Source organism: Patella vulgata, chromosome 5, assembly GCF_932274485.2.
Source record: "Patella vulgata chromosome 5, xgPatVulg1.2, whole genome shotgun sequence".
Taxonomy (NCBI): domain Eukaryota; kingdom Metazoa; phylum Mollusca; class Gastropoda; family Patellidae; genus Patella; species Patella vulgata.
The window spans coordinates 29897287-29969375 of NC_065883.2; the positions used below are offsets into that span (position 1 = coordinate 29897287).

A 72089-nucleotide genomic window follows, 5' to 3' on the forward strand; every position below is an offset into this window, starting at 1 on the left:
AGGACGTTAAACCCCATTTCATTTCATTTCATTGCGTAAACGAGACCTCGATTGTTCATTTTATCTAATCAACTTACTAGCCACTGTTGCTTGCCACCGACAAGCGGAATCAACGCTGTAAAATCTCGAGCAACTTTCTCGGCAAACAATGCATGGGATTAAACCCGGGACCTCTTGGTTAGAGACACGTCTTCATTAGCCTAGCCGGAGGAAAACAGTGGAATGTTAAACCCCATTTCATTTCATTTCATTTCTTGGTTAGACAGCACGCGCCTTAACGAGACCAGTCATTCACTCCCTCGCTGATTTACCATCCTTTCACATTTTCATAACCCAGCCCCTGTTCAATACTATCCCATGCATGTAACGTTTGACTCGGACACACAGACTCCAATACAGACAAAAACAACAATTTTTAGCATTATATATTTTTATTTAACAAACATAGAAGCCAAGTCATTAAAATATTGGTATACAAAAGTTGGGAAGGCAAAATATTCAAAATCTACCATTTTTGGAATATTTCGATCACGTGATCGAGAACATCTGGATTTTTTTTATAATTTGGCTGGACCACGTGACCGGAAGTACAAAAATATTACCGGAATTACAAAGATATGCGATTATCTGGAAATATTTCACATAGTTAATGCTCTGACATGCGCAATGATGAATAATAATACTAAGCAGGAACTAGCATGTTGATGAGTAGATGAAGGTATCATGCATGACAACGAGGCAAAATGTCACAAAAGATATTTCAGTGGGAATTTTCAAAATAACGAAATTCCACACTCTTTTACCGAGCATTTATTTTAATTAACATTTAGGATCAGAAAACGTTAAATGATGCTCGCCTTGAATGTCCAGGAGCCATTTTCACGAAATTTCAAAAGTAACCAAATTCGTTTAAAAAATCGAGAAAATGGCTCTATATTTTACAAAAAGTTCAAACATTTCAAAAAGTTTGCATAGTTGGTAGATGTTGATGCAAATTTGGTCACAATTTGTCATTAATAAATCAAGGCGATTGTCAAGATTAACAAGAGACAGCGAAAGTAGACAATGAGAAATGATAATGTTTCGTCATGAGAATACGTAAAAAACGCTTCATGTACAATTAAGTTAAACCAATTGACTCTAAATCAGAAATTTTCAGTTCAATTTAGCTTAATATTCATAAACACGATTTTTGATACAGACGTTTGATTGATTTCAATGTTTTCACATTTCCTGCATACATGTTATTTATATACATTTTGAATAAGTCGAACTGAAAATATATTTTAAAATGGATTAGATAATCTATGTCATCAATCAATGTGCGATTTGATTTGAATTTAGACACGAACATCCAGTTGATAGGATATCGATTATGAGCATTTGACCGGATGGTCGAGACAGTTTGGTGCTACAAAAATAACATAATAATAATATAAAAAAATAGAAAGAAAAAAAAGAAAGTAATAAAGTTATCGAAAATGAAAAATAATGTGATTATTAGATTCTCCAATAATGCATTCAAATCTGTTGCGTATTATTAATTGTAAATCAGTAGAAATGAACATAAAAAATATCAATGCATAAATTCCAAAAAAATTAAAATGGACGCGATTTTCTGTCAAAATTTATCAAAAATAAAATAAACTCATCCAATGCATAACCGTCATTCAACCGACGCATAACCTAACATTCTCCATTTAGAAAAAAAAAATATTGATTTGATTCTACATAAATATACAAATATCCGTACAATTCCAAACTATCAATAGCCATGCCTAACATTCTCCAATAAAAAAGCGACTATCAAATTTGATTCTTTCTAAAAATTCAAATATCCATACAAATCCAAAGTATCAATTATTTTGGCAGCCCATGCAGTTTATTTCAATCATTCGTTTTAGTTTTATCGCATAAAAATGTATTGAAGGGTGTCAGTTATAATGTCCAATGTTAATGAAAAGAAAGGATCTTTTTTCTTTTATTATCCTTGTAAATAAATCTCAATTTGTACATCACCTAAAATATAACTCGTTTAAAATACGGGTAATATTAAAATCAGTTTCTACGATTTGCAGACCACTCTCGGTAGTCCATGCTACATAAGTTACATCGTTGGCCAGTGAGTGTGGGACTGAGACCAAGCGAACATACCAACAAAAAGCAGATGTCGCCCCCCTCACCCCCCCCCCCCCTCCAAATGAATTGACAACACATTTTAACTAGTTGCATATTAATCTCGTATAGTAAAGCATTGGGCAATCAAATTCAGTCGAAGCAGAAAATGCTCAGTAATGAATTGAGGCAAAGATTTGATATACCATATTTCATTGCTCTCACCCAATTAGAACCAAAGTTTTCGTACTTTAAAGTCCCAGTCAATAAAATCGTTCCTCCTATTTAGTCAAGGCATTCACATATTATACACCTACATCAAGTTTGGACATTCTACCTTATTTAGAAGAAAAGTTATTGTGTTCCAAAGTCTCGATCAATCAAGAAGAAATGCTTATCATTAGAATCAAAGTTATCGTGCCCGACCAATCACATTGTTTACAACTCTGCTTAACCTGATGCTCATTGTCGAACATGGTCAAGGTATTACAAATAAAGACTATCGTGTCCCAAAGTATAGGCTAATCAAATTGCTTATTTAAGAGGACAGACAGACAAACATACTGACGGACCCATTTTGAAAGTCCCCTGCTTTCTTCAAAAGGCGAGGGACAATAAATTTGCCAGACCCGAGCAAGTACTAAACCATGTCAAAACATATTATTTGCAACTCGCTTTTAACTTCTAATGCTCAATATCGTATTATATTATATACCAATTAATCAATTAATTAATCAACAAGGCAATGTATATACAAATAACAAAAATATTTTTGTGAAATACTCTTTTTTTTTAAATTTTATGAAAACTTGTAAAAATTATAGAAACTTATAATAGTCAAACAATATCCAGCTTAAAACAGATTCGTAGAAATCAGCCAAGCGCCATTTTCTTACTAAAAGTGACAACTAGACGCTAGAATAAAAATAATATTTAAAAATATTATCATGCGCTCATCGCTCGTCGAATCCAATCAAAATGCGCCAACTTGTAGCTGGAGTAGACAATTCAAGGTTGAATACGTAGCTGTTCTATGCACACTCTATGCCAGAAAAACGCATGCTGGGCTGTTTCCAAGAAACGATGCTCTGTAATATTGTATTCTATTAGAAGTATCTATAAACAGTAAAAAATCCAATATTTCAACACAACCAATTCAGACTTCGTATTTACAATTATTTAATACATCTTTATTTATAGTAACATTATCTATTTATAGCAACATAATCCATAATCAAGCCATGCTTACACGACCAGACATTTGTACGACCAGTTATTTCTCGAGATATATGACCAACACGATTTTCAATCTTCTGGTCAACCTTGCAAGGTAGTTCATATTATATTAAAATATAACGTGGATACTATTGTGACTGTTCGTGTAAATAGAGCTTAAGAAAACGAATTATCAAAATACATATACAATTAATGTGAAACGAAAATTTACAAATCAAAATTTCAAATAACAGTCAATTTTACCAATAAGGGGTATTTCACATATGTATTATCATGGATTCAAATTATTTTATTTCAATGACCATACATGAATTCTTTATTTTTCAAGTCAAAATAAAGATTAGTCAATTAAACATTTGTTTTCTTTCCGTTTAAATTTTACAGTAATTAGTAATGTAATGTCGTCGTATACAATTTCACAAAATAATACTTTGTATTACCATGGAAACTTAGAAATACTTATAATGCAAACATCATATGAGCCTCTCTTTGACTTAAGAGCCACACAAAACATATCCTTTAATATATCACGTGATACGTAAACATTAACCATTGAGATCATGAGAAAACTTAATTTCCTTAATTGGTAAATACTACCAAATATGGATAAAAAGAAACAAAATTACAAACAAACTATAAATAAATAAATAACTATTATTTGAATCAACTTGTGACTAGATTTCAATAAACATTTGATCATTCGTAATACAGTCGATTATTTCATTTGTTCTATTAATAATATGGGCCCAGGATGATGTCATGAATAACTATAAACGAAAGAAGAGGGTTTTTTTTATTGAAATTAGTTAGTTGTTTTTGTTTATTTTTTATTTTTATTTTAAAAAGATGTCTTTCTCTTTGTATAAATATGTATAATTTTTAAATGATAAAGTTTGGTTGTTTATAATAAACATTTGGTGTTTTTATATTTTGGCACTTGGTTCTACAAAGTTAAATACTGTAATATGAACTGCATGACTTAGAATTACTATATTATAATGAATAATAAACGCACCTGCTTAAGCGACAACCTGTAAGACTAAGGTCGTTGCGATACTATTTTCGTTTGTACAAACTAGCTTTTAGTCTAGTTCAAGTTCAATACACAACTTGGTGGTTTAATAAAACTGTTATTAACTAGTAATGCGAAATCTTTATTTTCATCTAAGACTTAGCAAGGTGTCCACATTATGATGTTAAATAAGTGAGAACGAACAAAAGTTCTGCTGAACACAGTTCTAACTGACTCTTTTAGATAACCAATGAAACTTATTACACAAACCGACAAAAAAATCAGGTTTCAGCAATGGTCGGTTAGCTAATAAATATCGCACCAATAATCCATGGGGCGATTTAATCAATAACATATGGAAACAAAATAATAAACAATCGATTCGATATTTCAAATACAAAAAACAAACAAACAAACAAAATCTACGAATATTAATTGTCAAACGTCTAAATAAAGTGGAATGCTTTTCAAATCAAATGATTTACACTTTTGGTGGATATAGGTGAAAGGGGACTGAAAAATTCTAATGCAATGTTTGAACGTCTTTATAGGCGCAAACTTGTTTATGGATCAAAAATTGTTTTGTTCTTATTCGGATACATATCTGATTTCAACAATTCTCAGGATTATTAAAATGTCTACTTTCGATTTTATTCACGATTCTGCCAGAACTCTTTCGGAGATTCAAAACTAAAACCGAATATTTCGCATACTAAACGTGTTTAAACATCGGCATAAAATATGGGATGGAATGGGAAGGGATCAAATCGTGATTATATGGGTGCATATTGAATAATATACTGTCAATTGTATGATTACGATATGGATGACACAAAATAAAATATAATATTCTATAAACAAACAAATACTACACTGTTTTCATATTTACTTTGTTTTTAAATAATAAGCTTCAAAACTAGTCGCTTACACCCACTTTAACTCTACAAAATTCCGTCAAATCCGGTCGAAGATCGATTAGATATTGCTTACATTTGACTGTTCGATATTCCACCAATTAATATTTTGAGATCAAGCTACTAGTTAAATAACATTGACCTGATACAATTCTATACTAAATTTGATCTGCATCGCCTTAGGAGGAATTATTTTAAGTCTCGCGAGATCTTACGAAAGTGTTTCTCGAAAAACACGAGATCACATTGTCAGCCATTTTAAATTTATGTCTTCGCGAAAATATGTCGCAAAATTTAAAGGTCTACATATAACACCAATAACTGGCTTAATAACAATGATTTATCATTCCGCCATTTTGTGACAGAATTTCGTCTCTCCGGCGTCTTCGTGAGATCACAATAATCGGCCATGATGAATTTAATTTGATTTCAAAAAGACCGAAACGAGATCGATTAGGGAAAGAGGTTTTCGACATATAGATGCATGTTCGTTTTGCATAATTAGATTCCACCATATACGTTTTATATGGGGTAACTGCCATTTGATAATTTTTAATTTTGCATGCCATTTAATCTATTTAAGGCTTCGTATGGTTGGATGATACGCCCTTCTCGGATCATATTCGTTGTTAGTTGTTACATATTTAGAGTCAGATAACCTCAGTGCTGACTTTTTGAGCAATATGTAAAATGGTGACGTGCTTTTCCTCCTTTTATTTGATTTAAAATTCTGGGCAAACTGAACTCTGTATTTTAATCATTTGAGACATATCGATGTGCCTTATAAACGTATGATGTGAACTGAACATACTATAAGATTATGTGTTATTTGACACACAATTCATAAATAAAAATAAATCGTATTTCGTTTCGCTTTTTGTTGTTTCACTTAATAAAACGAAACTTAATCATAACTGAGAATATAAGGACCACCGCATACACATTGTTTACGAGCACTTAATTATTCAAAACAAAGATAATAACGTAATATTTCTTTAAAGTTGGCTCTTTCAAACAATTTGTAATTCTATCAGGTGTCAAAAAAGAATACATAATGGTATTATAAGAGTTTTCTCTGGGATGAATAGAAAATATTACAATTAAACATAATGAACTTATACGTTACAGTTTGAATCTTATTAGATAATTCCAATAGTTATTAAATTTGACTAGACACATACGTATCCAATGAATGGGTATTATGTGTTCTTATAATTACCCCGTTGTCTTATTTCTTAGCAATGTACCTTACAGTTATTCAGGGATATAGGAATATTTACAAATATACGAGATCGTTTATGGCTAATACAAAATTTGCTTTTATTGAGCAAAAAACATAAACTAGTAGTAATAGAGCAAATACTAACAAATTCAAATCTCAATGCATGAATCATGAAACATTGTTATCAAATGTAATTCACTTCAAAATTATGTAAACAATTTGCAAAAATATTTTCATTTAATTCTTTGCATAGCACCTCTGGATTAAATGTTGAAATTCATTTAGGTGGTATGATGGAATCCTTGTTGAATCGTCTACCCGACCAGCGAGGCCTGGGAGTTATCTCCTCAGGGGGCGCACTGGACTGCCAAGTTGTAAAATAACTTGAGAGTTATCGTACTTGTTGAGTTGGTAGTATGAGTCGTCCCTAGGGTTTGTCTAGCCCCTGGGGGTCGGAATAATGATCGTTTCAACTGGGATCATCGCGTTCGTCTAGAGGACTCGGCGACCGTAGGAACATACTTCGAAAAGTGTCGACGAATCCCGAAAAATAGTTCCTATGGGCACCTGGGAAGGAATTTGATGGCACCATTTCAAACACTGAATTCTGAAAGAAAAAAAAATCAAAATATGAAATAAGCAACCAAGAGACGCAAACCACATAATACATGACAGTTTAATGTCTTTTTTTTCAGATATTGTCATATTGATATCTAGTTCCTTAAAAATACAACAATATAGATCAAGCTTGTCTATATTACAAAAGCGCAAGTCACCTAGTCACCCAAACGATAAATAGTCAAAGACACCTTTTGGAAGGCGCCGAGAGCTTTTATGTGCACTGTTAAAGTTGAACTTCTGAGTTCTCGGTCATTGATAACTTTACCTCGTGGGGCTAAAGTTTCGGTCGGGCTTGATAACTAAATAATTTTTGTTGAAGATCCCTTGGGACCGCCAAATCCCCTTCGTTGTTGAAATGTCATTTAGAGCACGTGCTAACAGTCGACCACCTTATTCAATTATATTTAATTGGATCAAATGACCAATCAAGGGTTAACTAAACATTTAAAGTGTGACCATATTACTATCCGGTGACATGCACGCGAGGTCAGTGTACAAGTCATAAATACCAGTAAACAGATTTAATAACTGATTGCAGCGACATCTGTTGACAGGAAATGAAATCCAAGATGAAGAGTAAAAACAATATGATGGTATTAAGTGTCAATAAATGTCATAAAATAATCACTTTTTGATGTTTTTATTTCATTTTCCTTTCATGAAAATCTTTTTCAGTTCTCGTTTTGTTTTGAATTTTTGTCTTTAAAGAGGCATATGATATGCATGAGTGTATATTTGTCTTAAGTCGACGCCATATCATCTTCCTAGTTTTAATAAGTTACAGTTTATGAACAGTCATAAATCCGAGAAAATGACAGAGCGGCGACTTCTTTGTAAGATACTTTGAGTGAGGTTTGTGTTGAAAGTACACGCTTTGTCAAGCTAAATTTAATGGCCGTTATAACATTCTCCTCTTGAATTAGAATATCTTTCATTTACGGAAATTTTACTACTTGAATTAATCGGATTGTGTGAAAAACCTCAAGTGGATTTTAAAGGTAATACAAATAATTTGAGCAAATAATCGCTACATGAGAGATAAACCCTTGACTTTCAGTGGTAAATCAATATCATATTATCACGCGTGATTTTCCCTCACATGGCACTTTGAGTTTCCCCGCTGTTTTTATACAAGCTGTCCTGCCGGAGTGTTTAGCGACAGGGGAACAATGAAAAGGTCAACACGCGCATTGCACGATCATGTTTGTTCTCTCCTTTTCAATCAATGAAACATAAAACGATTATTCTATCATTTTTTTTTATATTTGTTGCATTTTTATACACTCGGTAACAAAAGGCTCTAAGATGTTTCCTTTGTAATTCGAATCCGTTAATATGATACGCATGCCCAGTTTTTGTGACACGTGCATGCTAATTAGAGAGGGTGAAAGATGCCTATTAGTCTTTCATCCTATTTATGTGTATTTTATATGACATACTATATAGCACGTGTAAAACCCCAATGACCTGTGTATTTAAAGTAACTAATGGTCCGCGCACAACTTTGTCTTTATTTCATAAAAAGTAATTAATAATTATACGATGAAATTTGTAACAGTATAATTTTTAAAATGTCTTTCACAAATTCGTTGACATATTTAATGTGTCTTGGGTTTTCAAACATATTTGGTTTTTACATAATATAAATAAATCCTGAACCAACAATTCTTTGAAGATACCGACATCAAATTATAACGAGTGCAAAGGGGTTTATTCAAAACATTAATATTATTTTTATAACCAGGCGCATCTGTACTGCCTTTTGTGTTCCACTTTTCTCCGCCCAGGTAACTTTATGTTATGATTTTAATACATGTAACACACGGTTGGCGTGATGTAATGAATGATTGAACTTCTCTTTAAAAGTGTTCATTTCCTCGTCATAACTGAATCTATTTATAGATCTGATGTCAATAAGTCATCAAACGATGAGATAATTTATACATTAATTAGTCATACATACATAAGATATTATAACGCATTATATTTATTTTACGATCAGTACAATCTCATAACTTAACCAAAGCTGTTAATAGTATTTGTATTTTATTTTAAAACTTCTAAAGTGTTTCATTAGATCCGAATGATATTTCTAGGCGCTTGAAAAATGTTTATAATGTTCAGCAATTTGGGACAAGAAATAAGCTAAGAAAACGAAAAGTTTTATCTAATGTTCTTTCCCAGTTGATTTTCAATGCCCTTTTGAGAAAATGACGATCTTCCTCTAATGTTATTTTGTTTCAGTGTGATTTGGTAAAGGAAATTTTCCATGTAATTTCTTATAGGCATGGGCACAGAAAGAAGTGAAGTGTCAAGTGAAGATCGAAGAATTGGTCTGACTTTTTCATGATAAAAACTTAACAATTATTTCGTAAGAAGAAGCAAGTAGCCATTTGTAAACATAGGATTTAGTTTTGAACTCGACTTAGGAACAGTAGGGGGTGCCAATCCTGTTTCTTTTGTATCTCAGTCCAGCGTGAAACATAAAATACTTGTATATGTTCTATTGAAAAACATTGAGGAGGGCAAGGAACAGTAACTCTCAATGTCATGTCTGGGAGAACGAATCTGACATGGGATACACTCGGCCAACCTCAGCAGATTTCAGTACCCTACATCTGCTAGATGTAGACATGTAGAGTAACGGAATCTGCCGAGGTTTGCCGAGTGACATGGGATAGTGCACTGTTTATTTTAAATGTATACATTAGAAGCTTAATAATCTTATCATCTACATCGGTATACATATTTTATATTAATTTAAACTCTACGAATCTCATTGAACTTCTTTAATAATATGGAGAAAAAAAAACAAATACATTTTTTTAAAGAAAATTAAAACCGTTTGATTTATCTCTTATGATCAATCATAATATGTAAGTTTGTAAATAACCTACTGGAGATTTTAGATGCTGGTCTTAAAAATATAAATGAAATGAAATGAAATGAAATGGGATATAATAACGTCCTACAGTTCTGTTCCGTAAAAAATATAAATATCATAAAATGACATAGCAGTTTAAATGTGGCACCCCATCACACACATATGCTCCATGTATCTATGTGTTTATTTATTTTCTTGCGCAAAATATCGACAAAATCACACTTAAACTTATCAATGTGCACTCAATGCTATCAGATTTTCCTGGTTCTCACGCCTAAAATGTCGATTAACCAGTAAGGATTTCTTTAGTAAGCGGACGTCTTGATATTCTCGACTATTTACTACCACGGTTTACGTCATATGCACCGAATAACCTCTAGTATATGCATAGATGTGTAATTATTAATAATTGCTAATAAGCAGGTACTTATAATATAAACATGTGTTGTACCTATTTACCATATAATTGCATCAATAAAATCAATTTGGGTTTATTTCATTATAACTTACTAGAATATTTAGTTCGAAGTCAAATTATCGAGAAAATGTGTAAAAATGTATAAATTCTTTTCCGCAAATGATTTCTTGACATCTGAAAAAGTGTGCCATGTGTGTGTGTTCTTGCCCCCCAAAAATGATTGTGGTTCCAATTGATAAAAAAATATAACCCATTTGCTTTAGAAATGTATTTGTATTGGCACGTGATGAACAAGTGCACTTGGTTGTTTTTTTTTCGTTTTAATACCGTATATTAAAACAAATATATTTATAGCCATTATAACAATGATCGTATAATAACACTGACTATTTGAATACAAACCATAAACCTCTTTGTTCGAAAAGATTATGACAACTCAATGTGCGTAAGTATAGAAAAAAACTTAACTTTTACGGGAGAATTGGATTTCCTACTCAATAGAATAATTAATTAACCAGAAATGATCTTCTCATTGTGACCACCATTTAATTTTGGAGTTAATATTTTATAATATTATTCACCGTTAGAGGATTTATTGAAATATTTCCATAAGTTTTTGTTTTTTGGAAGGATGAAATACTTTACCGTTAATGAAGTGTGGTGTTTTGTTATTCGATAATTGTACCTGATTGTATACATGTAGCTAAATATTGTTATTCATCTTTTATTAAGTATTGACAAAGAAATTAGTCGTCACGCATGACCGATCTTCAAACAGTGGCAACTTAAAACTTGAATATTTGATTTGTTGTCAGAATTTTTAAATTATTCACCAGAATGTTCTTTATTGAAAACGATTCAATTCAAAATTGTGTTGGTTTTTAGAATAAGAAATGTCACTGTTTTATGTTTGTAAGCTCATGTCTTCTATACAAAGAAGGCTGATATAAGTAAATACAAACAAACAATTAACCTAAAAATTTCACCGAATTTTGTTTAAGTAGAAACAAATAGGGGTCAAAGAATATTGCACTGTTGCAATTAAGTAATGTTGAACCAAAACGGTTAAAGATAATATGTTGCCAGACAATGAAACACACGCCCACAGCAGCCAAATCATCCGACGGTTAACAAGGGTTGTGGCATATTCAAAATTTTGTAGGTAATGGGGGCATTTACAAGACAATTTCATACAGATCCGATTATAATTTTCGTCCTTTGAGGATTCACGAGGTTCCACAAACTGAGACAAGGTCCTTAACTCTGGAAGTAACATATAAAAATTGTTGAAATTCGACAGCCATTTTCGTTTTACTAATTTAAATAATGCATATAAATTTCATATATATCGAATGATGACTTGTTGTTCGAGCGTTCACGTTGTCCAACAAAGTAAATCAAGGCCAATAACTCGAGAAGTAATTATTTGACAGAGAGAGAGAGAGAGAGAGGGAGAGAGAGAGAGAGAGAGAGTTTAACGTCCACTCGACACAGACTAGATCATTTCGGGACAAACACATGGTTTAATTTTATTTCAATAATTCGCTTGCGCGTAGGGGTCTGTAGCTGTGGGAGGAAACCGGGGGCCCAGAGAAAACCCACGAGGTTGGACAGGCAACCCTACTCCTTGTCATGTACAACCTGGGATTCGAAACCAGAATTTCAATAGGGCCATAACTCTAGACGTAATTAACGGAAATGGCTTCTTCGTTTCACTAATTTAAATAATTCAAATAAATTTCATACAGATCGGGTGACTTTTATCGTTCACAGGATTCAACAAAGTGAAACAATGGTCATAACTCTAGATGTAATTACCGGAAATTGCTGAAATTCAATATGATTTTGCTTTTCACTAATTTAAATAATGCATAAAAATCATACAGATCGGATGATAACTTTTGTTGTTGGAGCGTTCACAGGGTTCGACAAAGTGAAACAAGGGCCATAACTCTAGACTAATGTACGGAAATTGCTGAAATTCAAGAGGCTTCTTCGTTTCACTAATTCGAAGAATGCAAATAAATTTCATACAGATCGGATGATAATTTTTGTCGATAGAGCGTTCACAAGGTGCAATAAAGTGAAACAAGGGCCAAAACGTCAGAAGAAATTAACGGAAATTATTGAAAAAAAATAAGATTCTTTATCTCACTGATGTAAACAACACATATCAATTTCAAAACAATCAGATGATAAATGTTGTCTGTAGAGTGTTCACAAGAAAATGTGGACGACGGATCGACAATATACGACCACATTCAAGATCATTATTATCCTATTTGCGCATTATATTTTTACAAACCTACACACTAATGTAGTTCATATGTTTATCTAAATATAGGTTTTCTATAGATAGTAACTACGGGATGTGTATTTATGTAATATATTAAATGTCAAGTGGATAAGGTCAATTACATTGACATGGATTGACTAATAACAAGTAAACAAACTCCTAAAAAGTGCACACAGATTAACTACGCTCACCCATTCACACAACAAAATCTGTCGATGAGTGTAAATCTAGAAAAGAGTGTGCATGTGGGGGTGGGGTGGGCGGTGTCTTTGGTGAGAAGCAAATGGCCCGTTTTTAGTCGAATGATTTCACAACTAAACATAGTCGATTTTCTTAATCATGGAAAACGAAGTCTGTTGTATTGATGTCATCATAATATACACGCCAAGTTTCGATAAACAAGAGCAGATAACTCACCGATCGACGTCTTCTGTGGCTATAGTTCTGATTGAATTCATCACTCAATCTTCTTAATTCCCTTCCAACTTCTAACTCTCGCTGATTTCTCAATGTCTGCATATCAGGGAGGGATATAGAGCGGTCCCGTGGGAGATGGGGGATAATATCTGGTAATGGACCTTGTGGATGCGATAAATCTCTGACGTCTTCACTATCTGAATAATGACGTAATGTACTGACCGCTGTTCCTGTACCTGAAAAATATCAATGGGAAAATATAATTTTACTTTCAAAAAGACGTCATTATGTGTATCTTAAAAATGTATGGTCATAAATCGAGAAGAAAAAAAACGACTGCAATAAAAAAAAAAAATAATAATTATCAAAAACAAAATCTGTTAATACCAATACAAATGTTTCCCTTTTTTCATTTTTCATACAGCTTATCTGTAGTTCAAACAAACAAATTGACAAACAGTGAAATTGATTTTCCTCGTTTAAAAATATATTATTATTCAAATTGAAGTTATTTATAAACATTACGACAGTATATTTAATTTAATTCTAGAATGTAGGTTAAATATACGATACTATTGATTTTAAATATACATTAGATCTACAATAAATTTATAATTTGTATGGAATTTTAAAAAAAAAATCTAATTTCGTTACGTTATTCAACTGTAACAGTTAATATTTTACGCATTTTTATTCAGTAAATATAAACTTTTTTTTCTTTTGCAAATCCAAATATATACCATATCAACGTTCAATATTTGACTTTTCGCGGCAACATTTAGTTGCTAAGCAATGCGACTTCCTACTTTATTTGGAATTACGATAACACATCTTACATGTGTTACGCCATTTTGGAAAAATCGTGACAAAATCTGTATAAAGATTCAAAAATTTGTATTTAGGATCTAGGTCAGTATTAAAGATTTATCTTCATTTTCCATAAGGTGTTGTGGAACGTAGGCAACCTTTAGCAACACAGTTTTTACAAGAAATGTGGCATTAAAATTAAGCGAGTCCTACAAATGTGACATTAAAGTTAAATAAATCCTACTAATGTAAAAAAAATAGGCTTTTGCTTTGAATTTGACGAATCGGTCAAATGATCTGGTACATGCCACAAGCATTTTAAACATTTTTAGTGTTGGTAGGCTACTAGTTAGTTATTATAGACAACATCATGCAGCTATCAACAATATAAGATTATATATCATTCTTATTTGTCTGGTATTTTACACGTGTGTGCATACTGCGCACATGGAATCGTTTTTCGCTTGAGAACATTTTCAAGGTATCTTGATCTTTTGACAGGTAACGTTTAGGTACCATAGACTAAGTTATCAGGGCACTATAGTCTCGGTTATCAGTACAAGAGATGCAGCAGCTGGCGTTTTACCAAACATTGGCACTAAAACCGTGAGAACGAAGACTGAGTATTTTCCCACTGCTTTTCATCTTATAGTGCATTCCACAACTAACTCATCACTAGCCAACGTTTTACAAAAAAATATTATCTATATCTAGAATAGATTGTTTTACATCGGTCAGAAAAAATATATACCATTCCAAAACTACAGGTAACAATGCTGGCTTTTACTTAAAGAGCAGGCCCAGATTTCGTATGGTTGCCACTGATAAAAGAGCGTTCAAGTTTCTGCGCAAACCGGGATAAGGAAGACGGGTCAAATTATTCACTAGCCGTTCGGAAAAGATAGCTGGTTTGGTAAACATTAACCCTTCGGGGCATTCATTATTATTATATGTTAAGATGGCTATCCATACTAACGTTACGTGGAACTGGTGTAATTCAGCAACGATCAAACAGTGGTATCAACTAAAATATATCTGCACAGGTTCCATCTTGAATTAGGAAATTTTATACCCCTATAAACTGTATAAATCGGTCAGAAAGAAATATTTTCAAATGCGTATACTGAATTCCGTTTCTTTGCAATTGTAAGAATTTAAACTACAATCAGCCAGTTAGTTGCTTATTTACAGACATAGATTCAGATGCAAGCAGACGTAAAACCTCAACCAGCCTGTCCTATTTTAGCACCTACCAGACGCCGCCACCAGCCTCTACATGCAGATCGATTGTACGACGTAGTCTTGAAACAGTTCCAACAATTACAAAACAATCAACAAATAAAAGAAGATAAATAAAAAGAAGAAAGCAAATTAAGAATTTAGGCAATACTCTTATCTTAGTTTGATGACAGGTGAAACGTTTGAATAGATTATGAGAGAGTTACTGTTTGTTATGAATTATGATAGAGAAAACAGAAAGAATGTGAGAATTGCCAGGAATTGTAAATAAATAAATTAAGTGAGATAATGAAAATAACCGAGCGTAGATAAGACAAGAGTTGATATATTTAAAGTGGATGATGTAAATATTACGACCAGGAGAGTATACAAGTGAAAGGGCGTAATTTGATAATATAACGTCAGCTCCTGGGATGATTACCAAACGAATGTCTTTAAGGCATATAGTCTAACTGTTTAGATCTATATACACGTACATGTACTTGACCTAGTGACTTCAAAATGTTTAGCAAACTTATAAATTAATCTAAAGGGCACAAACGAGAGTATGGGTTAATAAGCTGTACGAATTAATGTCTACACAAGTAGGTCATTTACACTTTAGACTTATCACTTATTAGAGAACATCTGATAACACTGAATAATCGGAAACCAGTCCATCGAGAATGTTCCCAATTAGTCAATCCACCCCTGTGTTGATAATTGGTCTGCATGCAGTTATCCCAAACGGCTACCTGACATGTCTTGTTATAATAACAGACACAAAGTTGGTTGATCGACATTTTGATTCTTAAATCGACGATTTAGTTTGAAAACACTAACCATGCTTCTAGAATTTTGAGAAGTATTTACTATTCTGCTATTTAATTAAACCGGAGAAAAAAGTTTATTTAGTCTATTGGTGTATGAAAGATATAAAATGGATTAGAACCGTATTACAAAACAGTATACTAATTATTGAATATGGCGTCCATTCAGGTAAGAGATCTATTATCAAAGTAGATAGTTCTATGTGTATATAATGGCACAGTTAGAACTGTTTAACGGCAATAGATAAACAAACTTGTGATTTCAACCAACATCCATTTTTCAGCAACTCAAAAAGTTTATTGAAATTCTCAAAAACCACAGAATTGTGATAGTATCTTCTAGTTTGATCGGCCAGTGACAGTTACACGTGTGAATTATTTATAGAATGTTAGTCTATAACGGTAAAAATACAAACAGTTTTAACAGCTGACTGAAAACAGAGCCGACTTTTTCCCCAGTTCGTCATCGTTTTCTCACGACCCGCGGTTTTAAAATGTTTTACTTGGAAAATATTTTGGAACAATTAAAACATGGCTCGTTACTTTATAGAACACTAACCACAGTTTGTCAAATAAATAAAATAAACGAGTGTTTTCACTAAGAGACATTCTGATGATTTGATACTGCATGGGAAAAGGCAAAGTTGATATGCAAAAATATTCCAAGCAAAGAATTGCTTGTCTGGTGAAAACCGATACATGAACGGAAGTTCACACAAGTGTCCAAAGAGAGAGAGAGAGAGAGAGAGAGAGAGAGAGAGAGAGAGAGATGGGGTTTAACGTCCACTCGACACAAACTAGGTCATTTCGGGACTAACATATGGTTTAGTTTTTTTCTTTCAATAATTCGAATGCACGTATGGGTCTTTAGCAGTGGGAGGAAACCGGAGGACCCGGAGAAAACCACGAGGTAGGACAGGCGACCCTACTCCTTGTCACGTACAACCGTGAATTCGAAACCACGCCAGTTGACTCAATGACAGACCTTATGTTACAGCGCGCACGTGCTAACCATTCGGCCATCCAACCCCCAAGTGTCCAAAGTGTTGAACTGTTTTAATTATATTTGTGACTGTCGTTTGTCTATTCGGGGTTGGAGGCTGCACAGGGGCTGTCTCGGGCTGAACTTTCGGGTGGCGTTGGAATACTAGCCCCGATCCACGGAACTCCTATGGAAGCGTGGCAAGGCTCTATCTGTGCAACGCTGACAGAATAATAAATCTAAATGAGATGTGTTGAAATTTATCAATTTATTTTAAAAAATTAAGGCAAATCTGCTTTGCGCTTTTTCATTTTCCTTGTACACATATAATGTTCTAACGTCAAATATCAATACATTTGCAACTGAAACGCAATACTACGTATAGGTTATTCCGTGTATAACAAAACAACTTGGTTCTTTTGATGATACAAAATTTGCACAGGATAGTGAATTGTCAAGAGATGGGAAATAAATTATTAAATTCATTAGTTCAAATAAGGTAACAGGCGGCCAGTTTTATGACCGGTATGAAAAATAGATCTAACACCGACGTTTCGTATTAATCACGTGCGCTTGAAAATGGCGGGAAAACTTCTGACCTCTGAATCTCTAAAGACTCATAAAGAAAGGACATATCACCATAAATTACAATTAATAATACATAATTGGCATTTTATATTATTTAATTCCGATCAGATATATTTCATATCTATCAAACTTGACACACATTGCTAGAACATTAGCAAATAATCTGTCACCTACATATTATTACATGGCAAATATATACACGTATTCAGTCTGATGTATCTCTTAATAACTTTGATATCACCCTAGGTGGGAGCAGCAGTAAAGTTTGGATAAACTGAACTATATTCCATTGTGATTTTTTGTGAACACAGATAATCCTAGATATCACCCTCATTAATATTAATCTGTTAGTTTAGACACATTTGCTATAAATTATTTATACGTGACAATCGGGTCACATATGAAATACATTGAGACATTCTAACCGTAGACACGTACATCACATCTCCAAATCAACAAATTAGTTAGACAATTATGACAATTAATACAATCTTAATGTCAGATCGATTTATTGTCTGTAGGTTTTCGGATCAATTTATTATTAATGTATAGACATTGGACTCAATACAAGACGTGTACATATTCATTAATTTTTATTAGTGACAAATAAATACAGATTCGTTTTGCAACCGGGGTTTCGATATCATTTAATGAGGTCAATATATTTCAGGCATGTGTCTACTTCACTTCGATCGCGACCTCTTTTCACATTATAATCACAAGCGTGTAAGCGATAAGTCCTTTTGGGGAGCGATGGCATGTTCCTGCTTTTAGAGACCCCTAGCCAAAACATATATAACATGATAGTATTTGCAACACGTGCATGCGCACATACACACTCCATTAGATCCAACATAACCCTAGCATCTGAGACAAAAGTCTTCGATAGCTTTGAAGTTCGAATAGTCACCATGTGTCATGTCCAAGCGTGACTCTAGGGCCATTCAACCTAAATGAATTGGGTACCACTATTTATCAAATCTAGTTAAGATAGATGCATTAATTAATTACGTGTGCCTAAAGTACATGCATTAACAAGCAAGCTAATCTCCGCATATGAGGAAAATCTAATGAAATGGGGTTTAGCGTCCTACTGTTCTGCTTCGAATGGGCTAATGACGACGGCGAATTGAAGAAACTTGACATGTTCGAGTTATAGGTGTACTCCTATTTGAATAAAAGTATGAACAAGATATGATACATGTACAATAAAATACGAAATGTTAGCTGTATGATTTTGTCAAGTAAATAAAAAATAATAAACATATCCTGTCCCGTTATTTATATCTAAAGAAGCAAAGCGATAATTCAGGTTATTCACATTTAAATTCCACTGCTTTAATCTTCTACCCTTGAATGTTTTGTTTATGTATGTATAAGATAACCTAATAAATGTTGAATATATCATGTGCCATCAACCTGCTGACCAGATATATGTATAACCCTAATCTCTAGAGGATTAGTAACCAGAGGAGTAACCCTACTTGATCTATTAACTAATTATATTTATTTACAGTGTAAATAGGGTAAATGGACCAGTGGAACAGTTTGATTAATAATATACAATAAAGCATTGTTATCTAAGTGAGTCAGTTCAGTTGATTGACATAATACTGCCATACAACCTTACATATTCTATAGCAACAGGTCATTACGCATCATCCCCACAACCCCTTTCTTTGAATTGTAAGTTTGTTCAGGTTCGATTTCATAGTCCAGAAGAGAGAGGGAGAAACGGGGTTAACATTCACTACAGTACCCCCAACATAACCTATGGCATCAAAGAAAGGAGTATATCCATGCAAAATGTTCTTTCGGAAGAAGAAGAAGAAGAAGAAGAATTGTTTTATTTATGTGTCACACATTGTACAATAGCAATACAAATACGATCTTAAAAAAAAATATAAGTGTACAATGTCCGGTCTTTAAGGCCTACGAGACACAACAAGCATGATAGATCATCTACATTCGAAGATAATAAATAAATACATGTAAGTAACAAAGATAAAAAAAAAAAAAATTTGAAACGTACTAACAATAACATTTTGTTATTACGTGTTCTTTAATATGTTAGCAATCACGATATAAATCGTTAAAAATAACAAATAGGCATATAAAATAATAGTGATCGAAATGTCATCATATGTTAAAATATTTTCTATGATAAAACATTTTTTTAACAATGGCAGCTAGGACTTTTACAAGGCGCGAATTGATCATTAGGGAACATAGCTTGTTAGTTGGTATCAATGTTACGAAATGTGGGTTTACGGTGGCTGCGGCGTTCCATAACTTTCGTCTCAGATCGGAGAACAATATAAAATTTGAAACAATAATCTTGGCAATCAAGGGTTACTAAAAGAAAAACGAACAAAAACACAGACGCACACGTGTCATTGGCCTTTCGGACAGGAGTTAACAGTCAACGTTTTATAAAACCATAATTATTACATATGATTAATAATCAGACAAACTCAACATGATTCGAAATTTGTGTTACAGCCTAAACATTAGGTTCTTCAACTTCCTTTTCGACCATTCAATGCCGAGTGATGTCATTGACTAAGACCGGATGAGGTCATTTATAAACGTATGTCATACACTATAATTTCCTGATCTTGTTTTCTTGTCAAAACGACTGTCAGTTAATTTTATTAATCAAAAGGCGCATTAAGAAAACAATAACCCTACTGTTTAGTGTTTATGAAATTAGCCCTACTACATGTATCTAGTAATCTGTAGCTGAAAGGAATATAAAATAATCCGCTTTTTTGTCATTGTTTACAAAAGTCACTCAACCCTAAAATATTGTATGTAGAACTTTATTCTCGCGGTGGGCCGCCCGTGGTTATTCATTATAGCGACGGGCTGTCCAATTTAAATCTGAGCCAGTGCTATTTGTAAAGTTTTTCAAAGAATAAGGTATTCCTAGCAATTACACTGTACTATCAACTGAATTTTTTTTAGAATGTTAAAATTATGTCGACAGTGTCTATAAAAGTATAATGGGAAACTTTATTATGTAAAAAAAAAAAAAAAAAAAAAAAATGAAATGGGTTTCACGTCCTACTTTTCTGCTCCGACTGGGCCAAAAAGACGGGCATACGCCATGAGGGAAATTTTGGTCGGACAGCGGCGCTACGTCCTACTCTTAAATCGAATTCCAATTGCCAAGGTATCTTATATGTGCACGCCAATGTGTACACGGGACCTCGGTTTTTCGTGCCATCCCAACCGACTAGCGAGCCAACGTCTCACCCACTGAGCCACCGTGGCTACCACGAAGAAATGAGGCCACCAGGTGTAACAAATATTGTCCCAGGTGTGAATTTTAATTTCTGTCGAATTAGAAAAACTTAAACGCTGGTTCGAACGATTGAAAAATCTTCAAACATAAATAAATACATTATTGGATTTTAATTTACGTGTGTATTGGTTTCTGCGACGCTCGCGTGGACCTCGCGAGTTGTGACTATTAACCAATCAAATGACATAAGACAAATATAGCAGCATAACAAATCCCGACAACCTTCTTGTGTTTACAAATAATGGTGTATTTTGGCGGCTGATGTAAGATTTTAATCTATTATTCAATACACGTAAAACGGACGAGTAGACTCGTGCAGACGGCATTATCAGTAGCAGACGACTAGAACTACTTTGCTTTTCCAATTTTTGAAAAAAATATTTGTTTTGGCAGACAGTTTAAAATAAAATAAAATATTTAAACATAAATTTTTAAAATGTGGTTTTGGCAAACATTTACCGTTTAATCATTTTTTTGTTCTTTCTACAATTTAAACTGAAATCTTATCCACGGGACACTCATAAAGATATCATGGCACAGATCCGGCGCTCGTGCTGGCAACGTGCCACCCTGGTGACACACGACACTAGTCTGTCAACTAACAAATCAACCTCTTAAAAAATCATTGGGCAAGTAAAACTTGGGCAGTTTCAATTTGTGGCCAATTTATAACAAGTACAGTAAACTAATGTCGGGTTTAAGTTAACCGAGTCTCCATGTTTGAGTCAACATTGGTTTAAGGGACAAGAAATTGGGCCAAGTTATTATTCACTGTCCTCAATCCAAAACTTTTCAAGTTTAATCTACCAGAAAAATATATTATTTTAAAAACACATTTTTAGTTTTAATTTCAATTTTTAAGTCCGTAGATCTAAAATTTGATCAGGTTGCGACTTCATCTCTTGCCTTCATGAAATATTGTCAGGTCAAATTAATGCGGTTATACATTGTAGACTTTCATGGTATTGGCGGGTCAAACAGAGAACTTGCTTACTTCACAGAGAGAGAAAAAATAAAACAAACTATATGAAACCCATCAGAAATATAACGTACAAGGTGTCAAAACTTTACAACCTTGTCATCAACGTGTGTCATCTATGTTTTGGCAGTTCGCTGACGATAGTCGGAAAATATTGACAAAAAACGGGGATAAAAACTGCACGAGAGCGAAATCAATGTAAGCTAACTTTCGACACACGCCAAACTTAAACAATGATCCAGTAACAAACAGCTTTTACTCTAAAGCAAATTTTAACACCATTTATTTCTAGTTCGGATCAATTTTACTACTCCATTTTACAAACAGCCATGCAGGTGTTCTGACACATTTTGGCGAGTTTTCCGACGTCTTTCTAACCCGGAAATCTTCCATATGACGTCAAACATGGTAAACGTTAGAAATGATACTGTTCATGTAATCGGATATTTGAAAACCCCTTTTTCGTATTAAACAAATACAAGAAATAATTTTTTAATCATCGAGTTTTTCATATAATTTGGAAAACTTTCCATTCAAAATCTGGAGAGGTGCCGTACCTATGTAAACGACAAGATAAAACATGCATGCGTGTAACTACAGAAATGCGCGTTCTTCTTAAGTGAATTTCATGTCCAATTGTCATTGATCTGATACACATTATGTGGTTTAATCATTCAGACTATAAATTAAATTATTTGTGAATGAAAATATGTATTCTTAATTTACCTTTTATCACAGCATGCGCACAAATCAACAACGGTGTAACATATTGACACTTCAAGCATGCACGTGCGTTTGGAAAATTGAACTTTGCGGGATGCAGATGGTAAGCATGTCCATTCAAGTCTAATCACTTATTGTGGTGTATATTACCGTTTAACTTTAGTTTTTCACTGTATAGAATTTGTACGACAACTGTAAATGAACACGACACTTCCTATATGCACGTGCATGATTGTTATAATAAACTAAGACGATGCCCATCTGAGCAGTAACATGTCAACGAGGACACCTGAGCCGGCACATCTGTGAACTGCTGTTCACATGCACATGCGGTTGTGCAGCACGCATTCTAGCGCATGCCGTATACGTTTACTGCGGTTTAATCTCATTTATTTCTTAACAGAAATTAATGGTTTTGAAAAATTTGGTTCGAAAAAAATGCATGTGAATTACATGTATTTTGAAACTCGAACCACACAAACAACCACCACATGAACGTGTGGTTGATTTGACACATGCCGTATGATGTCCCATAATTACAACAGTAAATTTCGTTAATTTTGTATTTTTTAGTTGATTTTTTCCTAAGAAAAGCGGTATTTTTACAATGCCACACACAATACATGAATAATTATTAAGAAGAAGCAGTTTATTTCCAAACATTATTTGAGATCATATGACAGATCGGATGGTGGTTTCCGCATGGCCGACTGTCTGACACAATAATACACCAGAAATAATTAAAATCGCCTTGTTTTTTTAAAAAAAAAAAATGAAATACTTAAAACCACAGATTCGTTGTAGTTTGAAACTAGTAATTTTATTGTTTGTGGCCTGTTAGTGACACGTTTTCTATGTCAATTAAAACATTTAATTATATGTATTTCAACTTTCAAGTACAGGAAGTATAACAAAAAGTGCACCCGTTAACATCTACTAATTTATCATCGAATTGGAAACTGCTTGCATAACGTACACGTGTACGTGAGATTCCATTCTACTTGTAACAACACATGTAATAATTGGTGGTCTTGATGTATGTATCGGATCACTTGATGTCACTTATGGCAACACGATACATGTCATAATATAAGTATTGGGGTCACAATAAACAGAAATTACAAAATATATCATAAACCTGTATGTACTTAATATAGACTTTTGGAAAGTGGAATTTTTCCCATCCGTATCACGTATCCGTATCGTCACGTATCGTGACGATATAAGAGTAGGTCGTAGCGCCGCTGTCCGGACAAAATTTCCCTCATTGCACACTGTATGGCGTAAACCCGTCGGAGCAGACCAGTAGGACGTTACGCTCCATTTCATTTCATTTCATTTCATTTCATACATGTACCTGGGACTATGTATATGTCCACTATACATGCGTGTTGTCTTGTCAGCAATTAGTTCCTTTAGGAACTGTCTGTTCTATCAGAGACAGTTCCTAAAGGAACTAGTCAGCAATGAAATTATGTATGGGTTTAAAGATATATTGTCCTAAAAGTATTTATCGGGTGGTTATTTCCAATAAAAGTATGGCAAATTTGGTATATATGGAAAGTATAGAAACCCAATCTTACTAGAAAAATACTGGATTACTCGAAAAAAAATCCATGGGGCAAGCACTGGGCAAAAATGTCACGTTATCACTAACTGGCAACCCGACTTTTGTCTGTCAGCTTATTGTGTGCTAGCTTGACTGAGGGAGTTCTCCGTATGCTACCCTGGCCGTGTTTCTCTTTATTGTACATACAAGCTGAAGGCATAGGAGATAGTAAACACTCCCCTACGTTTACTCTATAATCGTTTATTATCAATGAATACAGGTAGGTATACGTGTATATAAAACTTCACAAGACATAATGTAGACTTGGTTACTCCCTTTTTTTTGCGTCGTTAGATTAGAAAATCGGGTAATCTCTTTACTACATGTAGCAGCCTATGCTGTACTGGATGTGTATACTTAAAATAGTATTTCGGTTATAAATAGTACATGACTGGTTGGCGTTTTTATGTACATGTAGCTTTTTTTTTATCTAGGTTAGTGTGTTTAGTAGCAATACATGTATATTCTGAACAGATTTAAAATGTTGCATGTGCATTTGCACAAGTCCGAATAAATAATAAATCTGTGAAAAAAATCCCAGATATGTGCATTCATGTTTTATACATCGTCGGTGTCATTCTGAAACCCCGATCAACAAAATTTTAGGAGAAACAAAAGACTTCATAACTTTTCAGATACTTGGCGGATTTGTTTAAAATTTTATTTTTGTACATTTAAAAAAATGTTCTGGCAAATATAAACTGTCATCTGTTCGTTCTTAAGATTTTCACCCCCAAATCTGTTATTTTTTCTTACGACATATGAGGTTTCTGAACGTTTCTGTACTAGAACTGTGTGATGTATGAGCTTTTGTTTTCGCGTTGCTAGAGGTAAATTGGGCATACAAATGAAGGGATATCATATTGTATTACACCAGTCCCTAGTTGATATCTCAGTAGGTACATGTAGGTAGGAACGGTAAGTTACGTGCGAATTTCGGCAACAGGTAGGTGTAGATGCAACGTAGATCTAGAAGATCATTACCTTGAAGGATATTGAAGCCGGGTTAGGCTAAGAATACCGCTGACGGGTAGGCCTAAAAGCCCAGTAGGGTACGGTACTTGAGGGTTATTGCCTAACAGGTAGGTATAGATAAGTTACTTGATGGGTACAGCCCACAGGTAGGTCTAGATGCACAATCGGGTATTGCACACAGCCAGGCCCTCGCACCCAGTCGGGTAAGTTACCTGAGGCTTATTGCCCACAGGTAGGTCTGGATGCTCAGTAGGGTAGATTACTCGCGGGGTATTAACCACGGGTAGGCCTTATAGATATTCAATCGGGTAAGTTTCCTGGGGGTTATTGTCCACAGGTAGGTCAAGATAATCAGTATGGTAACTTACGCGAAGGGTATGACCAACAGTTAGATACAGTTATTCAGTAGGGTAACTTACTTGAGGGGCATGGCCAACAGGTAGGTTTAGTTGTTCAGTGGGCTATTTTATTTTAGGGGTACTGCTCACAGATAGGTCAAAATGCTCTGTGGGGTAACTTACTTGAGGGGTGTTGACAACAATATGAGAATTGTAGACTGACTCCGCGAATTTTGTTTGATTGGAAACTACAAAAATCACTAAATAGGATTCATTTGACGTTGCCCGGTAGTAATGACTTGGTATCGCTATTGCCTTATTTTGTTGCTAAAATAGATAATCTACACCTTAAAAACAATAAAGAAATGTTATTATTTACTCCCTATAAATTACGCCTACTATGACACATCTTATTACAATAATTATCCTGCGATTTGTTATCATATACACCGCTTTAAGGCCTTTAACATCGTCATCGATAATACGTTGCCGAGATACGAGCATTTAGAAAAGAACAAAATCAGGCCAATGATTGTGATACGAGGTTTGGTCACACGCTAATAAAATGGGAACTATTTATCACAGAACTCTGATTTTTTTTACATTTTATGTTAATGAATTAAATTATGCAAAACAGATTTTGGAATGACACCGACGACATGAATATTTAACTTTGAGGAAAAGATTGTCAAGTTGCAGTAACAGAAGATATGTCCGCAATTAGTGTTTTAATCCTGGTGCAAGTAGATCAAATATACATGTTCTGCTGACGGATACACCAAAATCCCGAAAAGCTTTAGTACGTTAAGGAAATGGTCGTGTCATTGTATGCAATGCTAAGGCATGGAATATTGTCCGTGCAGCGTCGTTTCCAGGTACTTTTAATCAAATTCCAACTAACAACGACTCTTTTACGCACACGCCATTATGTACAATGGCGGATAGTGGACCCAGGGTTTTCGTCCCACCTCAGCAGTAACCGGACTTGAAAAATCCAGGGATTCGATCTACATTATCGATATAGTTTATGCATGTGATCTATAGCCTTTAATTTAAGGGTGCATCACGTAAGATTTAGATAAAGAGCTACCCATGCTATTATAGTTCGAAAATTGATAATTTCATTCAAATTATCTATTGCGAGCGAAGATATTTGCCTTTGAAGGTTTAACTAGATGTGTGCATTAAATATACATTATATGCAAGAGCTAAATCTTCCTATTGCAGGTTTTTCTTTAGGCCTGAAATGTTATCTAAATTAATTAACTTATCTAGATCATAATCAACTCTCGATGTCATCGCTAGCCTGCGATATTTACAGGAGTAGGATCCGATTTGCTGCTCAACTTTTATTCATGATTAAATCATGAAATGGATAATCGAGACTATGTTTTTTATCGTACCGACTTTAGTAATGATGATCGAGGCTAGGCCGAAAATTCAATCGCTAAATTCTCGGTTCATGCAGAGTGGATCAATTTGACTGAAATTTTCAGCAAATATTCTTTACATTATCTAGTTTTAACTATTATAGTGAGAACTGCCGGCCCTTTATCTAATCTCCCATAATGTATCTTTATTTAATTGCAACCACCGTACTTGTTCGTAGCTAAGTCTCGCTTCTCCATTTTAAAATTAAATCAAAACATGGCTGAACCGTTCTACTCTACTTAATATCGGAGATATCCTATGGTATTGTCATGTTAATGAATGTCTAATTAATAGTTTATATAACATTTCAGGTCTAAAGAAAGACATGCCATAGGCAGATTTAGCTCTTGAATAACGTATCTTTAATAATACGTACACCAGACAAGTAAAGCATGTTATATCAAGTTATATAATATGATATATCTGCCTGTTAAAGTCATAATACACACCCTGTTAATATATTTATCATATTAGGCAAATCTCCAAATATACAATCTTCAAACGCCACTAACTACTTAAGCACGTGCATTCTCACAACAAATACCAGGCGATGAATTGAAATTAATAACGGTTTAAAGTCTTATATCTCTGCACAAAGGGGTTCTTTTCGTGCACGCCAATGTGTACACGGAACCTCGGGTTTACGTACCATCCGAACGACTAGACGCATTTTTCTTACCAGGCCCTCACGAAAAAGAACCATTGCCAGTTGGAATTCAATTACGCGGTGAAACATACATACATATTTATCCGAAATAGATAAACACACTTGTTTTGTCCTCAGCAATGTTCACCTCAATTAAATAATACGATAATTGTTGATATCATTACTCAAATCAAATAACAATGAGGCATCGTTATGTCGAACCAATACATGTACAAAATGAACATCTGGGTAACTGTTACATGGAGACCATGACCCAATATTGCTGAATCAGATGTAGAAATAGAAAAACCTATAAGTGTGGGTCAGTTATCGCGGTCTGTTGTAGGTTGTCAAATCATCGATAACGTTCTATACATCGAAAGGCAGTTCGAACACGACTATCATGGTTTCTAATTTTAAACCAATATTGTTTTGATTAGTTTCTCTGTAGAAGGTCGACGTAATAAATAACAATAGTTCACAAAATAAAGTATTCAGTCAGCCGCTTAACTCAGATATCAGGCAGAAAATACGCAATGACGCTGTTAAGACGATAAATTGATTCTACAGTACAGCCAGAGTGGTCGCCCTTTTAGATTTACCGTTATTTGTCTAGTCGTTCTTGATAACTGTGTTAATTGCGATTTTTTTTTTTCAGACTATTTCTGTTGAATTAAACTTAACATTTACCTTGCAACTTTCACAAGTATTTATAACCCAGCCGATGCATGATACGGTTATGGATTATTATCAACATGCAAATAAAATATCTTTAAAAAAGCATAAAACTACAATAAAAAAAAATCTACAGATGAGAAGTAGTAGTGGTACCGGGTGTTCTAGAAAACGTAAGTACGTCCTGGCTCACACACGGCACCCGAAACTACGCCTTTATAACAAAGTGGTTCGATAAAGTCGTAGTTAGATATTTGATCAAAATTAAAAATACATACAATACATGTATATTGAATTATTATTATTGTGCTATTTAATCTCGTTATACCCGAGGTGAACGATCTCTTGTTAAATGAATATGCTTAAATCCATTGTACATACAGTGACAACTTATTGTTGATTATGCTTCTAAATTTTGACATGTCGTACATTATACATGTACATTCTAAACAGCAAATTGTGAATGTTTTGTTAAATAATACTTCGTTCTACTTCAAAGTACATGTACATAAAACCGCTAAATGTTGTAATACAGTATATCTTTAATTAATTTTTCTCAAACTTGTATCAGAAAAATTTACGAATTTAATTACAACATAATTCCCCTCACCTCAACAAAACCAACCGTCGTGAAGGTTCTATTTATTTTACGGCAGGTGGGTGTGGCGTAGCAAAATTGGTTAAAAATAAGAAAGGAATTGCCTTACCTCGGACTCGTAATGTCATAACTGGATCCGTTAAAACATGATGCACCATTTGTGATAAGATGTGCGGTGTTTGGGTAGCAACTGTTCTGTTAAATCGTCTATCATTTGTTCCTACAGCTGGCAATAAAAACGGTGACGGTACTCCATTCATATAAGCTATATTAGCTATTGGCGGTGAAAGAGGCACAGCCATAGGTAATGATGATTGTCTGTTTAATAATACTTCATTTCTCCGCACTGTCTCACTATCACGTTCGTTCTCTTCATTCATATCGTCCCTCAATCCATCAACCTCGTCCATAAAGGGAGAATCGTCTCCCTCTTCGTCATCTTCCATAAATAAAAGTTCAGAATTTTCTAACTCGTCACGTTGTATATCGTTAGATGATACGGAGCGGGTTCGACCCCCAACAGCCCCCTCTTGAATTTGACTGTCTTCTTCGTCAAATGTAAAATGCGCGTGATGAGAGAAAGGGGCTGGGGAATTATCTGTTATATATCCAGAGTCACGTTTTCCTCCGGCTAGAGGAGAATTTCTGTCCACGGGTATTCCACTGAATCGGGGTATGCTCGCTGTAGATTTCGGGACGTCACGTGCAGGGGAATTCCCCTTTTTATCTCCTGGCGTCAAACATGATTGGGCGTGTCCTGAACTTTCTTTACGTATTTTCTCTTCACTTGTATTTGTATCCATCGCACACACTATTCACAAATTTACTTTAAAGTCACAAATAATCTTTTCGCTGAAAACAAAAAGTATTGCATTAATTTCACAATAAGCAGTCTGATTATGAAAAAAACCTCATTAAACAAGAAATAAACTGATGATGAAACGATGATAATAAAATAACTGGAACTGGTTGTGAAGCACGCAAAACGTTGATCTAAAACTAATAAAAAAAACCTATGGTCATCAATGTAGAACACAATACTATATGTCTAAGTATGGACAAAACTGAAGTATAAACAGATCACTTAGATAATCAATGTTTATATATTTTTGATACAACAATATATGACCACGTGCCAAGTTCTTCAAAATCATCAACAATTATAAACACACAAGAGCGAGATTACCACGTGCTGTCTAAAATTAGCCAAAGATTAAAAACCAGAAAGTCCAATTTTAGAATGAGCGAATGTTGGGTTCAAAGGCGATTATACAACTTAATAAATGTAGTTTTAAAAGTCATGTCTCTAATTTAAGTGTTGTGGCGAACTTCCATTCCGGGGCAACGCCCAAAGACGCAGTCATAAGCTATTGATAGTAATAATTTATGCTGATGTTATTTTATGATTATGTTAAGTTTTCCCCGAAGGTTTCCTAATAATGAAAGAATAATATTAATATTATAAAACCATTTTATAATATCCATAATCTAAATGAATTGTAAAAATAGCCTTTAAAAATGAACAGATTAACTTCAAACCTTACATATCAAGTACTTCCAATTTACTATGTACTTGTAATCAAAACAATTATAAAAAAAAAGTTTCGCAAACTTTTCAGACTACGAGAAAATATGAAAATCATGTAATAATGAAGTTTAAATTTAATTTATTATTTTTTTTTTTTCTATAATCACGTCTACCAAATTTGCAAAAAAAAAACTGGATCAATTTGGGTCATATTATACACATGTACTAATATGGTATCAAACCTGTTGCGTCTTCAAACCAAGTTTATGATTGTTTCGTTATTGTCATTTAATGGATGATGCGACGACGCCTACGTATTTAACTAAGGAGCCACTAGAAATTATTCAAACTGCAAATGTAAACATTGCAGTTTGGTGATTCATAACACGGTGTAATAAAACATAACACTCGCGTAAAGTCACTCGCTTTCCCCTTGACGTTTAGTGAGTAATTGGTTAGATGGAATGATAATATTATATTATCATTTATTGAATAAAAAGGACGAGAATTAAGCCTTACCTTAAAAACGTCTTATTAGCACCAATTTAGAGCTATTTTGTAGCACATTGGAATGTCCTCGTAGTCCTATAGTAGTTCTGTGTTTGGAAACATGACGTAATCAGTTCACAAGTAAAACTATCCAATCGTCAACGTTAATAATAGAACGTGCCTGAACATGCATCCACTCCATATCACACGTGATAGTTCAACTCCCGTCTGTCCCTTTCGAGAATTTCCAAAATGTTTTATAGAAATGAAATATCAGATTGCGATAGCTGTTATAAACGATATACACGTTGCAATTGTAGTCACGAGCTATCACTCTATCACTTCGCGCGTATCTAATCTGAATACGTTCTGTCACCGTGCACGCGGTTTTTGTTTACAACTGGAACACAACATAACCTCTCACCTCACGTGATCTCATTTGCATGCGACCTTTGACAGGTTAACTGTATCGAGAAAATGGCGGGCGAGTTCAAGATAGATATTGCTCGCGCGAACCGACTGTTGCCGAGGCCATAGTGATTGGAAATGCCGCGCACAAGCGCGTTCTGTAAGACTGTCCGGTATGTGTAGTTGCTAGCTTAGCCACAAAATTAATATTATGCAGCTTACTTGGGTCAGGGACAAACTGTTCACCTCAAATCGTATGTTTTTTTTCGGCAAGAGCCCAGACTCGGTCCAGACGAATGTCAACAAAAGCACGTTGTCGACTGGTATAATTGTTTACTATAAATAAACCTGTAGCCTACATCAGTATTGGATGACTGGAATTGGTTCTCTTAGTTAGGATTAGCAACAGAGTGTTGTAGATCAGACTATTGTCTGCAGATAAAATATTGATTGGTCTTGAATAGCAAATTACAATTTACAGCATCATTCATTTGATAACTTATCTAGATTATTTCAATTTTCATTCATGTTTTTCTTGAGTTGCTGCCAAAGCTGGGGATTGATGCCCTGTTCCTCATTTAATTTAATAATGATTTATACCAAACTGTTACACCAGTCCTCAAATCAATATATCATAAAAATAGGCTTACAAAATGAAGTAAGATAGATTATTCCGATAAATTATTTAACATTTTATTTGGTATTATTCAATTGGTAAGAAAAAAAAAATTTTGCTACCTCTACATCTAAAAATAATTTTACACAATAAAAAAAACTTTTAATTAAAATCCATTTAAATCCGTGTTTGTCCCAAATTTTCAGATTGATATTTACATTTAGATTGTAGATTATCTAATTTACATTATGTAAGTGCTAAATCTGCTTATTGCAGGCCTTTCTTTTGGCCTCCAATGTTACATAAAATATAACTATGACATTTAATAATTATTCACATAACTCACTAGATCGTTGGATGGTCGTGATTTTTAATGGATTGACACATAATTGCCATTTTGTAATGATAATCGAGACTACTACTTAAGAGGAAAGACTCCTACACACGAAAGTGAATTACTGAAATAAAGTTGTAACTTTTAAGCTACATGTTAGTCCCAAAAATGATCTGGTTTGTTTCGAGTAGATGTTCAACTTTCTCTTAAAGAAGCATTATGTAAGATTTAGAAAAAGAGCTGGCTCGTTCTTGCTACAATTGTTTAAAAATAATAATAGAAAAGGAATATTGAAAATTTCAGTGAAATTACTTTATTCTGTGTGAAGTTTTAATAAAAATAGTCTCAATTTTCATTGCTACATTTGTTATGATAATTTCAATCAATTATTTCAATAATTCGCTTGTGTGTGTTGAGGACTTTACTCTTTAGCAGTGGGAGAAAATCAGAGGACCCAGCGGTCAGGCAAGCAAAGAACTGGCATTTTCCAACTTCAAAGTGAAATTTTTCCTTTTTCTGACATTAATTTGTATTACTGTTTTTATATTAATATTGGAGTCAAGAACATAGGCAGTTAGCTACCAATGTTATGATGCCAGTATCTTCTTTATCAGATAGTCTCAAAATGACCTATTTGTTTCTACTAGACTGGAGATTAATGGAAAATTTTATTGATTAAGTCTAGAAGCTTATTGAGTGATTGCTGTCTCCAGGATACTAGTGTAATTGACCCAACTACAGTTAAATCTATGGCCTTAGTGACTACCGACTGTAAGCTGTATGTCATGGCATGTCAGTGACGTCATGTGATGTCACTTCGCCTGTTCATTGGAGATAATAAGAAACAGCTGTTATGTGTTTTGTTTTAATATATTGTACAGTAATTCACTGGGCTAGGAGTAGGGTAATATGAATCCTTCTTGGGGATGACTTGAGAATAATGTTACATATGTGTGTGTGTGTATTAATAAAGTATGGAATCCAAAGGGTTAAAGGGTTTTGAGAATTTTCACATAGAATCTGGCCATGACACTGTTCAAGAGCTGAATCATTTATTTTTTCAAAGATGTATGATCTTTGCCCTTACTATAAACTATAAGTCATTTACACATACATTTAGATGCACATTGTGCACTAAACAAAAAAACGACATACAAAATGTAAGCTTAAACATACATTATGCAAGAGCAAAATCGGCCTATTGTAGGTCATTCTTTAGGCCTGAAATGTTATAAAAACTTAGACATTAATTAACTTATCCAGACCATAATCAGCTCTTGATGTCAAGGCTTGCCTGCGATATTTGTTGAATTACAGTCCGATTTGCTGCAAAACTTTCCTTCGTGATTAACGATTAAATGGATAATCAAGACTATTAGTTTTGTCGTATCGACTTCAGTAATGATGATCGAGGCTAAGCGGAACTTTCATCCGCTTAGTTCTCGGTTCATAGTGGATCAATATGACTGATATTTTCAGCAAGTTGCCTTTACATTATGTAGTTTTTAACTATTATAGTGAGAACTGCCAACTCGTTATCTAATCTCCCATAATGTATCTTGAATGATAAGTGTTCTGTATATACTATTATTAAATTTTTCACTGGCATTGCATAGAAATTCAATCAAGTTCTGAAGTTTGAATGAATCCTAGTATGGACTGAGAAAAATCTTCTGGATGTTTGTCAGGGGTGGAACTGGCAGGGCTTACAAGGAAAAAATGCCTAGTTGTTAGTATGGGATTGAAATTGAAAGGTCAAAGGCTGTGATTTATAATTGAGTGGTTTGGGAACTGAACTCTCAAGTTTGAAACCTGGTATGGGCTGAAAAAAAAAAATGGATATTTGTCAGGTTTGGCACTGATCTATATAATAAGGTGGTTAAGAAAGAATCTGAGTGTCAAGTATGTAAAACTATGTGTCATGTGTCATGGATTCCTTTTTCTTTGAAATGTTAACCTTGTCCTTGTTGGATTTTACGTCAGTTTCTTTGGCAAATTATGATTGGTTAAGAAATGCTTTAACAAGCAGTCAGTTACCATTGACAAATTAACACACCATTAACCAGATCCATTATTATGTTTATATACGGTTATAAAAAAATTGATTGACAATTGCTGCTAAATACGTCACCATTTTTATAACAGAAAGTAGAACCCGAAGAAAGCTTTTGAATTGGTTCATAGACTACAGGCGTTCTAGTTAGACACAAAACTCAAGCATTGATTGTAGATTTATCAGACAAACCATGGCAAGAAGTATGATTATCCCTATCCTTCTTTCAACCCTCCAAATAGCCGTAAACAAGACTAAAGACATGTCTGACAATATATTGATAAATGTAGGTAAATTAAAAATTTATCAAACTAAATTATAATATCTAGGCTCCTTTACTTTAAGACGTTTTTGGACTACACAATTTTTTTTCTCTTTTTTTTTTTATGAAATGTATGGGTACTTTTGCAATCTGGTTAAAACACAGATCCTATTTCGTTTTGTTTTTATAGTTCAAAATTTTGTTTTACTTGTCTTTATATTACTACACTTGGATCTGGAAGTGTTGTTATTTAACTCGCGTTCTGCTTGAAATGAGGGATCAGCCAATCAAATGGTCTGTCGAATCGAGCGTTTGAACTTTTTTGCATGGAACTGTGGGTAATCCACTAGTAACGTCAATGCTGATTGGTTAATCAAATGTCTGACGTCATAGGGTCACAAGTCGGTCTTTTGACCCCTAACGTGACCTATGGCTATAACTTGTCAGATCTTCATGTAGTGTAGGCCATCGAAAGTATAAAAAAACGAAACGAAATATAGATCTGTATTTTAATCAGATTGGGTACTTTTGTAAACTTTGGTTGTTTTGTGTGAATTATACGATCAGTTAAAAAGGCAAATACAACGATATGAAGGTATTTTGTTGTTGTAACCAGTATTAAGAAATCGAAAATAACAACATTTACATTTGTACTAATGAAATATTTAAGATTACTTCATTTTCCCTCCCTTGATAATCCGTGACATTCTGAACATTAATGTAGGGATGAAAGTTTTATGGCATGTTTGGTCTACTCTTTGATACACATATAAATAGTATATCAATAAGCATTATGTCAAATGGTGAAAGTAATAATATCTCTTTGAATTTAAGTCCATTGTATAAATGATATTACCTAATTATTCAATGTGTAGTCTACAGTATAATTCATGCTTTGCTGCCACCTACTAGATTTCTTCTATTACCGTAATATTGCTGTATTCCATGGAATGACTTTGAGGAAAATAACACTATAATTTAATATTTTGCTGCCACTTGCTAGATATCTCCTATATGACAAGTTTAAGTCCAAAGTATAAAAGATATTACCTAATTAGTCTACTAAAATAATTCATATTCTGCTGCCACCTGCTAAATTCTGCTAGTAATACTGCTACATTCCTTGGAAAACTTTGACTTGGATATGCGCATACCTTCAGGAACTCAAGTAATAACAGAACCCGTACACATGCTTTAATATCCAAACAAAACACAAAATAGTGAAAAATTTTGAGACCATATCATTATGTATGCAAAATTGTGTTTTGATTCGCCATATGACTTTGATTTCCTGATTCCATGATCAAATCTGTCCCATCAAATCTACTGTTATTAAAATTCTTAGAATGCTAGTAAGTCTTCTCTTGGGAGATGTTTGAGCTAAGTTTTATAATTGAATAAAGTTTAAAATCTAATTTGATTCTGAACATTAATACTCATACCTACATGTAAATCATTTTTTGGGAGGTAATATTTCTCAGGAGTTATTGCTATCTTTTCACCTGATTTATACTTGAATTTTTGTAGGTCTTTAGATGATTTGGTACACCTTGATCCAGTGGAAAAACAGTTTGTTACCCAAGCAACTGTAGGTTTACACAGACTTTATAAACAGATTAGTACTGGTAACAGTCAAGGTACCCAATGTAAGTTATGACAGTATTGATTTTCAGTGTCACAAAACATGTTTTACTAGGGGTGTGAAAACAAAAATTGGAATATAAGTTTTGCAAAGTGGATTCTTCACAATATGAAATTTGACATACAATGTTTTAACTCTACTTCATTATGTTTGCAAATACTAAATAGTCTTCTTCATTCCATTTCTGTCAAATGAAATGAAATGAAATGAAATGGGGTTTAACGTCCTACTGTTCTGCTCCTAACCTGGGCTAATGAAGACGGGCATACGCCATACAGTGTGCTATGAGGGAAATTTTGCCCGGGCAGCGGCGCTATGGCCTACTCTTATATCGAATTCCAACTGCTAAGGGATCTTTTACGTGATGCCAATGTGTACACGGGACCTCGGTTTTCCGTCCCATCCGAACAACTAGACAGCTGTCCTTGTCAGGCCCTCCACTCCATCCTGCATCACTGACAAGGGGAAACCACGGCGGAAAATCTGGGTGAACTTTCTCGGCCAATGCAGGGATCGAACACCCGACCTGCAGGCTAGCGAGCCAGCGTCTTACCCACTTAGCCACGTGATCCCCCATTTATGTCAAACTAAACTTTCTATCGCATCATTTCATTACCAACTTGTACCATTAAAGTAATATTCTGTAAGATTTATTTTGGATCCCAGATGGCCATTGAATCATACAGTGTATGTTACATAGGTAATTACTGATCTATATATATGTACTCACATGTTAATGTGGCTGTATGTTGTTGCCCCTGTCTATTTATCCCTTTGTTTCACTATTCAATTGGATGAATTATCAAAAAGTAAGAATATGGATTTCACTCTACAGGTGATAGTAGTAGTTTTAGAGAACTTGTCAGTCTTATCAATTTTAAAAAAAAAAAAAAATCCCCAAAAGTCACTTGCTTAGACAGTTCAGATCCCTATTGCACCAGTCATTTTGTTAGCAATTGCTTGTAAACATTCTGCAGGTCAAAAGTTGTAGAGAATTTTTTTTTCAAAACATTCAAGTAGTGACAACTTTTATAAATAACCGCTCAGAAGCCTAAGCTGCTAATAGACTATATTTTGTTTCCTGACAACCTATCTTTGCTAGCTATTTTTTTGTGTTAGAAGACTGTACTCAGGAACCTTTGGAACATTTTAATTGGCCAAGTTGTGGCCAACTAATAATATTTTACTAAACATATTTTGCAGATTCAAGCAATAGAACAGATGAACAGGGAAGATTCAAGCCAGTTATTGATGATGTTTTGGCAAATAGATATCAAATCAAGAAAACATTGCAATCTCAGGGTCAATCAGCAGTTATTGTTAAAGCTAAGGTAGAGATAACCATGTATTCTCTCTAAAGCCCCCTGTCCTCCTTTTATCGTAATCCAAGTTGGTATCGTAACATCGGTTGGTGTACTATATATCCATCTGGGTTCCTGTGTGGACATTGGATCTTTATTCTATTAAAAATAGGCCAATGTTTTCGCAAACTGACAGAAGTAGTGTGTTAACGATGGGTGCGGATATCCTTTTTGGGAGCTCTTTGTATATTGAATACTAGAATGATGTAAATCTTACCATTCATGGTAAAAGGAGTAACAGGTACTTTTCTGTTTTCGCTGTTTCCCAACCAACCATAAATCCAAGCTTTCATTATTATTAAACATTTTTTCAGGATTTATATGGTGAGGAAGAGGATGTGATAATAAAAATATTACATGTTGTATATTATAAGATAGGTATACAGGAAACACATTGTTTGTTACGTCTACAATCAACAGATCATTGCAATTCATTACATATAGTTAGATTAAAGGTAAGCATATACTGCTAAACTCTTGAAAACCAGTGCACATCTTTAGTTCTTCAGGTTGTCAATACACCAAGTCATGTATCAACATTTGTTACCCGGTATGATTTATTTATAGATATTTTCAAGTACTGGTATTAGCCCTTTTATTTCAGTAACAAAGTTTGCATCAGATGGCAAAAATTGAATTTGTGATAGACAATTGAATTTGTGATAAATAATTGAATTTGTTAAAGGATATTATGTTTTTCAGAAGTGTTGAATTTCTTATTTCTTTTCTCATCCAGACAACTTTCAAATATGGTCCACATTTTTGTATGGTATTTGAAGCTTTGAATCCTGAGCCAATTACAGTGACTTTTTCAAACAAAACTTGGAGTGTTTCAAAGGTTTGTTACTGAATTATTACTGTGTATATTATGATATTGAATTTGATCTTTATCTTAATAAGTAACCCTCTTTCTACTGACTTTGACAGTGGATATAAATTGAACTTATGGCATATTCAACGCATTATTTAGAGTCACCTCTTGACTGCTGTGTAAATACTTTATATCAAGAATCAAGCTTTAAATGAACAGATACAATAAATTAAGATGGTGACTTCAGGATGAGTATACTTTAAAAATAGACTAGAACTTTGTCTTTTTTGTTATTGTTTGGTTTATTTTAAAATATAAACAGCCAACAACATCAGGCTTCTATTGGTGGTTAATTGTGTTTGTGTATTTCAGAAATTATGTGAAATACGGAAATTAACGTTCAAACTACTACAAATATTGAGTTGTCTCAAACAGCAAAATACGATACATGCTGATTTAAAACCTGAAAATATTCTTCTTCAAAATGGTGAGTAGATGAATTATTGTGTTTTACAGAAATGGATATTACTAATTTGTATGTGTTGGATTAATTGTTTTATTTTTCATTCCCTAGAGGATGACATGCATTCTGTAAGAGTGATAGATTTCGGTAATGCTATTCACCATGTACATAAAGAAGTTTCCTTGTATTATCAGAACTTTGAACTTCAGACCCTTCTGTATAGAGCACCAGAGGTAGGATACACTCCCTATTTTTTTGAGTATTTCTAAATTTAATAGTGTAGGCCCTGTAAGCCATATGGGTGGAAATGTAAGGGAGTTAACTCCAGTTTTCTTGTCTGACTGGTTAAGCAAGCCTCTCCACATTGACCACAATGTATAATCATGCCATTTCTTGGCCTGTAACAGTCATTGTTGTTTGTATTTTAGAGGAGAGCCGAATAAAGCCCCCCCTTATTGAACAAACTGAAAAAATCGCTCCCTTAAAAAAACTTTCACAGTTTCAATAAGAATAGTGATTTAGAAATTAAGAAGCGTGGTCTGATATTAAGGAGAGTAATTAGTTGTGTGTATGGGAAATGGTTCTGAAGATCAAAAACTGCATGTCAGGGGTCATTCCTGGTTACATAAATGATAATAAATAATAGCACTAGTAGTTGTACTGTCAATTCAAACTTTTGGTATCGTCTTAAACTACTTTCGATGTTCCAATAGAAATACTTGTCGACATTTCTAAATATATATAGCTTGTATAAATTTTGTTTAAAAACATAACCCCTATTCAAAATATAATCATCAACACTCGAAAATTCCATCAAAATATAATCTATTTCTTCCCAAATTATTCCCAATGGAAATTTTCACGTGCCATCTCTCGTAATTTCTCACGTCTCGTGAGAGTTCTACTTTACACTTTGGTTAAATTAAAAAATGATGCATAGGCACCATCTATTTTTAGCAACATATTCATCGGAATTTTATTACCAGGTGCAATCACATTATACACTAATCGAATACACCAAATAAATGTTCATAATGATGGCGATCAGAATGTGAGTCTTTCACACTCTTTTAAAAAAAGAATACATATTTCCATGATTTACAAATAAGGAAAGCGATTTTTCAATTTTAAGGCGAGGGAGATAATCGACATTCAGTTGCGCAGCAGAGCTCAGTAGCGATCGCGCACCTAAAAAAACAATGACTGCTATAACATTATTTAAACATTCTGACTACCTTAATCTTTATGACAACAAAGCGCTCAACATGACAATTATTTCGTAAAGATATGGAAGGGGGTTGACTATCTTGGGTTTTCTTCTATAAGATCAAAAGAATCTATAGGCTGTGACACTCGAGTTCTGAATCGGCTACATATGCCAGATGGTACCGTTTGTCTTAAAAATTGACCAAAATTTTCTCTGAATCACTCGTCAAATTGCACGCCCTAAAACTAGCATATTTTTCCCAATCCCGATATCGAACATGGCAGTTGTTTATTGTCTTGTGAATTTTGCACATTCAGGAAATAATGTAAGGGAGCCAACTACTATAAATGACTGTCTTAAAATTGTGGAGTAAATGATAAAAGGGTTATCTCCCTTGAATAAATGGGACGGAGAGTGTACATAATTAAGGATTACTGGAAAACTATTAAAATACAGGTTATAGAAGCTATGCATATCAATGAACTTGCTCTTACAGCTTGAGATTTGATGATAATCAGAGTTTTGGAAGTGAGTTCATTTCAAATGGATGAAAAGTGTAATTATATTAACATGTTACAAATCTTGAATTTTGAATCATAAATTATAAATTAATAGTAACCTCCCTGTCCAATATAGATACATAATTGTTAAGTACACAACAGATGTTCTTAGAGGGTCTTTTCCATGATGATCAGGCAATTGATGGAATTATAATTAATCCGTTCATATCGGCCAAAAAATGGAAAAAATCATAATTTACTGTTTAATTTTAATGAAAATAAAAAAATAAATGAATGGAATACCAAAGTTGAGCCTTTTACCATTGATAGACACATGTACAAGCAACATTACCACCAAATTTCAAATATTTCCAAATTTTAAGAATTTTGTCTGATATAAAACCAATACACCAAATCAAGTCATAGAATAGTAGGTTGAAGACTTGCGAATGGGTACCCCGATTCAAAAGGCCATATACCCGTTAATATTGATGTTAGAGTCATACTACTTTGCAGTTTTACATAAGTCTGTATGTACTATAACTAAGATATATTTTGTGCCACGCCTTTCGAAGAAATCGGGGGACTATTAAAATGTCTGTCTGTCACAAAATAACTTTCCTTCTAATTGAGCTAGAATGTTTAAACTTGGTATAGGTGTTTATTAGACCAATGCCTTGATGGAGTTCGAAGATGAGCATTTTCTGCTTAGGGTAAGCAGAGATATTCAATTTGATTGGTTGATGCTCTGGGACCACGATAACTTTAGTTCTAATTAACTGAGAGTGATAAAATTTCTAATTAGACTAGCTTTGGGACAAGATTCTAACTGATGGAGAGTGATGAAACTTAGTTTAGTGTATAGTTTCACTCATTACCAGTTACTTGAAAACCGAAGTTTGATAGTGAACATTTTATGCTTAGGCTAAGCATAGATAATCAGTTTGATTAATTGATACTTTTGAAAAAGATAATTAATGTGCAATTAATTAATATGTGTTATCTGATTTCTTTTGGATTTTGGCAGGGGACATCAGCCTCACTCTGAGGGTGTCATCCGACAAATTTCTTGGTATTTGGTCCATTTGACATAGAGTATAGACTGACCCAAAAGTAAACTGTTTGAGTATCTCTGTTATTGATTGCCAAGTTTGATATGAAACGATAATTTTATAGATATTATTTTTATTTATATGGAATGATTTTAATAGTTATATTTTATAATATCAGGTAATGTATGGTATACCATTTGGATCCGAAGTAGATATGTGGTCTCTTGGCTGTATTTTAGCTGAATTATTTCTGACGGTTCCACTTTTTGATGGTAAAAATAAAAATGATATTCTAAATAAGGTAAACATTAGAATGTTGTCTAAATCTGTTTCAAGTTTATTCTTGGGAGGTTAATGATTACTACATAGCTTGTTTTGTGTATAGTTCAAGATGGAATTATGTTATGAAATATAGACAAAGATGGAATATTGTCATGAAATATAGACAAAGAGAGAATGTTGTTATGATATATAGACATAGAGGGAATGTTATATGAAATATAAAACAAAGAGAGAATATTGGCATGAAATATAAACAAGCGTTAATATCGATTAATAATATGGAAACTCTGTTGTGCCAATGTAAATTGAAATAATTTATTTATTTTGTTATCAATTTTGTAATAAATTATATGTTTGAAATTGTTAATTTCCCTTTTTTTTAAAAAAATAGATATCAGAATTATTAGGACCATTTCCGTCGGATATGTTTCAAAGAGGAAAATTTTACAATGAATTTCATCAGTTTATCGGAAAATATCAACAAGCTGACGGTAAGTTAATATTGAGTGTTAGTTAGAGCATTACTGGTAGTCTATTTCAAAAATAAAGCAAGGCCACATAGAAAAAAATATTCTGTTTGTCAGATAATCATTCCAAAAAAAAAAATGATGCAGGAGTGAGGTTTTTAGTTTGTCAAAGAATCATGTGGCTAAATGGCTTATCACAAACATCTCATTTCAAAGTTCTACATTAAGATTACGGTATTCATTGTTTTTCTAAGAATTTACCTATATATGCAAAGGTGAATTCAAGTTTATCTACAAGCAGTAATTAATTGTCGCTTCAGTCTATGGATGAAAGCACAGATTTTGTAGTCCTAATGCAAATGCTGCCTTTTTATACCTCACATTTTCATTGTCCATCCATCCGTCCACAATTTGTTTCTGGACACTCTGCAGGTCACAATTCTTATCCGATTTTGAAGAAACTTGAAATATAGGTTTATCTCCAAAAGATCTTGGTTCCTTTAGATACTGGCATGTATCAGATCGAAACTTCATAGAATGTGGACCCTGATTGTACGAAAGGTCACAATTTTTATCTGATTTAGATGAAACTTAAAACGTGTTTATTTTCCAAAGATTGAGTTTAAATTTCGTAAAAATCGGAACTAAACTGCACGAAAAAATGGCCGCTCCTTGAACGCAAATAGTGTAAAAGTATGTAATACCAACGTTGTGGACCTGCTAGAGGTTACAATTTTTGTCCGAATTTGTTGAAACTTAAAATATATGTTTATATCCCAAGGATCTCCGTTCTTTTCGATATTCACGCATATCGGATCGTAACATCCTGGATTATGACCCCTCATTATACAAAAAATCCAGTTTTTAGCTTGTGAACCCTCTAGAGGTCACAATTTTTATCCAATTTTAAAAAAAACCATTTCAATATATCAGTGTTATATCCCAATGACGGTTGAATTCGAACTTCGTTAAGATCAATCCGAAACTGCCCGACGAAATGGCCGCTCCTTGTACACAAATAGTGTAAAAGTATGTAATACCAAGGTTGTGGGCCCTCTCTTAGAGGTCAGAATTTTTATACGCCCACATTGAAATGTGGTAGTATATTGTAGTCACCCAGTTCATCCGTCCGTCCAGCATCCACAATTGCTTGTGGACGCTCTATGGGCTAAAGTTAATACCCAATTGACTTTAAATTTATACCTAATGTTTTAGATCATGAGACGAAGAATCCTATTGATTTTCAACATTTTTCGATAATTACTGCCCTTGATCCCTTTGAAATATCTTGTGGATGCTCTAGATGCTAAAGTTAACATCTGATTGATTTTAAATTTATACACAGTGTTTGAGGTCATGAGATGAAGAAGCCAGAGTTATGGCCCTTGATTACTTTATGTGTCTTTGCTTGGCAACCTATCTTTATCTCATTTTGATGATTCCTTTTGATATTTGCACATATCTGATTGTAACTTCCTGGATTATGTGTCACCTGATTGTACGAAAAATCACTTTTTTTTTTAGCTTGTTTTCTGTCCATCTCTTGCAAAATGTGGGCGTATCTTGCATGGCAACCGCTTGTTATTTTTTCATTTAATGTAGTAGTTAGTAGAATAATTATCATCCATGAAAAAATAGAATTAAAAGATTTTTAAAAATTAATTGGATGATTTGAAGGTCACCATTTCCAGAAAACAAGGTGTTAATTTAATATTGTGCAATTCCATTTGGTGCTCAATAACAATTATCAGAGTTGTGTACTTGAAAATTCCCAGTTTCAACAATAAATATTCAATGAAGTTACTTTGTAATTTCCATTTTGTATTGTTCTTGGTTGCTCGATAGATGTCTCTCATATTAAAGTTGGGCTAATCTCTTATATCAAAGAGAATGTTGTTTATTTGAAATTTGAATTATAATCAAATTATTTTGCCTTTCATATTTATATTAATGATTTTACATGTAATGAAAAAGAGTTTATTTCGTTCTTATTCATTGTTTTTTTTTTACAGCAACATTGATATTGTTAAAACATCTAAATGGTTGCTATGACTACACATTTGCAAATTTTTTATGTGGTTTATTGAAGTATGACCCTGATGAACGATTGACACCAATACAAGCTCTACAACACCCATTTTTAGGCTCTGAATTTAATATGGGAGTTAATTTACAGGCTAAAAGTAATTTATTTTTTGTTCATTTATTCTTTATTTCTTATGTAATAAAACTGTATATTAAACAACTGGATAAATTGGACAAATAGGAAAAGTCAGGATGTGAAACCAACAGTGGTGTAAATATATTCATCAGAACTATTTTCATTGCTAAAGTTGGGCACACAATTTTACAGCCCTAATTGTCAAGATATATTTACAGGCTATTTTTTATTCACTATACATCAAAATCATTGTGCTAGAACTAATCTTGTCAGGGATCTCTCTTGATCAATTGAATATTACAGACAGGAATCAATCACACATTTAAAGTGTAGTCCAATTGTTTGATTGTATATGAAAAATAGTAGGGATTAACTTAGTGAATTTTGTGAAGCTAATAAATTCTGTGTTTCTAAAGTTCTGTTCTTTTTTTCCCCAAAGGTTGTTTAGAGAAGTCATTTCCTTTGAAGTCTGACCTCTACCATGAACGCCCAAGAATATCTTCAGAAATTAGACGTCAAAATCCAAACTCTTACGATCTTCTATGTCTAGGAACATCTAGTCCTGAGCCTGATGTGAGAGTAGCAGTTATTTGTCCAGTCGTCAAAAGACCAAAAGCAAATAAAAGCAGGACAAGAATTCAACAAAATACCCACTCAAACAGCAGCACAAATTCTTTCATTCCCATTAATAGACAAGATGAATTGTTAGAAGAATTTCAAGTGTGGTCTCGAGAATTCAATGGTAACACAAGAACTAACCAGCTCTCTCCACATGTACCTGAAGATGAAGATAACGATAGAATTAGAGTTGAACTAATGGAGCAAGGCAGACAGCAATCGGAATTTGAAATACTCAGCAGACAAGTTACCAGTTCAAATCCAAAGGTGTCAAACAAGAAAATTGAAAGATCAAATATAACAAAGAAACATGATATTGATAAGCAAGCCAAAGTTTCAGGAAATTGCTGTCCTGGGAATGATGGCATTATTAGATCCAATTCAGTACCTGCGTCCAGGAACATATCATCAACAAACAATCCTAATCAGAATGAAGAAGGCATCTGTTCAGATAAATGTATATGTGTTAATTTAGGCTCCTTCAAAGATACTATAAACATTTCTTTAAACTGTGCTTCCCATATAAACCCCAAAGCACATAAAAATGAAATTGGTAGCAGAGTATCATTTGATAAGTTTAGACGATATGAGACCTTAAGAATGTGTTGTGATCAAACAATTGAGTTACCTGAAGAAATAAGTTCACCAGATCAAACTTCAAAGTCTAGAACTGAAAACAGACCATTTATGAAAGTGTTCCAGAATCAACAAATGAGTGGTATGTTTTCGAATAGTTCTTGTAAACACATTTTGGAAAATGAAAGAGGAGGAACCAATTCTGTTAGGAAGAGACAGATGACCAGAGATTCCCAAGACTTTAAAAGATGTTCTTCTATTGAATGGGATGATAATGACACAAGAAGGGGACTTGCTTTTGGAAATTGTGACTCAAGAGATGACAAGAGGGCAAAAATTTGTTCAAAACCTTCTTGTGATAACTCAACAATTAATAACAGAAGACATTCCTGTTTGAATACTGCTGCATATTCAAGATCTGGTGAGAGAAATAAGTTACATCGAAATCATTTTGAAAATGCCATGATGGATCAAAAGAAAAGATGTCACAAATATTCAGAGAACCACAAAATAGATGAACAATGTTTTGCCGATGGACATACTTCTGGAGGCCAAACAGTGTACCCAAGAAGACAGGTGATTTCTTCAGAGTTTTGTGATGATAACATAGTATATCACAAAACATATCACACGAATTCTTTGAAAGATTCCAGGAACTCCACAAAAGACAAACTGACGAGACACTGCTCTTCTGGAAGTAATTCTGAAATCTCACCAAAACAAAAAAATACTTATTCTAATGCTTACCCAGAAGACCTAATAGCGGATCAAAGCACAATTACACATACTGCTTTTGAATCTGATTCTGAAAACTCTTCATTTAGTATTATGAAAGAAGACAGACTACCATCAGCAGTCAATTCTTCTTCAGACACAGATGAGGCAAATATTGAAGGGACATATTTTTTCATAGAAAATGAAGGAAAATCATTGACTATTGATAATAGATCAAAAATAACAGATCATCAAATACAAAATAAACATAAAGAAGCATCAACACTTCATAAACGGAATTTACCCCAAGAAACATTCCCATTGCAATCCTCTATCATGTATGGCGACCCAAAAGTATCTCCAGCTACTCCCAGTGAACGATCTGGCCTACACAATAAGAATATTTTTGAAATGGATCAATCTGGTATTGTAGTTGCTTCAAGGAAACGGAACCACCACAAAAGTGCTAATACAGTTCTTTCAGGGCCTCTTCTGTCCCAAACAGTTACTTCATCCAAATCAGCTATAAACGAACCTTTCATAGAATTGGGCCCAACAGAATCAAATTCAAAGACAATAACTAATCAGCATAAAAAGACGATTACACCTAAAGTAAAATCTTTTATTAAAAGGCCCAGGATATCATATTCTTGTGAGGCAATTGTTTTAGGAAACACCAAAGACGTTGATAGAAAAGATGGACAAGCACAGTTGTCTATTGATAGGCACCCAGCTGTTGGTCCCTCCCAAACAACAACTGGGAAGTCACATAACTATCATGTTAGAACTAAGAATGCTATTGATTTAGTTAAAAATGATTCTGATTCATCTGGTGACACAGGCCAGTGCCCACCTTCATATACAGCTTCGACAAGAAATAATTTACCAGGACGATCACAAAACATCAGTTCTCATGCTGCAGTTAAAAATGAATCTTTTGGCAGTCCCTTGAAATTGCACAAACGTGGTTGCCATGTAGAAGTATTACCAAAAAGAACTCCCATTGAAAGGAACTCCCTTTACACTAAGTCTGTAAATATTGGAAGTAAAAATAACATAGATTCGTCTATCAAGGAGGGTTCAAAATACAGGAGACTAAAATCTATATACAACTCTTCAGAATACCACATTGTGAACTGTGAGGATGAACAGATGTTGATGCATCCAAACATCCGAATTAAAAATAATGGTTCTGTTTTGGAGAGCAGTGACACTTCACATATTACTCCAAGACCTTTAAGAAAACGGATAGAAAGCAAGTCAAAAGAATTGGACCCAAATGTTGCTTTATATGGAAACTGTGTTTATTATGCTCAGAATTTATACAAACATATAAGCTGATATTATTTTGGTGGGTCCAAATTAAATTATTCATGCAGTATTACAAGATAATTTAGTCATTAGCAATGAAGTTGTATACAAACCAGATTTATTAATTGCTCCCCGCCTTTCAGAGAAAACAGTATCATTGAAATGTGCTTGTCTGTTCATCTGTCTGTGACACCTTTTGGAAAACAATAACTCTGTTTATAATCCCTCCCCACCAACACCCCAAAAAACACATTGTCTCAGTAGCCTGGGAAACCTTGTGAAAAATTTCCTGGATCCACCCCTGTTTACTGGTCTTACTTAAAATTCTATATCCCGGTAAAATTACAATTTTGAGCATTTTCTCATTGTGAAAAGATAAAAGTCAACGAGGCAAAATCTTATGAGTGTGTGGTAATTTGCCAATTGAACAATAAAACTTGCACTGTCAGTACTATGCAAATTAATTTTTTTTTTTCAACTCACTTGAGGCAAAGCCGGTTTAACTGACAGGACAGGAATTATTAGTGAGCAGAAATTCGGCCCTGTATCTGTTATCACTCGTCACATCAGTCAGTTATATAGAGGTATGACTTGTGTTCCTTTGGCGTTCGTCACTTCCAATTCAGGAAACCTGTATTACTCAGCTATCGTAGCAATGATCTCTGTGTTAAAATTTTATTTGGAAAGTGTTTAATTAGTTCTATCACATATGTGATAATGACTGACACCAATATTGTCCTTTAATTGATCTCACATATGAATCAAATCTGTTTTAAGAATCAAAATGAACTAATCGATGGTTTAAAATATTTTAATGAATTATTGTGATGTCAAAAGTAAGAATTAACTTATAATTTTTCATTTTTTTGATGGTGATAAATTAATTTAAAAGTTTAATTTGTTTTGAGAGAGATTTTAGATATCTTGTTTCTTTCAAATTTGTTCCAGACATATATTATTACTTTTTAGGAATGGATTCATATTTTCACACTTTAAATGTAGAGTGTAAAAATGTTCAAGATTGCAATAGATATTAAATATAAAATTATTATAATTTTATAGAATAGCTGATTGTAACTTATAAAATATTCAGATAATATTTGTGGCATAAAATGTAAGAACAAAGCTTCTATAGATCTGATCTTTTTCATTAGGTAAATGATAAAAACGGTCAAATCATCCTTTTGAATATAATATATATTACATAGTAGTAGTTATCAATAGAATTGTGTATTTGATATCTATAAATTTGTGCCTTATGTCTGTAGCATTAGTATTTTGTTATTCATAAACTTGTGTCCTGTTATGTCTATAGCATTAGTGTTTGTTGTATACAGCATTAGTATTTGATATCTATAAATTTGTGCTATATGTCTAGTATTTTGTTATTCATAAAATTGTGTCCTGTTAATGTCTATAGCAATAATGTTTGTTATCCATTAAATTGTGTCCTGTAATATGTTGATGATATCAGTTGTTATCCGTAGAATTGTATTTGGCAGTGGGTTCCGTTTTCAATCGGATTATTTATAATAATGCTATTCATTATTAATTAAGAAAAAATAAAAAACATTTTATGATTTGTCTAGAACATGTTTTTGTTTGTTGCATTATACCTGCTGTCCCCAGTATTTCCGCATGGCTGTTGTCGCATTTTGTCCGTCTACAAGGGGGTACTTATTAGCCGCGGAGAACGAAGTTGAAGGGAGAGATATCGAATTGGGCTCCATCCGTTTATCCGCCCCGCATTCGTTTATGGAGATATCAGGAACTACTGAAGATAGCTTTACATCCTGCCGACGTCCACAAGCAACCGACGTCCACAATTGCTTGTGGACGCTCTAGAGGCTAAAGTCACTATACGGTTGACTACACTATCTGTGGTTATCAGACCAAGAATCCTATTGATTTTCAACGATCTCTGATAATTACTGCAAGAGTTATGGCTCTTGGCCACTTTGAGAAATCTTGTGGACGTTTTAGAGGTTAAAATTATTATCCGATTGACTTTAATTGATACATATTGGTTACGGTCATGAGGCGAAAAAGCGTATTGTTTTTAACTATTACTGCCAGAGTTATGGCCCTTGATGACTTTGAAAAATCTTGTGGCCGCTCTTGAGGCTTAAGTTATTATCTTATTGACTTCAAAGTCTAGACATTGGTTAAAGTTATAAGACGATGAATCCTATTGATTTTCACTTGTTTCCGTTAATTACTGACAGAGTTATGCAACTTTATCACTTTGAAAAATCTTCTGGGCACTGTGAAGTCTAAGGTTAACCTCTGATTCAAATTTATTCACATTGGTTAAGTCATGAAACGAAGAAGTCTTATCGATTTTTTTTTAACGATTTACGATCATTACTACCAGAGCTGTGCGCCTTTACATTTTTGAAAAATCTTGTGGCCGCTGTAGAGACCGAAGTTATCACCCAACTGACTTTAAATTTATACACAGTATTGAAGGTCTAGAGGAAAAGATGTCTGTTGGTTTTCAGAGTTATTGCTCTTGATGGCGTACTCTAGAGACCAAGTTATTATCGGATTGACTTTAAATTTGTACACAATGTTTACGGTCGGTCATTGAGACAACGAAGCCCATAGAGTTCCGATAATTACTGCTAGATCACTTTGAAAAATCTTGTGGACGCTTCCGAGACCAAATTTATCATCCGATTGATTTTAAATTTATTCGCAGTTTTTAAGATCATGGAAAAACGAAGCCTATTTATATCCAATGGCTTCTAGCAAATTGTGACTGAGTTATGGGCCTTGATTTTCAACGATTTCTGATAAATAGGACAGCTAAATTACATGTTCTGCATACTAAATGTTAGCAGGGGCAGAACTAGAAGCCAAACAAATTCTAATGTTTTTTCATAATTACTTAATGTGTTGTAAATGTTTTAATTACCGACAAAAGAAAAAAAAAGAGTATGCGACAACCCTTGTTGACTGTCCAGACGACTTAGCTGATGTGGGCTGATGTTTCGTTGCCTGGCAACCTATCTTTTAGATCATACAATGATGATTGTGTTTCCATTGAAACGTATTATTTTTGGTATACAGTTATTATTCTGGAATCTATCTAAGAAACTGATTTGCTTAAATATGAAGCCATTATAGTAATTGTGCTATTTTCTAATGACCACTCGGGTCTGAGTGGATGAATCATGGATATCTTCTGGTGCCTTTTGTCAATGGGAATGTTACAGTTTAAATGAGAAAAAAATGCCAATGTAAACAAATTTGACTTACTTTTTGGTATAACTTTATAAAACATAATGTAGTAGTTATGAGTAGTTGTGCCTTTTGATTATTGGAAATTTCTGGTCACATTACTATGCAACGTAGGCCTATGGTACGGGTGATAATTATTAGTCCATGTAATGTTGGCCTATACTTTTTGGGGGTCACGGTGGGTAAGACGCTGACTCGCTAGCCTGGAGGTCGGGTGTTCGATCCCTGCAGTGGACGAGAAAGGTCATCCAGATTTTCCAGCGTGGTTCCCCCTTGTCAGTGACGGAGGGCCTGACAAGGACGGCTGTCTAGTCGTTCGGAGGGGACGAAAACCCGAGATCCCGTGTACACATTGACAGTTGGAATTCGATATAAGAGTATATGGCGTATGCCCGTCTTCATTAGCCTAGTTCGTAGCAGAACAGTAGGACGTTAAATCCCATTTCATTTCTTATAATTTGTGTTGCCAATTCTATCTGCAGTTACTTCCCTTTTACCAATGAAATATACTAGATCTATTAGATCGGCTTGAATTTCTCCACTTTCGCATGTTTCCTGATCACAACACAGAAAATTGTGGTGATTAATTATAGGGTGGGGGTTGGAATGGTTTTTAATTTAATAGAAGTATTAGTAATCATGGTGCAATATGAACTGATTGGAAGATGTGATTTCAGTCAATTGCCGTTACATAAAATCATTTACGCTTGGCTTATGGGACACAAAAAACGGTAAAAATTTAAAATACCCCAAATATAGTCAAAATTGATCATTGAATTCTTATTAAATAATTCACACGAAACCGATTGTTTTGATTTTTTAAATGGCAGTTATGACCAGTCTATGGTAGAATTTGCCCAGAGCTATGTCGGTTTTTAACCAAAATGTTTAGGCCCTTTCTTCTATAACCCTTTTAAATAAACCGTCGTCATCTTTACGTTCCGTTGAATATTAATCCAAGGTGGGAGATTATCTGTTGCTATTAATTTGTTTTCTTTACTATATGTTAATTAGCGCGGATTAAGTTGTGGCTAATATGATTTTCCCGTAAAATGCAAATGACGACCCGTGGCTTTAATATACACACTTATTACCCATGATTCGTGAAAACCAACCTCGTCATCCAGGAAGGTCATTATTTAAACAGATTTTGACAACGCAAACATGTTTACTAGGATCCAATCCTTTTTAGACAGTTTCAATTGCAGACCGAATGGATTGTTTTTATTATTAATTTAATGTCCTCTGGAAATCTCATAAAATCATTCACCGTAGGCAGATTAATCTGAATGCTTGAACCATAGTCAATTTACTACACGTATAATTATTAAAGAATGGATATCAACAACAAGCTGTAGCAAAGCTGGATATCACCATACAGGTATACTTGGATAGACGGGACTTTAGTCAATTGGCGATAGAATACTCAATTTAATGTTCAGAAAAGATTATTTAGAGTGCGTATGTTTTTTTTGTTGTTGTTTTTTTTATTTACTTTAAAGGACAATATTGGTGCCAGTCATTATCACATATGTGATAGAGTTGGTTAAACACATTCCAAATATAATTTTAACACAGAGATCATTGCTACGATAGCTGAGTAATACAGGTTTCCTGAATCGGAAGTGACGAACGCCAAAGAAAAACACGAGTAATCCCGATGTGACGAGTGATAACAGATACACGGCCGAATTTCTGCTCACTAATAATTCCTTGGAAGACCAAAAGTTGCTATATGGGACTGGAAGAGGATACCACTGACAATTCAGTAAAGCAGTTGAATGTCATTAGATAAGAGAACACGAGATTAATAGAAATAGTCCGTACATTCCCTTGTTTATATTCAGTCTATACCTTATAAAAACATGGTAATGCACGGACTTTTTGTTTTTCTTTCGTGTCCTCTTATCTAGTGGCAGTCAATTCTTTTAATGAATTGTCAGATATCCTCTCACAGTCTCACACAAAAACTTTTGGTCTTCCAAGGAATTATTAGTGAGCAGAAATTCGGCCGTGTATCTGTGTTATCTGTTATCACTCGTCACATCAGTCAGTTATATAGAGGTATGACTCGTGTTTTCCTTTGGCGTTCGTCACTTCCGATTCAGGAAACCTGTATTACTCAGCTATCGTAGCAATGATCTCTGTGTTAAAATTATATTTGGAATGTGTTTAACCAGCTCTATCACATATGTGATAATGACTGGCACCAATATTGTCCTTTAAGTCGTGGGTAAAAGTCGTGGCCACTTTTTTTCAGATGCTATGCCCTTTACCTTAGCTTTCCAGTTTTGATAGGCACCACTTGACCATATTGGATCTTATTGATTTCTGTTAAGCACAAAGACCATATCTACCAATATCTTAGCTTCTAAACCACTTAGGATCGTAATCTTGATTTCTAAGCCTACATTTCCAGGTTAAGGTATAAAATTATACCACAGAAAAGATACCATTTCCTCCAAATATATTATGGCGGCCATCTTGGATCTCCAAAATAACCGTAATGTAAAAACCTTTTATTAACACAGACAAAAAACACGCGCATATACGTTGAAGACTCACTTAAGTATGCTCTTATGTAGTCTAGTCAATGGAAATATTGCAAAGTTCAGTGCACTGCCATTGTACCTTTCTGTCTGCATGAACACGTATCACCAAACCCTTCTTGACTCGTGTAGCTACATTTGACTAGTTCACTGCAGGGTGTGGAGGTAACCGGTAATATGGTCCACACAGGGACCCACGAATGACTGTCCTTATCGAGAATCAATCCCAGGGCATTTCTCCCAATGAACTCTGCAGTTGACCATGGAATATGTTTTCATGGACCCTCAAATATAGGTTTATGCACCAAAAATTGAGGATCTTAACTATGACAGAAGCAGAGATATTCGTAGATATCGGTTTTTGCATGGTGGAAATCTTGAGGATAATGTATTTGGGCGAAGTGGTGCCCACACCCATCTCAAATTTAGTACTAAACTGCACGATTAAAATATTACAGCAAAGATACGACAAAGTAAATATATTGTCGCATGATTGTGGTAACGCCGTGTTATCGACATATCGCCTTGGTATTGTTCTACAAAATACACAAAAAAATAGTTAATGTTGCTTGAATTATTGTTGGAATTCATTTCATCATGAAAGATTAAATATAAATAGTGTTGGTTCAAAAACGATCTATGAAAAATATCGATTAATTTAACCATTGTTTTTCCAAATAATGAAATGTTTTACCATCAAAGTTAAATTATTCTTCATATCAGTTTGGTTATCTAGAATTGCATCTGTATAACACATGTTAGTTAGCTATGTTTTGGTTCTGGTACTGTAAATTTACTATTCAGATCCAATGCCTTATAACATTTATTCCCAAGCAAGTTCTTATCATTTTATATAATATTATATATTTAAAAGACAAACCATATCATTTTAAGTCATCTTTGTGTATAATATCACAGTCTCTTTGATGTTCTGATTCTGGAAGGGTGCTGGCTAAATAAACTCAGTCGTCCCTGACTTAAGTTAATATGTCTTCCCGATATAAATGATATCTACATGCGAACGACAGTTAACATATTTAACAGCGCGAGAAACTCAACCACGAAGGAAATGAAATGAGGTTAAACGTCCTACTTTTCTGCACCAACCGGGATAATGAAGACATGCGTGCAATGCGTCATGAAGGAAATTGTGCCTGTCAAACTCACAGTTGAAATTCGATGAAGAAATGCCACGGTCCATTGGAAATTTCCGTCATATCACTCTGCATAGCGTATGCCTATCTTCAATAGTCCGATTGGTTCGGAAAAGTAGGAAATTGAAATGAAATGAAGTGGGGTTTAACGTCCAACTGCTCTGCTCCGGGAGCCACAGTGACTAAGACGCTGCCTCGCTAGCCTGGACGTCGCGGGTTCGCCCCTGGTTGTGGCCGAGAAAATTCATCAATATTTTCCGGCGTGGTTCCCCATGTCAGGGGTGCAGGAAGGAGGGCCTGACAAGGACAGCTGTCTAGTCGTTCGGATGGGACGAAAAAAAATCGAGGTCCCGTGTATACATTGGCGTGCACGTAAATTGGCAATTGCAATTCGATATAAGAGTCGACCGTAGCGCCGCTGTCCGGACAAAATTTTACTCATAACACACTGAATGGTGTAAGCCCGTCTTTATTAGCCCAGCCTGAGCAGAACAGTAGGACGTTAAACTGCATTTCATTTCATTTCGTTCTGCTCTGACTGGGCATAAAAATATATTCAATATGAGAGTAGGCCGTAGGTTATGCCCAGTCCATAGAAATATATACTGACGTGAATGTCCACCGTATGACGTCAGTATATTCAATGGACTGGCCTAATGAAGACGGACATACCCTATACAATGTACTATGAGGGAAACTTTACCCGGATAGCGGCGCTACGGCCTACTCTCATATTGAATTCCAACTGTCAAGGGTCTTTTACGTGCACGCCAATATGTAAATGGGCCTCAGTTTTTCGTACCATCCGAACGACTATACGATATCCCTTACAAGCCCCCCCCCCCCCGTCCTGCATCACTGTCAAAGAAGAATCACTCCGGAGAATGGGGTTTAATGTTCTACTTTTCTGGTAGTCACGATGACTCAGTGAGTAAGACGTTGGCTCGCTAACGTTGAGGTCTCGTGTTCTATCACTGTGTTGGCCGAGAAAGCTTATCGGGAACTTTCCAGCGTGATTCCTCTTTACAGTGGTACATGACAGAGGGCCTGGCAGGAGATAACGTATAGCCTTTTGGATCGGACGAAAAATCGAGGTTTCGTGTACATATAAGTATGCAACGTAAAAGACCCCCTGAAAGTTGGAATTCAATATAAGAGTAGGCCGTAGTGCCGCTATCCGGGCAAAGTTTCCCTCGCAGTACACTGTATAGCGTATGCCCGTCTTCATTAGCCCAGTCAGAGCAGAACAGTAGGACATTAAACACAATTACATTTCATTCAATTTTCCAACTTTTCTGCGCCAATCCAATCTGATTAAAATACAGATCTATATTTCGTTTCGTTTTTTATACTTTCGATGGCCTACACTACATGTAGTAAAGACAAGTAAAACGAAATTTTGAACTATAAAAACGAAACGAAATTTTGAACTATAAAAACGAAACGAAATAGGTTCTGTGTTTAAACCAGATTGGCACCAATCGAGCTATTGAAGATAGGCATACGCTATACAGAGCGCTATGACGGAAATTATCAATGAACCGTGGCATTTCTTCATCTATATTCAACTGTAAATGATTCTTTTATGTGCACGCCAATGTGTACACAGGAGCTTGTTTTTTTGTCCTATCTACACAACTAGAAACTGTACTTTCCCATACCCTTTGTCCTGCACTACCGACAGGGAGAAACAAAGCTGCAAAATCTCGGAGAACTTTCTTGACCAACACCAGGATCAGTGTTTAAAATCATAGTACGAGAGGAATATGGCCGATAACCCGACATCTCGACGTTTTAACCCGACAATACGACATTTTACGCGACATTACGACATTTTTAATGTCGTGTTGTCCGGTGAAAATGTCGTATTGTCGGGTTAAAAATGTGATGTCGGGTTGTCGTGGTGCCGGGTTAAAATGTCGTGATGTCGGGTTGTCGCCTTATGAAGGGCGACACCACGACATGATACCAATCAGCCACCATAGTTTTTTCCCACAGCTAAAAAAAACAAAACCCTATCAGGATTTAGCACTAGTCAAGAGAGGTAAGGCACTACTAAACAGGTAAATAAAGGAGTAGCGGCACTAATTATTCCGGTGAATATGGCACTCCTTCTGCGCATGCCCATTTCTGTTATTTTTTAAGTCTAGAATTGATGAAAGGAGTTATTTTCTTTCAATTGAATATTAGCGAATATTTCAGGGGGTAGACGCACATAAAGGTTAGACTCCGCGATCAGTAAGATGAACACCTATTGTGGCATGCATGGAATTAAGATTGAGGGTGCTAATCGGAACACATCAAAGCACCCTTATCGACAATCCAACATTGTGAACCTCGAACCGATTTGGGTAAATGTTAGTTCTGTGCAAGGACAACTTCTTCAAAATTGCGGACCAAAACACAGTTGCAGTAGATTTGAAAACATTTTTTAATAGAAAGTTTGAAAAAACGAATTTCCGATGACAGCCTTGATAGCGCATTAGCGCCATTTTTACCAAAAAAGTGGAGATAATTCTAATCAACTACTGGCGATAAACACGGCACTGACAGTTTAATCGATTTGAATGACAGAACGGCTAAAAAGATTAAATTTTGGAATTATTTATTACCATCATATGTGAATATCTTGTTTATTTACACGTGCGTTTCTAAAAAGATGCACGTTAATATGTGTTTATTTGTTAACAAGAAAATGATGGCTGATATGTTATTTAGAAAATCCTAGAAAAGGCAAAAAGGGGATAAATTACTTGACATTTACCCCTAAAGTTATTTTAATGGAGTGTTTATTTACACGGAAAGAGGGAAATAGTGTTTTATCTTTAGTAATCTTTGATATATAAGATCTTATGTCGACATTAAGAATTTCGAGAAAGATATTTACATCGTCGAGTTTGTTATTCTTATAATTAAAAGTGTACAATATATTATTTATCTAAAGATATTTATATCTGTTATTGAAAGAAACCGAAATAAAAATGAAATTCCTACATATAATGTCACTCATATTATGGTAACTGTTTTGGTTTCGGTCGGGTCGGGTTGTTGAAAAATTACATTCCAATATCGAATTTCAGTTAATTCTTAATCTTACTTGACCCCAAAATGCCGATACCCAACAAACATTTGTTGCATTAGTGAATGGATCAATTTGAATCTGCACTTGATCTTGGGCCAATTATTACGAAGAAATTTTAGTTTAGTCTAATAATCAGTATACGGGACAAACGGACACCACAAAGTTAAAGAATCTAATGGCTGTTACGTCATTTTCGTAGGTAATTTCCCCAATTCATCCCCTGAGAAATTCTGCTTCATTATCTCGAATAGAATATGCAATCCCCTTTCTTAGATTCTAGACCAAAAGGTCAACAATTTTAATAAAATAGTTATTTTGTTTTCCTTGTAAATAATGATTGTATATTTTCAGACTTTCTATATCCTTTACATATTACTACAGGGATATGGTCAACACGTGACCCCGGTTGTTATGGAACCACGTGCATCAATAGCAACAGCTACGACAACATAATGACATGATCCATAATTACACGGTCTGCCACTTGGGAGATAATTAGGTTATGTTCCTCACGGGACAAATAACCAAACAAATTCCAAGTAATCCTGACATTTTAGGCAGAAAAACATCCCTGTTTGTAGCATGGAGTAGCCATCATCTGCATCCACGTTTTGTGTAACCCTCCGTAGAAATTCTCAATCTACTGTCAAATGTTAAACTTGATTTATTGTTGGTAAATTCTTTATTTTAATTTATATTTGCCAATTTAATTTATATTAATGGACAACAGAAGGCATAATATAAATGTTTAAAAAAATTGAATTAGGCTTATATTCCCATAATTTTATTTCTAGCCGAATTCTATCAATTACCTTCCCCATCTGTAGTTTACACAAAGTGTCAAAGACGACTAGTTTCCTGATAATATCGTCATGATGTTTATATTTTACACATGCTATCGTTCAATATTCTAATCTACATGTGGTTTACACATTAATTATAGAAGGTAAAGTTATAAGGTGGTCAGCAGGGAGCGTTGTTGTGTCCGAATGATATATCTTGTTATGCGAATGATATGAAACATAGAACAGTAAAACTTAAGCTAAAGGAAACTTGTTGTGGTATTTCTAGACTAACGTATGGTCATTTCATTCGATTATGTTTGCATTTCGACGGATTGTAACTCTTTTTCGCATTCTAACTAATTGTTAAAGGCATTTGGAAGATTAGACACACATTGGCACATTCTTATTAGCTCCATGGGCGTTGCACTAGGCACATAAAACGTTATGGGCGTTAATCAAGATCCACGAATAAAACGTTAAATTAAAAGTACACAGACCAAAAACATGTCGGCCACGCGAATTGTCAAATGTGCGACACCCATCACTATTTTGTGAAGCCGTATCACATACCCGAGACATTCGTCACGAGCCTAATTAAAATGTTTACTTATTCAATAAAGATAGAATTCTCAAATGAGTTCAAATGTACGACATCTGTCATTATATTTTTGTGAAGCAAAACCACTTGGGACCTACCCGGACATTCTCTATTAACCCGAATTAAAACCGTTCATTTATTTAATAATAACTGAACAAATCATAATCACACTTATAACTAGAAGCCAGTTTGTGCTTTACCACCTGTTTAAAATGAAGAACAATTACGCGCTTTCTTCTACCACTGTATCAAAACTAAACTCCGTCCTTATATTAGCCGGTTGGTAAAAAAAAAAAAATCAGGAAATTTAACTCCATTGCATTACAAAAATAAATCTATTCATTTATAAAATCAATCGGTGGGGAATAAATGGCCGAACAAAATAAATACCAATAATATGATGTCGATTCTCTCAATACGAACAAATACCACACAGGCTGGTCAAACTAACGTGATGTGGAACAAATTGCAACAAAAGTTTTTTTTCTATTGACTCATTATGATGCCCTAAGTAAGGAAAAGAAAGTTTACCAAAATAGGAGTCCAAATAAGGACAGGGAGCGGGGTCAAATCCAAGATGGCGGCTGTCGACCAAAAATCGCAAATATCTCTAAAACTGTTGGGTAGACACGATAAATGTATTGCGGACAGATATATGGAAGTCGGTACCATTCAGCGAGTCCAAAAATGGCGACGTTAGATCTCTATGACGTTACTGTGACGCCACAACGGCATTATATCAGACGGCACATTTCTTCCAAAATTGGTCAATTTATGCATATTAACAGCAGAAACAAATGTTGATTGAGAAAAGAGTGTATGTCCATTATGGGTTGATAAAGAAGAACAATGTGTTACAAATACGGTGGAGGCTAAAAGTATATATATATATATATACTCTTTAAAAAAAAAGTCGAGGATATTGAAATGCAAATACCCATGCAGGTTGTGAAATGATAAATAGTCATGGACACTTGACATGTTTTGAGAGTCTGTTCGCCCCAACAGAACCACTGAGCTCACGTGCGACACGCAATAGCGCCATAAACGTGGGAGGGGTTCATTGTCAAATTTGACACTTCAAGGAAGGGTTGATGAAAACTGCCGCTTGCTGGTTTATCCTACCCATGTTTGCTTTCCTATCGGTTGTTGCAAGAGGAGTGGGTCAGATTGGCCCAAATCGTGATTGGACGGTTGATTAGGAGCATGCCACGTCGAATTGCTGAATGTCTGAGGATTGGTGGAGCAATTACTCATTATTAAGACAAAAATCAAAAACGTCCATTTTCACTTTTGACAGTGTATCTCTTTGCGAGTGAAATGGGGCCGTCCGATAAGCCGCCCATATGAACTGTTTATGTGCATGTGTAGGCAATTGACCTGTTATTGACATACACTGGTTACCTCTAATAAAAACAGCAGTGCATTTCCGAAGTTTTGTATTGTTTCTGAATATCCCCTACTTTTTTTAAGAGTATATATACTGATGCATGGTCGATATGTGAGGCCTACTATTAGAATTACAGTAGCTGTCAATTGTTGACAAAAATAGCCTACATCCGACTAGGTTTCATCAGTGATCATTGATGGGAATTTTGCCCTGCGGTGGCGCAACGGTCTACTCTTATATCGAATTCCAACTGCCAAGGGGTTTCTTACTGCAGAGGTGCATAAAAGGTTGAATGAACAGGGCCGACCAATTTTGACTTTTGGCCCACTGAGCAGAAGTAGGTTAATCCCAAAAATCATCAGAAGGATTTATAAATTTGACACAGGTGTAGGCCTACTCGAGATGTGTTAGAAAACCAATTTTGGCGGTAATGTGAACAGCGCCCCCTGGTAGTGCACTTTAAAGAGTTACGTTTTGGGGATCCTGACCATGTGGACAGACAGGAAGCCTATACCAGAGAGTTCAAAAAGGTGAAAATTGGTCTACCCATTCGTTTACGTTTGACCGCTGGCTCTAGCTGAAAGTCTGGTGGGATGTATTTTTCTTGTTGAGCAAGGGTAATGGCAGTTTAAGTCCTGTAATGGAAATAAAGCAAGGCACGTGAGCCTGGGGGGGGGGGGCAGCTGTGACACTTGTCTATGGGCCCAGAGCCTACAGGGTCCCGGGAGGAAATGCCGAGTAATGTTTAAAAAAACATAAGTTAGTATAAACTAGGCTAATACTTATTGAAATATAGTATAACTCCAATCCTAACTTTTGGCCTAAAACACCCTTCAACAAAATTGGAGATGATTTCAGCTTCGATAATATTACAAAAATAAAGTTTCAGACAACCTTAGTGTTACACGAGACAAATTCATCATTGCTTCTACTTATTCGTCTTCGTAATTTTACGGCACTGAAATCCTTGATTTTGTGTGTTTTGCGAGGCTTTTAATCCGAAGTAATGATATTTGTGAAAATTAGCTCCCTCAATTTACTTATCATTTTTGACATCAATGACAAGGGGGAACAAGGCTGGAAAATCCAAAGGAACGTTGTCGGTCAACACCAGGATCGAACAAGGGGCCTCCTGGTTAGTGAGGCAATGCCACATTCACTGACCTTGTTGAAAAATAAGAAATTTTCATAGGCTGAGATTGGGGTAACACTAGCATGGCACAGATTCACTTCATGTGTAATTAAAAGCTAAGGTCAAAACAGTTTTATTGTTATGTTAAAAAATTAAAGTATTTGTCTCACCGAACCATATAATTCTCCACTTATATGTCAATAGAACAAACTAACTGATGAACATGGTCAATTTTGCATTTTACAAAATAAACTCTTTTTGCTAATCTGGACATTAGATTAATACTAATATTGTACTATCTTGCATGGACAAAGGCCTTCAACAACCAATAAAAAGAGCAAATAATAAATTTATTTACAATTAGTTTATATTTGGGGGAAACGAAGCAGTTTATTTATTAGATTAAGTTGTTGTTCGTAGTATAATATGTTCCTATACATTATAGCGAGAGTAAACCCACCAGGTTCAGAAGACGCCCCTGTCTCCATGTCACATACGCTCGCACCAGGAATTGAAACCTCGACCGCAAGCCCGGTCAATTAAAGCTCGAACCGTGACACTCTAGACCACTAGGTCATCCCAAACCCCAAGATTATGTACCCTTATGTGACCCCCTTTTCTCAATTTAGATCATTTCTGGACTAACATATAGTTCAATTTTATTTCAATAATTTGCTTGCGTGTAGGGGTCTTTGGCCTTGGGAGGATCGGAAGGAAACCCACAAGATTGGAAGGCGACACAACTCTTTTGTCACTACTACCAGCGGCGAATCGAAACCACGTCACTTGACTCAATGACAGACCTTATGATCTAACGCGCACATATATTCATTAATATCACCGAGTATATAGGTAGTAAATATAACTAACAATTTATGTTGTACTTCAGACATGGACCTCCGTGCTATCTATCGTTAAGACCTACATGCTATCAAAAGCACTAAGATGTCTATAATTGTAATTCTCTCGAGACCAACGAGAAAAAATAATAAATTGTTAAAGAAAATTTGAAATAAGTGAGAAGATGTCGGGAGTTTTTGTGAGAGAACAGGTGAATGGCGTATAAAACAGATGTTTTCACAAGCTAGCACTCGTTCTGGGAGTTTCTTGTGACTATTTTTAGATATGATCTCAAAAGATGTTAATAAATTCAAGATTTATATTAGAGCTATACAACGAAGGCCAATATATGCGCTAATTTTAAAACTTTTACGTATCACAGTTGTCATTAGTTCTGTAAGTGTAATTCATCAAATATTTCTCTTATCAGTTATGCCCCCTTGGAATAATTTAAACGCCCACGAGTGTACGGAAATACAATTAATGACTAAACAAAAGAGGAACTATTATACTGATGACGTACCATGTCTTTTAACAGGGCTGTTACCGTTTTTGTTTTGTCTTCTTGACGATAACAGGAATGGGTCTCGGGATTATCACCGTTTACAATAATATCATTTTGCTTTAAAGTACTCAATTCCAGATCAGTTTTTGTTGTTTGTTAATCCTGTATAAACTTTTAATATCCCAATATCCTCCATTCATTTATCTGCCCGCCTTTATGAATCCCAGTAATACCCGTGACGTGGGCCGATCATTAGTATGATTAATACATATATAAACATAACATGTATGCAATTCAAAGGACCTTAACTATCGTCATGCTCGTCTTCGGCATGATAGGATACAAACATATGCAATATCATGTATCCACCCCCAAAAGCCAACCATTACGATTAATTTACTTTTAAATTAAATGCCGAAGTAAATCTTGAATTCGATAATATGAGCCTATAATATTACCAACAATCCAACAGTCAGGCTGATGTCCGCCGCTGCAATCCCAATATAAATAGATGACACATATTAATTAATTGCGCATTTATCTTTTTGAAAAGTATCGAGCAATCAAATTGATTATCTATACTAATTCTAAGCAAAAAATATTCACGATTGAACTCAGTCAAGGTTTTGAAGTGCCTGGTAGTGAAACTTTACATTAAGTTTCACCACTATCCATAAATTGCTTATCGACAATTAGCCAAAGCCAAAAATTCTCATCATCGAACGCAGTAAGGTATTGATATAATGAATCTATACTCTGAGTTTCATCAATCTCGCCCAATTAGAATCAAAGTCTCAATCAATCAAACTGCTTATCTCTGCTTAGCATTAGTGAAAAATGCGCATGATTGAACACTGTCAAGACAGACAGACAGAACACAACTGAAAAGGTATGCTCTAGCACAATAATATGTACTTTCATTAACACCCGACAATTCTTGCATGCTATTTTATTACATACCCTATTCGTTATTATACGTTATTTTCGTTCTAATTTCAGACCAGAAATATGTTCAGTTAGTTGATTTACATTAGATTTTTACAGAATTTATTATTACCGCTATGCGACAGGACGTTTTATCATGGTATCTGGTTTCTGTTCATCAACAAAAGACACCGGAATTAAGAATCCCAATCTCAATTAATGAAATTACTTCAGCAAATATTGCTTCATGCGCAATGCGTTTGGGGACATTTGGAGACATGGGTGTGTTTCTGTCTGATATTTTTCGCATTACAATAGATAATACAACACCTATAAATCAGACGGCCATTTCAAATTTTGTATTCACTGCACTTCCAACATAATAACATTTATTACAAATATAGCAACCGCAGAAAAGGTGACCACATAAGAATAAGACATCAATCAAATTCAGCTGAAACAAAAGCAATATGTAATTTCGTTTGTGGCAAACTAGCATTGCAAGATCGTTTATGGTAAATTAATATTAAACATACATTATGCAAGAGCTAAATCTGCCTATTGCAGGTCTTTCTTAAGGCCTGAAATGTTATCTAAATTATTAATTAGACATTAATTTAACTTATCCAGACCATAATCATCTCTCGATGTCATCGCTAGCGTGCGATGTTTATTGGATTAGGTTCCGATTTGCTGTTCGACTTCCATTCAAGATTTAATGATGAAATGGATAATCGAGACTATGTTTTTTATCGCATCGATTTTAGTAATGATGATCGAGGCTAGGTCCAAAATTCAATCGCTAAAATCTCGGTTCAGAGTGGATCAATTTGACTGAAAATTTCAGCAAATTTCCTTTACATTATCTAGTTTTGAACTATTATAGTGAGAACTGTCAGCTCTTTATCTAATCTCCCATAATGTATCTTTAATACATCTCTACTAAATAAAAATTCGATTTGAAATTTAAAGTGTATGGGATTTATTTGACGAGAGACAAAAAAGATGAATTGGCGTGGGTTTATCCGCCCGATACATAATAATGTCATTACATAACAAGGATCGGTTATTGGATGTTTTTTTTTAATCTGTTATTAAACACCAATAAATCTATTATTTTACGATTGGGATCATTTAGTGTGTACGCGTAATTTACGTCGGCGGCAAATTGTTATTTGTAGTTCGTGACATGTCACATTGAACAATGACTATTACTACTCATTCTTCTAGATATAGATCTATTATAATATTTATAGGTTAATCAGCATCTAAAAAATATAAATAACAATTGTGCTACGTCTCTTTATAGTCTTATATTTACGACAATCGTCGAACAGACTTGTTCTATAATTAGCTCATTTCCAATACTTCCTAGCTAGTTTTTACCATTGGCGATTCCTTCTTTCACTTCAGTCAAAGGATAAACGCGAATATCAAAGACCCCCTTCATGCACGGCGGAGATCCCCCCGGCTACGATTTCAATCTTTACTAAAGATGAAAAATTAACCAATTAATTCAGCGTTAAAACATTATTCACACTGGGCTATATTTAGACACTTCTACGGGGCAATCCGATAACGTGACGTAGTTGTGACGTCATAATTCAGCCGGAGCCCCTAGCAAGTCACTCAACCTGAAAACGTTTAAGAAATCTCTCTTGATTTTTAAATTAGGTTCCACCAAACACGTAAAGTTTATGATATCTTTGTAGTCTATCTAGCATCTAGAATAAACGTTTATCTAATAATAAATAAGCAGAGCCGAAAAAAGGATGAGGATGTTTTTAGTTTTGAGTTGATAATTGGAAGGATATTGTTTGATTTGAAAATAATCATTTTTTTTTATATAGAATAGATTAAGAGGTTAAATAGATTAAGAATTATTTTAAGTTTTATCAAAGCACAAAATTGTAATTTTACAAAAAAACTTCCCCAAATAAAAACAACATCTCAAGTTAAATAACAGCGTGTCGTAAGAAATATAAGATTATTTATACTGACGTCTGACCTTCTGATTAAAAATAACCCAGTTAAACAACAAAAATATAAATTGTGTCTTCTTACATAACAGGAGGGTCAAGGGTGAGAGAGAGAGAGAGAGAGGGAGAGAGATGCATGCGTTTATTGACTTCGATTTCAGACGCACCTGAAGACCGTTTTTGCAAAGTCTACACCTCTTGCTTGACTCTCTGATATATTTTAGCTTGTTAAGTTGACCGTACACAACTGCAATCATTATAGTTCTGAGCCAATCCAGTTGTCCATTATTGAAGTTACTGTCTAGAATCCACACTGTGCTACTGTCTGTTCTTCTAAGTTGTACCCGAGATTTGCCATACTTAGAAACTACTCGTATCGGATTTTCATTTCGCATGACCCCCTAGTTTGTGGCTTGAAGCTCGGCTTCCAAGTCCTCAGAACATCCTGGTAGGGAGCCGAACGTCATTATTACTTAGAATATTCATTAACAATTACTGCCAAAATGTGAACCTCTAGATCAAACCGTTTTCAATAGCAATTGGCCTTACAAATTAACATTTTAATATGGTAAACATGAAAAGTAAGCTGGGTAAGCTGGGTAAGCTCACTTTATTCAGGTCACTAGTGTATACGTGTCTTTAAAAGCCCATTTCGTTTCATTGTTTTTGTTACTTCAAAAAGTTACTTTGAATATTGCGATCAATTAGAATTTCCAGAAAACGGCCTGTGGCACTTATCTAGTTAGGACTTTCACACTGTATATAAAACGTCAAGGACTCTGGAACACTTTGTTCGTTAACTATGTTTTTATATCTTTATAACATCCATAATGCAAAGGTTACATACATGAAACTACATACACGGCTATGACATTAAATATATTTTCCATGTCACTTAGCGCGTGTTCTGTGGCGAGAGCCAATCCGGACTCTAAGCCGAGGAGGCTGTGGGTTTGATGTCCCCTAGGATCTCTAAATAATGTCTTCACCCATAGCCTCTAAGCCGAGGAGGCTGTGGGTATAACGTCTCCTAGGATCTCAAAATGGTGTCTGTTTCCCAGTCTCTAAGCCGAGGAGGCTGTATGAACGCCCTTCTGAGAATACTAAATGATGTTCTAAGTTAAATTTAACCCCGCTGTTTCTTATATAGAAAGTATAGATACGTCAGCTATTAGGGCGAGACAATAACCCTTTTTGGGTAAGTGTTTCGTATGGGCACCTTTTTACGTCAACATTATTCTATGTAATCTGTGCACGAGATGACTGGACCATAGTACCCTACTTTCAGCAATTGATGGTGGCAGGAAATGTCTGTAAGTTAGTCTAAGAAACTTGAATCTTGCAAAACACCTACATTTCTCGTTGTCACCCGTTTGTTAAACCACTCCAATATATTAAACAGAGCACCTTTCATAGGACTAAAATACCCTCTATAATATTACATAATATGTTGCATTTCTGATTAACCTGCTTTCCAGTGAATTTGGTACTGAAGGAGAATTTTTATAGAATAGTATCTTAGTCTGAGATTTAAAGATATAATTATGTTTTTCCAATAACGTTAGCAGCAACAGATTTCAACATTCTTACTCGCCACATCAACAATTTCAGTCATGCTAGGCCGCTGATATTATCAATATTGAAGTCGTCCTAAAGGGACCATAAACCTTAAAAGTCTGTCTTACATTTACCATACTGTTGCCAACATTAATGCATTTAAAATCTATTTTATTTCTTCTGCAAGATATTGTTTAATAATTTATATGTCGTTTATTAAAGGAGAAAAATTTTCACTTATGTCCCATTAAACAATCTCGCCAAGTTTTAAAACAAAATGCATGAAGAACTTTGTCATGCATCGCTTTCACAAGCTTTAAAAATCAACACGTGAGTCGACAGATAACTCTGAAAAACGTGCTAGAAATTTAGGACTACAGCCAACAGTCCTAAAATAAATAGATGACAGCTATTAATAAATTGCAAATTTATCTTTTTTAAAAGTATCGAGCAATCAAACTGATTTAGTAATGAAACTTTACACTACGTTTCATCATTCCCCGTGAGTTAGAATCAAAGTTATCTTGCCCCAAAGCATCGACCAATACAATTGCTTAGCTCCGCTTTGCTTTAGCGGAAAATGTTAATCATTGAACCCAGTCCAGACTTTCACGTAATGAACATCTACACCGAGTTTAAACAATCTATCTCAATTAAATGCATAGCTGTTATGTTCCAAAGTCTTGACCAATTAAGTAAGTAGAAGGTATGGATATAATGAACTGTCATGGTATTCACCAAGTTTGAACATTATATCTAAACTAAGAGAGTTATTGTCCCATAAAGTGTGACGGACAGACAGACGGAAGGGCAGACCCATTTTTGAAAGTTTTGAAAGCCAAAATATTACAGGAAAGATAACTCTATCAATATTTCAAATTCGACATAGAATAAATGTTGTGGGTGGTAAAACTGAAAAGAAATGGGGTTTAACGTCCTACTGTTCTGCTCCTAACCTGGGCTAATGAAGACGGGCATACGCCATACAGTGTGCTATGAGGGAAATTTTGCCCGGGCAGCGGCGCTACGGCCTACTCTTATATCGAATTCCAACTGCCAAGGGATCCTTTACGTGCACGCCAATGTGTACACGGGACCTCGGTTTTTCGTCCCATCCGAACAACTAGACAGCTGTCCTTGTCAGGCCCTCCGTCCTGCATCACTGACAGGGAAGAACACGCCGGAAAATCTGGATGAACTTTCTCGGCCAATGCAGGGATCGAACACCCCACCTCCAGGCTAGCGAGCCAGCGTCCTACCCACTTAGCCACGTGATCCCCCGTTGTGGGTGGTTCAACAGTCTATAATTAGAAGGAAATTCTAACAAGCAAAATTGACGACCATTTGATGTTTGTTTTTCTGTCTTGTTTCTTTTAATTGATTAAAGTAATTGGTAAAGTTATTGATGGTATTAGCTGCCAGTCCACTCAATATTGCCCACTAGACTCATTTCACAGAGGTGTGGTTTTAATAGTTTAAAGTGACGACTATATATTTCGAAAGATACCCAGCGTTATATAAATATCATAGGCATTCTCCTAAAAGATGTATTATCGTGTTCAACAAAAAAGACATGAAACTGGGTTAATGAAGACAGTCAACAAAAAAGTTATAATTATTTAAAATAACCCCAGACCCACCATCTTGATATGAACATCCGAGAACTGGCTTGTATTTTACAATTAATCTGTTCAAATCCTGCATACCACCTTACTTGAACACCCCAGATATAGCCTCGAATCCCAAAAATATATTTTACCAATGCCCTAATGCTGCTTTAAACGACTGTACATAGACAGAAGGGTAGATTCAAAGTGGGATAGTACAACATAGTTTAAAACACAACTAAAATTGATAGACTTAATATTTATTTGCTGTCGATCGTGTATCTCTTGTTTGAGCAATTCTAAAATATCACGAGTACGATACATCCGTGTTTCAGAGCAAGTAGCTTAATTTAAATAAAACAAATATTTGAACAGACCATGGACATAAACAATCATCCATGTAGGGCGACAATGTCGTACCTTATCATATTTATAATGTTCTACTGCCTTATATTTATAGACGAGGTTTAGAATGTTCTAGTTTTCCAGATATTGTATATCTGTACGCGAGGCAGTGAACGCATCTTTATTATCGACAGGCAATGAACTTTTTAGGTGGGGGCAGAGGGTTCTCTCCGCCCGGACGAAGGAGGGTACCGGGGTCCTGCCCAATGATGGCAAGATGACACATTGGGGCTCTCTTCTTGGGGTTTAGGGGTCCGAGAGTCCTTTCCCTGAGAAATTTTTGAAATTTCGACCCGAAATGGTGGTCTGTTGGGTATGTCCCGGGCGGGAAGTCATATACTTAGTTCTAAGCAGAAAAAAACTATCTCAGAGAGGGGGCCAATGGGAAGGGGGTCCCACTTCCAGTTCAGGCCCGATGATATCGGTTCGTGATTCTTGTCAAGGGAGCTGGTTGAGTGAGAAACGGAGCCCGACGGAAATATTGGACAATTAACAAGTCCGCTACCTGTCAAACAGACATAAGATTTCAGGTTTGAGGTAATATAATGGAAACCTTTCTAATATCAACTTCCCGATGCCAACCCAATGTGGACGGTCGCGGAACACACGGAATCATCAAGTCATAACCCCAATGTACTCTCTATCGCGTTCAAACTGATTTCGTTAAAGCGGGGGGGGGGGTAACTTTAGGGCATTGCGTGGTACAGAAAAACAAAAGCTTCACTCAAAATTTGTAACAAAATACGTTACAAACTACACCGTATTAAGTTAAGATTTTCAGTAGTAAGAATAAGTTCGTGGAAAAACGCTTTGGACAGTCTTGTCAGTCTATATTGGAAGTAGCGTGGTACAGCGAGGTGAAATTCAATGAACCCAAACCACGTACACCATACAATAATCCATTAACCAAGTAAATGTCTCCGGGGTATTGAATAGCATCTGTATAAAATGAAATAGATGAAAGCTCGCAGGTTGAGTGTTTGAAAAGTACAATATTGTGTTGGAAATCATTTTATTTAATACCATTATCGGGCAAATTCCGTTCCTCGGATACAAACCTGCAAACTGTAAATTGAGTGTTGCAAGATTTGATGGCATGGGCGTAAGAGACCACACTGATCGGGTGGCCATGTTGCACGCAGATTTTAAAGGGGTGGTATCTTAACAAATAGAATTATCTTTCAAAGCCTACAGTTTTTACATTTTGCGATTAACATACCCTATTTTATATTTTAATGGTTACCTGTGCTTTGAGTTGGGGAGGGGAGGGGATTTTATAAATTAGCAATATCCACTGGGTTAATATATATACTAAACAGCAAAAAACAAAAACAAAAAAAACAAAAAAAAACGTCAGTACGATTTCAAAATCAGAGAGGCACTTTAATCAAATCATTCTAGAAAACGACTTAGTAAATGGATCAAAGCAATTATTTGTGAACAGTATGTTGACACATTGGTGATTAATTCATCACAATTCCGAGACATGACGAGAAGGTTTATAGTCTGTACACAGTCTATACATCAGTATCTGGTGTGTCCACTGCGAGTGTCAATAACAGCAGCGCAGCGTCTGTGCTCGCAGTGGACCAGATGATTGATGAACGCCATTGGCACCTGGAACCACACTCTCAGAAAAACCTGGCGCAATCCATCGGCTTTGTTTGGTCTCGGTACGACGTTATTAAGTCTCCTCTAAATTTCATCCCAAAGATGTTCAATCGGGTTTAAGTCCAGACTAAGGACTGGCCAGTGCATAACGTTGACACCGTTCTGTTGTTGAAAGTCCCGAGTAACTCTGGCGGTGTGGGCACGGGCGTTGTCATGCTGGAAAACATTGTTTCGATGACGTGCGAAATGTGGTATGACGTGGGGTCTGAGAGCTTGATCGATGTAGCGCACTGCTGTGATGCCGCCTCCTCTCCCTGGACCAAGATTTTGGAACACCATAGGACCCACGCTCTGGTTCAGGCCGATTCCACCCAAAACCATTATGCTTGGACCTCCCCATGAGTCTAGTTCCACGACACATTGGTCAGAATAACGCTGGTCACGTCGACCCATATTCTGGTCCTGCCATCTGCAGTTGATACGTAATACCGACTCTCATCTGTACAGAACAGCTCTCCATTGCCTGTGTCGTCAGTTCTGGTGTTGTTGGGCAAACTGTAGACGTTCACGTCGATGGCGAGGGGTGAGGATCGGTCCACGGTAAGGTCTACGACAACGGATGTTCTCTCTGGTGAGACGTCGGCGCACAGTATCGGTACTGGTGGGTCTTCCGTGTGTTCCCACTGTCTGATGTGCTGTCTCAGATGCCCGTGTGAAGGGATTCTGCACGTGCTGTCGCACAACATGGCGCTCTTGTCGCCTTGTGGTAACCCTTGGTCTACCAGTTCGGGGGCGATCATCTGTGGTGTTGGTGGCTCGAAAGCGTTGCTGATGCCTGTAGATAGTCCGAACATTGACCTGGTTAGCAACAGCTTGGGCAGTGTGTCTAGCGTGCGTCGAGTCTTCCAAGCGCCTGGTTCCTCTGAGCTGTCGTGAGTCGTGGCAGGCTGCTGACGTTGTAGTGTGAATGATTCAACCAGGTATGGGGGTGCATTTTAAAAGGGATGGTCCCGTTGAACAGCACGTGCGGCA

General features: G+C 35.0%; 2 protein-coding genes across 2 annotated transcripts; one reads left to right on the forward strand and one right to left on the reverse strand.

Moving 5' to 3' along the window:
• Window positions 1-412: 412 nt before the first annotated feature.
• LOC126822778 (uncharacterized) lies at window positions 413-31211 on the reverse strand. Its single transcript, XM_050551827.2, has 4 exons — window positions 30889-31211; window positions 28951-29693; window positions 13136-13371; window positions 413-7106 (listed from the first exon to the last, which is right to left on the reverse strand). The coding sequence occupies exons 2-4, from the start codon at window positions 29642-29644 to the stop codon at window positions 6969-6971; spliced, it is 1068 nt and encodes a 355-aa protein (XP_050407784.1). The 5' UTR covers window positions 29645-29693; window positions 30889-31211; the 3' UTR covers window positions 413-6968.
• Window positions 31212-31321: 110 nt separating this feature from the next.
• Window positions 31322-49287, forward strand: LOC126822775 (uncharacterized). The gene is made up of 11 exons (XM_050551822.2): window positions 31322-31439; window positions 36059-36177; window positions 37377-37504; window positions 37849-37989; window positions 38271-38372; window positions 38718-38832; window positions 38920-39041; window positions 41746-41868; window positions 42241-42340; window positions 44329-44499; window positions 44917-49287. The coding sequence occupies exons 1-11, from the start codon at window positions 31405-31407 to the stop codon at window positions 47724-47726; spliced, it is 3966 nt and encodes a 1321-aa protein (XP_050407779.2). The 5' UTR covers window positions 31322-31404; the 3' UTR covers window positions 47727-49287.
• Window positions 49288-72089: the final 22802 nt, after the last annotated feature.

Bases quoted from the DNA above. Each gene is read 5' to 3' on its own strand.
- LOC126822778 (XM_050551827.2), bottom strand. From the start codon at position 29,644: ATGGATACAAATACAAGTGAAGAGAAAATACGTAAAGAAAGTTCAGGA. The intron at 13,372-28,950 runs GTAAGGCAATTC...GATATTTTTCAG, and splicing joins TATGACATTACGAGTCCGAG to GTACAGGAACAGCGGTCAGT. The intron at 7,107-13,135 runs GTGAGTTATCTG...TTTTTCTTTCAG, and splicing joins GCCACAGAAGACGTCGATCG to AATTCAGTGTTTGAAATGGT.
- LOC126822775 (XM_050551822.2), top strand. From the start codon at position 31,405: ATGCCGCGCACAAGCGCGTTCTGTAAGACTGTCCG. The intron at 31,440-36,058 runs GTATGTGTAGTT...GAATTTTTGTAG, and splicing joins GCGTTCTGTAAGACTGTCCG to GTCTTTAGATGATTTGGTAC. The intron at 44,500-44,916 runs GTAATTTATTTT...TTTTCCCCAAAG, and splicing joins AGTTAATTTACAGGCTAAAA to GTTGTTTAGAGAAGTCATTT.